The sequence below is a fragment of the Dromiciops gliroides genome, chromosome 6, assembly GCF_019393635.1.
Source record: "Dromiciops gliroides isolate mDroGli1 chromosome 6, mDroGli1.pri, whole genome shotgun sequence".
Classification (NCBI taxonomy): Eukaryota; Metazoa; Chordata; class Mammalia; order Microbiotheria; family Microbiotheriidae; genus Dromiciops; species Dromiciops gliroides.
In genome coordinates, this window is record NC_057866.1 from 69,344,532 (window position 1) to 69,416,620 (window position 72,089).

The 72,089-nt window shown below is 37.9% G+C and overlaps 1 protein-coding gene and 1 non-coding gene across 3 annotated transcripts; both read right to left on the reverse strand.

Annotated features, from left to right (window-relative positions):
* Positions 1 to 416: 416 nt before the first annotated feature.
* PI4K2B (phosphatidylinositol 4-kinase type 2 beta) lies at positions 417 to 39,569 on the reverse strand. Of its 2 annotated transcripts, XM_043972886.1 has the most exons (11): positions 39,103 to 39,569; positions 29,155 to 29,312; positions 26,147 to 26,347; positions 23,918 to 24,049; positions 23,222 to 23,375; positions 21,878 to 21,945; positions 18,967 to 19,066; positions 16,928 to 17,061; positions 11,472 to 11,531; positions 4,587 to 4,650; positions 2,469 to 2,600 (listed from the first exon to the last, which is right to left on the reverse strand). In XM_043972886.1, the coding sequence occupies exons 1-10, from the start codon at positions 39,413 to 39,415 to the stop codon at positions 4,630 to 4,632; spliced, it is 1,341 nt and encodes a 446-aa protein (XP_043828821.1). In that variant the 5' UTR covers positions 39,416 to 39,569; the 3' UTR covers positions 2,469 to 2,600; positions 4,587 to 4,629. The 2 variants fall into 2 exon arrangements, with proteins under 2 accessions (XP_043828820.1, XP_043828821.1); XM_043972885.1 differs by lacking the exon at positions 4,587 to 4,650 and having other exon boundaries at positions 417 to 2,600.
* Positions 39,570 to 65,114: 25,545 nt separating this feature from the next.
* LOC122733067 lies at positions 65,115 to 65,221 on the reverse strand. Its single transcript, XR_006353675.1, has one exon. It is a non-coding gene; the product is annotated as a U6 spliceosomal RNA (small nuclear RNA).
* Positions 65,222 to 72,089: the final 6,868 nt, after the last annotated feature.

The following is a 72,089-nucleotide window of genomic DNA, read 5'->3' on the forward strand; positions in this document are numbered from 1 at the left end:
GAGACATTGTCATTTCTAAAATAGTGAACAGCAATAGATATAATGGTCATAAAAAAGTTCTTTGGGGAGTCCTCAATAATTTTAAGAGAGGGCCTGAGATCAAAACACTTGAGAACTGATAGTGTAGAAATCCCTAGTGAGGAAATATCTTCTACCAATATAGAATGGCAACTATTTTGCAACTCTAAAGTCTTAAAAACTTAAATGCCTGAGGAAAGTGATTCAGAGATGAACAGATTTAGTTACAGGTCTCTGAAGAACATGTGCCCTCACATAATTCAGGATTTAACTTTAATACTCAGTTACACAAAAAAAGTAAATATTATTCCATTTATATTGCAATATACAGTAATGTGCAAACACACACATTTAATTATTCAATAGACACGAGACAAATTTGGTTTTTGATACAATGATTTTTATTATTTTAAGTCTTCTATTTGGCAACCTCAAATATACTCATTCTTAAAACTTTTAATGAAGTATTTACATAAGAACTAAGATCCTGAAAACCTTACAAAATATCACTGACTTGCATTTCGAATTTAGAAATATTTATTATGCATATTTCCTTCAGTTTTAAGGCATAACCTGGCCATTTAAAATAGAAGATCCTAATGCTGTGCTAGTTTCTCTTACAGTATATAAAACAGTAGCACTGAAGCAAATTTCTGCTTTCCATTAAAAAAATAGAACATAGCAAAGTGTGAAATACTGAAAAACGAAAGTAATTTTCAAAAATAATACTTAACACATTTACTATTCATGAAAAAACAGATCAGGGTACATTTTAAAGTTTACAATCAACTCTACATTATCCTACCTTGGATGGTTCTTGTTTTTGGTAATTTTCAGGGGGTGCTAAGAAGACAATGGGTTCTACTCCCCCCTACCCTTTTTTTTTTTTTGAGGTCAGTGGCTTCAAAAATGTGTTTACAAACCAGGAATCACAAGCGGAGACTAACCAAAAAGTCAAGGAATTCTCTATCACCTACTGTGGCTCAACATCTGAGGAAGCTCTTTTATACAACAAGCAAGTGAAGTCTTCCCCTCAGCCTGTGTGAGCAACAAAGTCTGTGAACTTAAGCATGTGAAAGGACAGCTCTGGTGATGGCCAACTGAGTGATACAGTAATGTGGTCATTCCCAGGATGAAGTGGCAAAGAGAGGTGGTCAGTGGGATAAGTAGTACAGGAGGTAAAAGCTGACTTTCTAGTGATGTCACATCTTCACATGGCTTATTTTAATTCAATTTAGCAAATATTTATTGAAAGTATTACAAATTCTCAGTGTCAGACACAGCCAGTTAAGTATAAAAATGCATTTCAGAAACAAATGTAAATGATTTTAGGATCATCTATTTAACTTGCCTCTATCGCTTGTTCAGAGAATTTTTAAAAACTGACTTTGAATACAAACTGAAATATCAAATAGCATAAATTATTTTTTAAAAAATAAGCTGCTTTAAAGGCTCAGTACACAGTAGGGCCCCAAATGCAATGTCATATACTTTGGGGCACAATTTTTCATTTTAAAAAGTTCATTATTAACAAAAGCAGCCTGTTCTTAGATCCTAAGCAAGACATGTAAATGAACATTGAGTGATAAATACTTCAAAGCTTAAGTACCTGGAGACTTGTTTTTATACTAGTCAATGAATAACCCCTCATTTTTCACTCTCAAACTGAATTTTGCACCTTTATTATACCAAGTCCTCTTTGATGTTAGAGAAAGAAAATAGTAACATGAAGAATTCTCCAAAAATAACTTTAAAATAGACATACAAGAAAAAAAATCAAATGCAAATTTAAACTTTTTTTTGGTCCCTATTACAAAGTTGACTGGGCTTTTTCAGGTGCATTTTTCAAGTTTCAGAAACAGCAGCTTTAAAAAAAAATGCAATATATCTATTCTAATTTATTTTTCTATTAACTATTGCATTCAAACCCAGATGGGTCAGTTTCAAACCTAAGGCATTTTGGAATCTGAAGAAATTTAACAAGGATATTCCCTTCATTTGCAAGGGCAATACAAAGAGTAATTTCACAAACTCACATTCTCATAGTCAAACTAAACAAAAGACAATTTTATATTTTGAATTCCAAAGTGAATACAGTCATTCCAGCATATGTAAACTGTAAAATTTCCTTTTAAAGTAGCAACAACACAATTAAAAGTATATCTATCTTATAAAAATACAATATAAACAACGGGTTACTTGCTTATTCCCTGATGTAGAATCCACAATTTTTGGACACAAAAACTGTAAACTTTTGATTACATTCAAAATGCAACCTTTTTAAAGATTTAAGTTATCTAAGGTTTTGGCAGTTGGAGCTGTCTATAAAAGATTTATATTATTGCAAAATCTTTTACATAACATTCCTAATTAAAGGCAAGAGACCAGTGTTCTTCATCTTACATCTGCTACCAGGATGAAAAGAAAGGCTTCCTACAATGCACAGTCTGAGTGAATGAATTACTTAATTGGACAATCCGACCCTGACTTCCACTCTTACTTCGTTCCACAATCACACGTGGCATTCGTACCAGCTGAAGAGGACTTTTCCCATCTTTCAATGCTTGAGTAAGGTTTAAAATCTATAGAAAGACAAAATAAGCATCAATAAAAATAACAAAATCTTTCAATTAATATTTTTCATTATTTTGCAAAATACAATTTCCATTTTCTTTTATCCAAGATTCTGGTAAACAAGCATAACTTGAAAAGAGGCATCACTGGGTTCAACAAATTTCATTTTACCTTGAATTTAAATGAATAGAAAAGTTTTAGATAACTAGTTGTCTAAATAGGATCTCATGACAATGACATTTTGGTAAGTGATATAATCTGAATAGCTCAATCTTTGAAAAAGAGAAAACACTCCCTCAATTATGAAAAAAAAATCCCAATGTGGCAAGTGAACAACTTCAACAACTTCCAAAAATAAAGTGAAAAATAAACTGGAGAATGGCTAAACAAGTTGTAGTATATGATTGTGATGGAATACTATTGTACTATAAGAAATGACAAACAGAATGAGCAAAACCTGAAGAATTTTGTAATATTTTAATGATCAACTGTGAAAGATCTAGTTATTCTGATCAAGACAATGATCCAAGACAATTCCAAAGGACCCACAATGGAAAATAATTTTCACCCCCAGAGAGAGAACTGATGAACTGTGAAACATTTTTTAAACTTTATTTTTCTTGATTTTTTGGTAGCATGACTAATATAGAAATATGTTTTGCATGACTTCACATAAATAATGAATATCATAGTGCTTGTCTTCTCAGTGGGTAGGGGAGGAGCAGGAGGAGGAGAGAAAATTTGGAGCTAAACATAAAAAAATGTTAAAAATAAAATGTTAAAAATAACTTCAAAAACATTTCAGAGAAACAATAAAGAAATTAAGATAGGTGCAAAATCAGAAGAAATGAAGAAAACAGGAGAGTAGAAAATATGGGAAAATTACAAATAAATCTCTTCAAAGTAGCAGATTCTCTGAAAAAGAGAACAGAAGAGTTTCAACTAAAAAATTGCAGCAGTAGAAGGAAAGTCATCAGAACACAGTCCAAAAACAAGGAAGTTTCAATGAAAACATGAGACCCTCTACAAGCCAAAGCAACTGATCTTGAAGGAACAATGTAAAGAGACAATCTGAGAAGCACAATTCTTCCAGAGGAACACAACTGAAATAAAGTTTGAATACTGTTAAGGGCTAAAATTCTAGCTAAACTGTCTAAACTATTTAATGAGTGGTCGCCAATAAATTATAAGCTTTAGCAAAAGTTAGACTTTTAAGCATTTATTAAGGAGAATAAGAATTTGATAAAGAGAGAGAGAAAGGCCTAGATTCCTATCTATTAAAGGGAGAGCACATTTCTAGCTCCCCTCTCCACCAGCGTTCTCAGGAAAGAGAGTGAGAGCGAGCGCCAGTCTCTTCCTTCCTCCTCCCACTAGCCTGCGTCACTCCCTGACGCCAAAGAAAAGACTCCTGGTCTTGCCCTCAAAGACCTTCACTTCATGGGCAGAACTCTTCTACAGTAAGTCTCCAGCAGGTGGCATTATTCCAATCGTTACAGTTCTATGTTTTGGGAAATTTGTATAGTAATGCAAAAAATAGTTAAAAAGATTCCTTGGGTGGTTAAATGTAAGAAAGCACAAAATTAACATACCAAGAAATGCTGTAATCAAACTTTGGAACTCATATTAAACAACAAATATTCCAGACCATTAGTTAACAAGAAAATACCACCTGAATCACAAATGTCTACTCCTACATTATGAGAAATTGGGGAAAAAATGGAATAATATTCCAAAAAAGCAAAGGGTACTGACTTGTACCCACAAATTAACGTATTTTGGCAAAGCTGAGTTTAATCATCAGTAAAAGACAGATTTTAAGATAAAAGGAGATATCTCAAGCACTCCAAAGAAAACAGTCTATAAAGTCATCAAACCAAAGAAACCTAAGACAGGTAAATAGTAAGAAAAGATTAGCCAATAAAAACAGTACCTCCATTCTACTAAATAGGAAGCCCTGGGAGGGTAAGTAATGTATCCAAGGTCAGTTTCCTCACCTGTAAAATGAGAAGATTGGATCTAGGTGGCATCTGAGGACCCTTAAGACTCTAGCTTTATCATCTGATTTTTGTGAGGCCATGTAGAAGACACAGAAAGAAAGTTTAGACAACAGTTCATTTAGAAAAAACGTGGGCATTTTTATTGACTTCAAGGTCAATATGAATTACCAGTATGCCATGTGGCAGCGAAGAAAGCTAGGGCTGCAATAAAAGAGAGAACTTCAGAGAAAATTATATTAGAGATTCACTGTACTCTTTTCCTGGACTGATTCATCTATAATATTGTGTGTACTACATTCAGGAAAGATAGTGCTTAAACTGAAGTGCATTCAGAGAGAGACAACCAGGATTATCCTTAAGTTCATGTCATAAAAGAATGAATGGAAGGAATTTGGGCTGAGAGAAGTTACATGACCTGCCCAGTGTCATATAGCTTTTATGTGGCTGAGGCATGCTTTGAGTCTTCTTGACTTCAAGGTCAGTACTTTTACTACTTAGCAGTATCTTTTTACCATTTAGTTAACTTTTCCTATTTAGTAAAAGAATGGGAGCAATAATAGTCATCTTCCAATTCTCCCTCTCACCTCATATATCCAATCCATTACCAAATTTTATCTTTTTTTTTTTAAGTGAGGCAATTGGGGTTAAGTGACTTGCCCAGGGTCACACAGCTAGTAAGCGTTAAGTATCTGAGACTGGATTTGAACTCAGGTACTCCTGACTCCAGGGCCGGTGCTCTATACACTGTGCCACCTAGCTGCCCCCAAATTTTATCTTTACAATAATATGTAAATGATTGTGATAGCAAATTATAAAACTTATAAAACCAGGATCCTAGTTCAGACTTATCACCTCTTGCCTAGACAACTTTACAGTCTTCTATTTGGTCTCCTTGCCTTGACTCTCCCCTCTTTAATCCATCCTCTACTTAGCTGTCAAGGTGATTTTTCTAAAGCATAGGTGTCTCTCCCCTACTCAAAGAAAAGATAATGTAGTTCCCTACTATATCCAGGATTAAATATAAATTCCTGTTTGGCATTTAAAGCTCTTATAACATGGCCACTTTTTTCCCCCTAGTTTTCTAATATTTTTACTCCCCTCTTACGTATTCCACGATCTGGCTACACTGGGTTCCTTGCAGTTCTTTGAATACAACATACCATTTGCCATATCCAAACCTTCTCAATGTCTGACCCCATGATTGGACTGAGTTGCCTTCTTGGTTTCTTTCAAGACTGAGCTCAAATCCCACCTATAACAGGAAGTCTTTCCTAGTTACAATGTTTTTTATTCTTTTTATTTTATTGTTTCCTGATTTCTCATAAAATCATTAGTTTCCATTTGCTCGATTCTAATTTTTAAGAAATTATTTTCTTCAGTCAACTTTTGTACCTTCTTTTCCATTTGGCTGATTTTACTTTTTAAGGATTTTTCTTTTTCTTCAGTGAATTTTTGTGCTTCTTTTTCTATCTGGCCAATTCTGCTTTTCAAGGCATTCTTCTGCTCAAGGACTTTTTATGCCTTTTATCATTTGGCCTATTCTATTTTGTAAGGCATTATTTTCTTCATTATTGTTCTGTCTCCTTTACCAAGCTACTGACTAATTTCTCATAATTTTCTTATATCATTCTCATTTCTTTTCTCAATTTTTCTTCTACCTTTCTTATTTGATTTTCAAAATCATTTTTGAGCTCTTCCATGGCTTGAGACCAATTCATATTTTTCTTGGAAGCTTTGGATATTGGAGCTTTGACTTTGTTATCTTCTGAGTGTATTGTGGTCTTCCTTGTCACTACTGCAACTTTCTATGGTCAGAATTTTTTCTGTAGTTTCCTCATTTTTCCAGTTTATTTCTTGACTTTTAACTCTTTGTTAAAATGGGTTTCTGCAGCAATGCATCCAAAATTAGAAGGGAGGCAGAAATCTGGGAAACAATTTTTATGGCAAGTACTTCTGATAAAGGCCTCATTTCTAAAATAAATTGGAACACTAATGCATTGTTGGTGGAGCTGTGAACTGATCCAACCATTCTGGAGAGCAATTTGGAATTATGCCCAAAGGGCGATAAAGCTTTGCATACCCTTTGACCCAGCAATACCACTATTGGGTCTTTTTCCCAAAGAGATCATAAAAAAGGGAAAAGGACCTGCATGTACAAAAATATTTATAGCTGTTCTTTTTGTGATGGCAAGGAATTGGAAGTTGAGGGGCTGCCCATCAACTGGTGATGGCTGGACAAGTTGTAGTATATGAATACAATGGAATACTATTGTGCTGTAAGAAACCTGGAGGGTCTTGTGTGGGCTGATGATGAGTGAGATGAGCAGAACCAGAACACTGTACATAGTATCATCAACATTGAGTGTTGATCTACTGTGATGGACTATATTCTTCTCACCAATGCAATGGTACAGAAGAGTTCCAGGGAACTCATGATAGAAGAGGATCTCCAAATACAGGGGAAAAAAAAACCCAAAAGAACTGTGGAATATAGATGCTGAATGAACCATACTATTTCTTTTGTTTTTGGTGCTGATGTTTTTCTATTTTGAAGTTTTTCATCATTGCTCTGATTTTTCTCTTATAACATGACTAACGCAGAAATATGTTTAATGTTATTATGTGTGTGTGTGTATATATATATATATATATATATATATATATATATATATATATATATAAATAACCTATATCAAATTACCTGCTGTCTAGGGGAGGGGGGAAGAAAAATCTGAAATTGGAAAGCTTGTATAAACAAAAGTTGAGAACTATCTTTATATGTAACAGGAAAAAAAATACTTTATTAATTTAAAAAAAAATGGGTTTCTGCTTCCAGGGTGGAGGGTGCACTGTCCCAAGTTTCAGGGGTTTTGTGTAGCTTTTTTCAGAGATACTTCTAGGGTCCTGTAATTTTTCAATTCTTCTAGGATGGTATAATCTAAGGAGAGGTACGTTTACTACTCTCCTGGCCTGTGCTCTGGTTTATAAGTGACCAGAAGCACTCTTTTCAGTGACAAGGGTCACTGCTCTCCTGTAGCCACAAGCTCTGATGTGCTAACGCTCCTCTCCTTGTCCTGGGACTGCCACCCAGGGCTGTGATCCAGATCTGAGTGTGTGCAAAGCAGCTGAGTCCTGTTCTCAGTCAAACAGACGCTGTTATATCCTTCTGATCAGTTATTTGACTCCTATTACTATCTGTGGACTCAGAGCTCCAGAAACAAGTGCTGTTGATTCAGTGGCTCCCGTCCAAACAATATTCTTAAAGCACAGGTCTGACCATGTCATTCCTGGTCACTAGCAGAATTTCTGTTTCTCCATAAAAGCATTAAATCTAACCACTATGTATGTGTCTTAAAGGTTACAACATTGGATTATTTTTTGTTTTGTTTTTTGGCTCCTAAAGATGATCTATGGATTTTTTCAATTGTTCTTTGATTATTGTTCTGGGCTATTTTCTTGCACTACAGTGTTTGGGTTTTTTTCCCCCTGTAACTTGTGTTCTTCAAGGAGTCCTATATTCTTAAACTGTCTCTGCTCAGCCCATTTTCAAGATCATTATATTTGACTTGAATGAACAGCATGTTTTATTTTAATGTGTTGGTTTTTTTTTTTTTTTTGCTTCTTTCACTTCTCTATACTTGTATACCTGTGGGTCACCACCAGTCATCCTGACCTATATCTTGTCATTGGACTCTGATGACTCTGGAGGAGATCGAGGCTGATGACTCTGAACAGTTCTACCTCACTTAAATCCAATTTACCTGCAAGTCAAGACATCACCCTCCTGATGTCACTGGTCCTCTTTAAGAATGAAAAGGATAAACAACAATTTGTATATCCAATCAGTTCATTCTTTTGTTTCTTCACTGAGAATTGTCATCACAGATTCAAGTTTTTCTATTTTGCCAATTATTTCTGGTATAAAGGTCATAAATTTTGCACCCAAAATTCTCATTTCTCTTTCAAACCATTCAGGAAATTTGTTGTGGTTCTTTGGTCTCTTTGAAATCCACAGGGTCCTCTGCCTCACCAGGTACTAAGTCATTTCCCTTTGTTCTGAAGTATTTATTCACTATTGCTTAAATTTATTTACTATAGCTGGAGGTTACATTTCCTTCTGCTGTTAATATCTTCCCTATTGGTTTATATGCTCAAAGTCTGAGTTTTCTTCTTCCTGAAATCATTGAGATTTTCTTTTTTTTTTAAAGAAATAAACATTTTTATATATAATTCTGAGTTTCAATTTCTATCCCTCCTTCCCTCCCTCCCCCAACTCCTCCCTGAAGTGGTAAGCAATCATATGAGTTATACATGTACAATTATGTAAAACATTACCATATTAGTAATTTTGTACAAGAAAACTTGAATAAAAGAAAAAAATTAAAGTGAAAAATAGCATGCTTCAGTCTGTGTTCCATCTGTGTGTGTGTGTGTGTGTGTGTGTGTGTGTGTGTGTGTGTGTGTGTGTGTCCCCTACCCTGTTCCTTCCCTTTTCCCACTCTTTTAAACAGCTCTTTTACAGCAGAGAATCCTAACACAGCACTGGCTATTGAGCCCTCAGGAAACTTCTTAAGTTTGGAACTTGGATTTCTGTGGCCCTAGAAAGATAGGAGAGGGGTTTCAGAGTGTGGAGATGCATTCTAATGTAAGCCCGTGAGCTGAGTGGCTGGTACAGCCTTGCTGCTGAGAGCATGGTAGGTTATGGGGAGGAGATGCTGAATGAGCACAGGTGAGGCACTTATAGGCAACTATGTGGTTAACTATTCATTGCTGAATACCAGGACGTGAGTGAGAACAAAAAGGCTGTCCACCTCCTCAGTGTCAGTTGTGAACACGCAAAGTACAGCCTGCGTTCCAGTATTGTGAATGACTCTTTTTATGAAGGTACCAATTTTCATACCTCTATCATCTCTACTCATTTTGAGGAACTAAATGTGGACTTCAGGAGCACAAAGGAAAAGGGTCTAAGGGATGCCCAAACCAAGTTACAGACCCACGATTCTACTCTTATCCTTAAATTCCAAAATCTTCTGCAAGGCTCCTTTAAGGGTAATGAGATAATCAAGGGTAATAATCCTATTGAAGCTGCTGCTTATGCTGCTATGAAGGCTGCCATCTTGTCTGATGATAAAACTGACAAAGTTCAGGACTTGCTGCTGTGGGGTGTCATACTTCTATGATACAGAAAACTGCCAGCAGTTATGGAAATTCTGATCAAACTTACTATCACCATTCCCCACAAAGCAGACATAAACTTTCACCATTTACTCAAACAGGGAGCTTTCTGTGCTTATCCAGTTTTATGAAAATGACAAAGGATAACTGGCAAATCTGAGTTCATAGGAAACCCCACCCACACACTTTGGGGTTTTAGATTGTAGTGACCTGACATTCATGCAAATGATATCCTCAATGTATCTGCTTCGAATAAAAGCACAATCAAGGAGAATATGATCACCATCAGCAATGAAAAAAGGCCCCTCGAGGAAAGAATTCATTAAATTATAGTCCAGGAAGCTGAGAAATACAAGGCTGAAGATCAGAAGCAGAGAGAGAAGCTATCTTCTAAGAACTCAACTGAATCTTATGCTTTCATAAGAAGGCTACCCTGAATGATGAGAAGCTTCAAGGCAAAACTGATGAGAAAGATAATCAGATGATCCTTGACAAACACAATAAAATACAATAAGTTGACTTGATAAGAACCAGACTGTTAAGAAGAATGTAGACAAAATTCAAAAAGGTCTGCAAGGCTATCATTCTTAAGGTGAATAAGAGAGTGGGAGTCATGACTATAGCTGCATGTGGGAGACCTCTTGGAGATTCAGTAGCTCTATCTAAAGGTCTCCTTTGGATCTACTACTTAAGAGACTGACTAAATGCACTAAAAGAAAGATTTTGCACAGCTTTTCAAAAACTGAATGAGCCAAATTTGTATACAAGGCAGTGTGAAGAGGCAGTTTAAAGATCACACTTGAGCTTTTGTTTAAATTCTAGGCATTCTGAATACTCAAATGCGTGGAGAGGGAGAGAAGTGAATAATATTGTACTTTATCAGTACTGTAGATACGTGGAAATTCAATTTTTGTCCTAGAGAATAGGAATCCGCTTAAAATTGGCACTATTAAGAAAAAGAGGGGCAGCTGGGTGGTGCAGTGGATAAAGCACTGGCCCTGAGTTCAAATCCAGCCTCAGACACTTGACACTTACTAGCTGTGTGACCCTGGCAAGTCACTTAACCCTCATTGCCCTGCCAAAAAAAAAAAAAAAAAAGGAAAAAAAGAAATCAAAGTAAAAGATATTACCAGACGTCAGAGAAAACAGTTTTGATAGTGTGGAAGGGTAAGAAGCCAGACTGCAAGGGGAAGAGAAGGATGTGAGAAAGCGTAGGCAGTAAGTATAGATAGCTTTTTCCTAGGACTTTGACTGTGAAAGGCGCCTGGTAAGAACTTGAGAGGATAATACAGTCAAGTAAAGATTTTGGGATGGGGGAAACATGGATACTTTTAAAGGCAGTAGGAAAAGAGCAAATAGGCATGCATATTTTGTCAGATGTTTTCAATTTACTGATTTTGCTTATTTCCCTCTCCTTTCCTCTGCCCTTCTCCCTCTTTTTAAAAAAAATTATTGTTTTAAATGATGGCTCTCTTGGGGGGGGAGGGGAAGGTAGGGGAAACAGGAAAATTTGGGTAATATGAAAGCAAAAAGATATCAATAAAAATGCAAATAAATGAAGACCCATCTTCCTTCCCCCTCTCCAATAAGGGAAGAATAAAAGGATCAACATGCAATAGTGAGGGCTCAACTGAAACTGGATAAAATGAATTTGTCATAGTTTGTTTTCTATATGATAATTTAAACATTGCAAAAAAGATGACCTACCTGGCCTCTCATTACGGACATCTGGTTTTCAAAAGTGGCCTTGTCAAATCCTTTATCAGTCTTTATGACAGAAAGAAAAAAAATATTAAAAGTTCCTTAACACCAAGATCTCATCCATATATTATTTGCTTTTGCATGAGTAATAATGAATTCTAAAATTTAGTTCAAGTTCACAGACTTATATGATCAGAGTTGATAATTCGACACAAAAAGTAGCACGAGTTTAATTCAAACAGAAATTCACTGATAAATAACATTCATACATATGCAAAGTTAACTCTGATGAAACTTCATTTTGGAAGACAACTTACTTATCTGAGTAGGGTAGTTTTGGTTTTTATTTAACATTTCTAAGGATAGGCATAATACTCAACCAATAAACATTTTTTGGGAGTTAGTACTATGAGATTAGTGGAGCCCAAAATACCAAGATTTTAGGATGTAAAATTATTAGAAGTTTAAAATGTCTTTGTTAAAAGACACATGATTTTCATGTGAGTGGATCATAAGACATCTGTTTAAGTAAACTGTCAAGAACCTCTGTGACGAAAGCAACACATCACCTGGGGACTAATCTCATGACTGGCCTCACTGAACATGCATAAGTAGATTCTCAGACAATAAACTCATTGTTCATTGCGGAACACATACTCAAAGGACTTTCCATATTAAGAAAAACTCTTGATATTTTTTTAAAATATAATTTTTTCAATTATCAAGCATTTATATCAAGCTACAATGGGGTGGCTAGGTGGCACTGTGGCTAGAGTGCTAGGTCTGGAGTCAGATAGACACATCTTCATGAGTTCAAATTTGGCCTCAGATACTTACTAGCTGTGTGATCCTGGGCAAGTCACTTAACCTAAGTTTGCCTCAGCTACTCATTTGTAAAACGAACTGAAAATCGAAAAGTATCCTTGTATCTTTGCCCAGAAAACCCCAAAAATGGGGTCATAAAGAGTTAAGACATGATTGAAAAATACCACAATGAAAAAAGCTGGTATATATTTGTATATATAGGTGCTTTTCTTTCTTCTTTGATCTCTTTGGAGTATCTGAGTAGCAGTTACTGAATTCAAGGGTATGCCAGCTTAGTATCTTTTGGGGCATAATTCCAAATTGCTTTCCACAATAGCTGGACTAATTCACAACTGCACAAAATATGTCAATGTACCTGTTTAATCACAGCTCCTCTAACATTTGTCATGTTCCTTTTTTGGTCAATTTTGCCAATCTGATGAGTGTGAGGTGGACTTAGATTTGCTTTAATTTTTCATTTTTCTAATTTTAAACAATTTGATGCCTTTTTTTTTTTTACACATATATAAATATCTTGGAATTCATCCCTTGGGAACTTCCTGTTCACATTCTTTGACCATTTATCAATTGGGGAAGGTCTCTGATACTTATAAATTTAAATAAGTTCCTTAAATATCTTGGAACTGAGATCTGTCAGAAAATCTTGCTGTAAGACTTTTTTCTAGTTAATTGTTTACTTTCTAATCTTATATGTCCTGGATTTGTATAAACAAAAACTTAAATTTTATGTAAGAAATATTATACATTTTATTTTCTATGATCTCTATCCCTTGTTGGTCATGAATTCTTTTTTTAATCCACAGATCTGAAAGGTAATTTCTTCTTTGTTCTCCTAATTTGTTCATGATGTGGCCTTTTACATCTAGGTTATACATCCATTTGGTGCTTATATCGTATGGGGCACTGGCCTAAACCTCTTGATGCCAGACTGCTGTCTATTTTTCCCAAAGAATGAACCATTACTTTAGTGACTAGTATCTTTGGGTTTAGTGAATACTAGGTTACTAGGTTCTTAACTTCTGTAAGTTAGTACCTAATCTGTTTTACAAACTAAACCATTATAGTTCTGAGATCTGGAATGCTAGATCTAGAACACTTCCTTTTTACTTTCTTCCCATCATTTCTCCCATCAATTCTCTTGAAATTTTTGATCTTTTGTTCTTCCAGGGCAATTTTGTTATTTTTTCTTATTTAATAAAGTAATCCTTTGGTAGTTTGATTGGTATGGCATTATATCAAGTTAATGAGGTAATATTATTTTTATTACATTAGCTTGGCCTACCCATGAGAATTAACATTCTGACATTATGTAGGCCTCTCTTTGCTTAAACAGTGTTTTGCAGTGGTATTAATATAGTACCTATGTGTATCTTGGTAGATAGAATCCCAAATATGTTATATGTAATTTTGGGGTTATTTTAAATAGAATTCTCTTTTTAATGGGATTATTACTAAACAGAAATGCTAATGATTTATGTGAGAATGTTATATTCTACAACTTTGCTGAAGTTGTTTTCAATTATTAGTTGTGCCTCTGGGGTTTTCAAAGTACACTCTCAACTCCTTGGCAATAAGTGACAATTTTACCTATGCTGGTTCCCTCACTTTTCTTTCTTTCTTTTTTTTTTTTGCTAGAGCTGACATTACAGTCTTACTTTACAATGATTTTGCTGGAAAGATTCTCAAGTTTATGTGATCTTGGGCTGGAAAGATAACCCACTACAGTTTCTCCATAGATTTCTCAATCACTACTCAGTCTGATATTCTTAGATCATTGCTGGAGTAGTTGTAGGGGGTGAGCAGAAAGAAAGCCAGGATGAACTGCTTCCTCCTACTCTGCCATCTTGTCTAGTCCCACCCTTGCAGTTCTTGCACTGACTAGCAAAGTCGTTAAGAAATGAAACATCAGTGTGTTTCTTCATTTGTAAAATTAGATGGTTGGACTAGATCACCTCTCTAAGGTCATTTACAACCATAAAACTATTATCCTATGATCTTCGTGAAACAACAAGACTTTTCAGAGGAACTCAGAAAACTTTTTTTTGACAAATGTAACTTTCACTACATGAATGGACTGCTATTTTCTGATCACAAATTTTCTGTTGTACTTCTTTTATGGACACCTTTTTGCACATAAGTCATCATTAGTGATATGCTACTCTCCTTTCCACCCACTATTCATTTTCCTATTGACCTTTGGGGCACTTTCACTTTTGATCCTTCAAAGGTCCATGGGAGGGTTTATAGTCAGAGTGCCACTAAAAAATACTGATGTTAAAAAGATGTTTGTGTAGACCAGCTTGAGACTGTGAAAAACATTTGCAATATCTCAAATGTAATCCTTTCTACTTTTTTCATCCTATTATCCTGGGTCTAGTTCATTACCTATCAAGTGGCTAAGACATATGTATTGATAGACTAACTCAAATGAATTTTCCATCTCGTTCCAAGTCATATTCTAAGCAAAAGATATTACTCATTCATACGGTAGTTCTTACATATTATAAGACCAATTCCTTTCAAGTGGTCATAAATTCCACTGAGAAAATCATATAACGTTCTGAATTTCAATGCCATTGGTGTATCATTGGCAAACAGGAGTATTTAGAAAACATCATCATTTGTAGGCTTTTTTTTTCGGCTTAGATTACGTGAAGACCTTTAAGAGAGAAGTAAACATATACTACCCTATTTTATGATTCACTTTATACTTATATTCAGGGACTACTTGAAAAGATTCTCTATTTTTTTGACTCTTAACAAAGAACATTCTATTATTATTTTAGTACAGTGATATTGGAAGAGTCTTTCAAGATAGCTATTTGTCTTTACTTAACATTTTTTTAAAAATCAACAAATATCAAGCACAGTATGATCTTGCACTCATTACAAATTTTCAGTCAATTGTGTCTGAGAAGGCATGGTTGGCTGTAGAAAACTATTTTGAAAACCTATTCCCAGGGCAGCTAGGTGGTGCAGTGGATAAAGCGCCGGCCCTGGATTCAAGAGTTCCTGAGTTCAAATCTGGTCTCAGACACTGGACACTTACTAGCTATATGACCCTGGGCGAGTCACTTAACCCTCATTGCCCTGCAAAAAACCCCACAAACACACACACACAAAAACCACCTATTCCCTTCTCATTTTCCTTGAGGAAATCTTTAAAGTTTATGTATATAATTTTTATAAAGCTTTTACTAAGATGAAAAAACACTGTAAAGCTTTGGTAGTTTTTAATATTAATATAATTTCCCATTAAACATTTTATAAATTAATCCCCAAATGCTTTCAAAATTGCTACCCAGCACAGGTTTTCCCTGTATCTAATTGGTCCAATTAAATCACAGCCACTCTTCCTGACTCCATTTTCTTATGTTCCATTTCCACTTCTTTACTAGCTAGCACATTGGAGACTGAAGTGTTAAGAATCTAAATGGGGCCATAGGATGATGAATGTTACTTTAAAACACTGGCAGCTTGTCCTGTTTTTCATACACTTGTCCTTGTGGTTTCACTTTAAAGTGTCATTAGGACAATTGGGCTTAGTTAGGTTTCCCATGTCTTCTGCAGACTTCTCTTTCCATTGATCACTTTATTTTTTTAAACCAGATACTACTCACCATCTTCCACTGTAACGCTTGGTCTAAATCAGTGCTTGGCTACTAGCTGTCTCATTCTGACACGGAGATCAAATGTTTGCTTACTGGTGGCATTTCTGGGCTCCTCTGTTCTCTACACTGTGAGGATCACTTCATTTACACTAGGTAACAGCAATAGTTTGTGTTGATGTCCACCCCTTTTTCTACTTCCCGTTTTTCAACATCAACACCTTGTCTAAGTCAGGCTCAAGTTCCTATAATAGTCCACTGTGCCTTCCTGACTTTATTCTCTAGTTTGAAATTAATTTTGACTTGTTCTAACTAGGTAATGTTTAACTACCTACCTATTTAGAAGTAATTCTCCCGTTTCTTATTAAGTTAGCAAATATCAGGATTTTGTGATGTTTACTAAGCATTTTCAAAGTCAGTGTCTTCCAACTTTGTTCAGGAAATAATTATACTAAACACAACAGAAGACATCTGAGTATCTTACAACCATGAAGAACATCCCCGACATATTTCTCACCATCCTCTCCTATGCTCACCTTGGCACTAAAGTCACCAAGTATATGTTGACTTGATCTGGAGATGCTCATTGAGTTCTAAATAGAATTTCTCTTCCTCTTCACTCTATCCAGTGACAGCAGTTCTTTTTTGTTGCCTTTGTACATACATGAAAATCAACTCTAATAGTCCAGTGATTACTAATTCTAATTTTTAAAAAACCTGTACACTGTTTATATGTATGTATGTATGTATGTATGTATGTGTGTGTGTCCATGGTTTTCAGTTTAAAAAACGCTTTCACATACGTTATTTCATTTCATTGTGAACAACCTTGTGAGGGAGGTAGGACAAAGATCATTATTCCCACTTTGCAGATGAGGAAATTGAGGATTAAAGAGCTGAAGTAATTTGTCCGGGATCAGACAGCTGGCAGGGTGGAAGAAGAGAAATGAACCCACGTCTTTTGATTGCTCAGTCCAGTGTTCTTTCCTTATATCACGCTCAGAGATTTTCAGATAAGATTTTAATTACCTTAAACAGTTCATAAAGATCTTCACACAAATCTTGTACAAAGTTCATATCAGAGATACGAGGCAGAACTAATTCTCTAGTTTCTTCAGAAAAAGGAACTTTTGCTTGAGGAAGCCAAGCCCAGTGAAAAGGATCTAATGGGGAATAAAAGTATTTTCAGTCCATGAGAAAGTTTTAGAAAACTTTCATTTCACAAAATGCCTAGATGATATGCTTGAATACAAGGATAGGAAATTCATCACACCACTTAGTGTATATTTCTAAGGGCTGAAGGCAATCTCGGACACACAAAAAGTGCTTAATATCACCTTAATACAAGTATTTTGCAATGAAATTCTCCAACAATAAGACCTAGAGATCCTGGAATGAAGTTAAGCAGGCAAGTTAAATGTCCTACTAGAAACAGTTTTTTAAATATCAAGGGTTTCTTAACCTAAACACTCATATGTTCTTCAGCCTCAGGCATGACTCTTAAATGCAATCTATAATGTCTCAATGATGGTCAGTCCAGCACCAAGCTACTTACCATCCACCACCTGAAATATCACAGTGATCACTTCAAACAATCTCTTATTTCCATAAATTGTATATTGAGAATTTGTGTTTAGAGATAAATTCTGATGGGTTGGTTGTTATCCTTTGTTCTCAAAGAGGACCAAAATGACATTACTATGTTGGGGTTGAGGTATACAGTGTGTCTGACTGTGGCTCATCAGACCAATATAAGCTCTAACACAGGTAGGGCACAAATACTCCACATGATCATTTGGAGTAGAGATGTCTCAATTGGTGCATCTCGTGTTTCTTTTGAGCTACTGCAATTCTGCTTTTGCTCATAAAGTACAGCATCTTCTTTAATGTGGGCACACTGTGCTGGGAGGTCCTGTGCTGGTGTCTCCCATGTTTCATAATCAATTCCAAAGTTCTTTAAAGAACCTTTAGAGTGTCCTACTATTGCTTCTTCTTGACCTCCATGTGAGCGCTGGCCTAGTGTAAGTTTTCCATAAAATAAGTCTTTTAGGCAAACATACTTTTCGCATTTGAACAATGTATTACAGAAAGGCATACAATTGTACTATTATATCCATGACTTGAAAAACAGAAATGTATGTGCCTAAGAGGTAGTATCACTGTTAAGTGTAGGTAGTACCACTGAAATTTCTGTAAACAGATAATTTTTCTCTATCAGCAAAGCACATCCACTACAATTAAATCTGAAAACACAGATGGCTTAGTTCAGTTCTTCATAGGGATACACCAAAATTTTTGTTATACTCAGTTTTAGTCTCCCACATCTATTGGCTAACTCCAATCTCTACACATAAACCAGGAAAAAAGGAATAAGTAATAAAATAGTTTAGCCACAATAATGCCAATGGAAGTAATAGTGAAAGGAATGTTCCCAACAGAGTCCTTTCCTCTAAAGGGCCTCTTGCCTCTAGTTACAAATTAAATATAGTAACTAGAATTCAAATCATCAGAAGTTGATAATTTTTATACAGATGATGACCCAAAATTTAATGTTACTATATGGATGAACAGGTAACAAATGATAAATTCTCTGAGTCAATGTGAAATTGACCAAGTTTACTACCTACCTGTGTGAGTCAAATTTTAAAACTGTGGCACTGGCCTTAGAGACATGGAGAATGGGAGCTTCTGCTACACAGAATACAAATTTTAAGATGTCAGCAGGGAATCTGAGACTTCACAGTGCCACATAGTAGTAGCAGTAGTAATAGAATGAGAAGGCTATGGTAAAGGCTTCCGGACTGGCTGACAAACTTCAGAGATATTTTCATGTGGAAAACTCTTGAGATAGGTTGAAAAGTTGGATATAGGTGCCATCATAAAGATATTCTTTCTCACTTCTATTTCATAAGCCTTTCTCTGCAAAGACTAGGCTGGATCACATTCCATTCAAAATTTCTTCCATGGCCATGTGGGCAAACTTGGTTCCCTTCCTTTTTTTTTTTATTTTTAAAGAAAAGGAGTAATATGAATCTAGATGACCATATGGATAACCATAAAATACTCACATGCTCTCCATTCATCAGGATGTTTAAAAGGAAATGCTAGACCATTATCAATTGCAGCAATTTTAATAAGAGATTCTTTACTAGTAATCCACTCTGTTTCCTAAGGGGGAAAATTGTTTTTGGTAAGAAGCTTAATATAAAAATACTTACATAGTGTGGGGTTCTTTTAAAATAATTAACACATTGTAAGAAATATATGCTCTAAAGATTTTATCATAAACTTGCCAGACAATGTTTTAACAATATGGTGAATTTTAGCAATTTCATACTGGAATGGAAAAGGCCAGTATCAAATAAAGCAAGAACCTGAGAACCGTTAGTTCTTTCTTTGTTTTTACTTTACATCCGACATCTTTATTGAGCATCTATGGGAAAAGTGGCTTGGAAAATGTATCCTTAGCTAAAATATAAAACAGAAATATAACAGGTGTTTTTTCTCCTTCTAGTAAGGCTTTCAAACACTATTAAAACCACGGGATGGATTAAATTAAGAGTGATTTTTACAAGATTAGTTTATGGCTAGAGATATCTTTTACATTTATAGTGTTTTCAAAACATCATTACATTTTAAAGGGTACATATTTAAAACATCTACAGTAGAAAAAAAATCAAGGTTACCATTTCAACTTGGGAAGCAAAGTGCTTATTTACCATACTCTAAAAATCTGTACTTTCCTAAAACATTGTACAAAATGATCAGTAAGGAAATTTCCTTTTATTATTCCCAAATAGAGTTTCTGAATGGTAGGTTCCAAATATAGTAAAACCCCATTCTTTAGTGCCAGGACACATTTTATTTGAAAATATATGCATATTTTAATTTATTTCATTAAATAATTCCCAATTCCATTTCAAAAAAATTTTTTTTAACATTCATTTAAAAAAATTCTCGGGGCAACTAGGTGGCGCAGTGCATAGAGCACCAGCTGTGGAGTCAGGAGGACCTGAGTTCAAATCCAGTCTCAGATACTTAACGCTTACTAGCTGTGTGATCCTGGACAAGTCACTTAACCTCAATTGCCTCACCCCCCCCCCAAAAAAAATTGAGTATTCTCTCCTTCATTCCTACCTCTCTTGAAAAGACAAGCAAAATGATACCCATCATACATGTTAAGTCATGTAAAACATATTGCCATATTAGCCATATTACAAAAGAAAAAAAAAACAAGAAAAATAATTTCAATCTGCAACCAGTGTTCATCAGTACTCCCTCTGGAGGTGGGTAGCATTTTTCATCAAGGGTCCTTTAGAAGTGCAAGACACATTCTTGAAACTAGTCATAAGGTCCTCGTCTAGTAGGGCCCCTGGATCCAGCAGATTTAAATATATGAGCATTTCCTACATGCTTATCCAAGTGTAACATGGCAAGATAATGAAGTATGTCACAGGAGAGATAAACCCAAAATGGAACATAAGAGAGCTAAGAAAAGGTTAACTTTTAATAATTTTTAAAAAATGAGTTTTCTCACTGAAAGCCAATATGATCCATGTCATGTTCCTGCCGTACTTTATGAAGCGTTCCCTTCCATAAAGCCAATTAAAAATGCATGAATAAAAAAAAGCAAAAATCAAATGATCACGAAAAAGGCAGGCCCCTGGAACAGAGTAACGGAACGATTTAGGAGGTGGCTATTTAACGTCCTTGGATCAAGTAAAGTCTGAATGTGTAAAATTCGAAGTAGAGAAAGATTAGAAAAAGCATCATTTAACATTTTCTTCAATGTTTACGGGTTTCCCCCCAAGAACCTTATTCAGTCACCTTGGGAGCTCTTCTCTTGGGAGCCTCTGGTACGTACGACTGAAACCCAAGGTGACTGGTGTCACACACCTGCCATTACTGCCCTAACCCCGGCTTCTGGCTGCTCCTGTGCTGGACACCCCATTTCCGCCCCCAAGCCTGTGGTGCTTCCCATCTTCATCTCCACCTCCCGGTTTCTCTGGCTTCCTTCAAGGCTCAGGTACTAAGTCCTGTCTTTTGCAAGAAGCCTTTCCCAGTCCTCCCCTTCCCTCTGAAACCACTTGCAATTTATCTTGTCTATATCTTGTTTGTACATAATTCTTTACAATTTGTCTCTACCATTAGCTTGGATTCCTTGAAAATAGGGACTAAATTGTGTGTGTTTGGTTGGTTTTTTGGGGGCGGGGGGCTTTCCTTTGTGTCCCTAGCACAAAGTACAGTGCCTGGCACAAGGCAGGCACTTAAAAAAATGCTAGTCAGCTGATATCATAACTGAACCATTAGTTGTATGTCACCAGCTTTTCGGTTATATATAATATACATACACACACATAGTACTTGTTAAATTTCTGTGTAGTCTATCATTATAAATTTTTTAAAACCACTCCTTTAAGTTAAAAAAACAACCCAGCATTATTCAGAAATAAAGTTATGTGACACTTTGTCACATTCTAAGAACTATTCAATTCCATGTAGTGAATGGTAATATTTGCATAATGCTGTTAACTAATTTACAGAATTGAGAGGAAAAAACAGAACAAAAGGGGAAGTAGCAAATAACAGATGTGGTGACAAAAACACTAGCCACCTTTTCATACTAAATATCAGTAGGAACTAATGGTTATTCAACCTGAGAGTTCCAAAGCTCCCCAAATTAAATTGAGCTGGTTTCATTTTCTTAGCCTGTTACAAACAACAAAGTGGAAAGAAAAATCAACAGAAAGGCAAGGAAAAGAATAAAGAAAAACAAGACAATGAAAGAAAAGAGATGAAAAATGAAAGAAAAGAGATGAAAAGGAAAAGGGTTAAGAAGGAAAATTAAAGGAGAAGAAAAACATTAAATGGGAAGAAGAAAAGAATAAGAGGAGTCATAAGGTTAGGGAAATTGAAAAAAAGTTGCTCTCCCTTAAATTAAGACATTACAGTAACAGACAGATCCTTTTCTTTTCTTACCTTATTAGAACCTTCACTCCCATCACTCTCTTTTTCATATCGAACTAGCCAATTATCATTTCCCCTGTCTTTCAAAACAAAAATATTGTTTTATTTCATTTCTGTGTATATTTTTAGAAAAATCTAAAGTCAGACATAGACTAGCATAATCTATAAATACATTCTGAATGGTCATATGATGCATTAATAGGCACTTAAATGAGAGATTATATGTATGTCACACACTAAGTAAACTCTCGATTGTCCGTGTTTCTCAAGGGACAGTATGAACAAATGTTCAATATGAACATATCAGAGGAAACTGTTAACAGGTCATGGAATTATGATTTCCACAAAGGTGGCCAAGACATTTTCCTTGAAAAGACTGTCTTCATAGGGGAATCCTTTCTGCCCTGCTGCGTCAGGCCTGTATCTCTGCTTTTGAGAGTCCCTGATGGCATTGTTTCCCGCCTGGCAGACCTCCTGGACTTCGTGATCTTCAGAACCTCATCACTCTGCCAGATGAAATCAATGCTGTAGCTTCCATCTCCCCAGACCATTTCCTGCCCTAGCTGCAGGACTCCAACATGCTGCAGCACCTTCACCACAGCACGCCTCCTCCTTTTCCAGCTCTTTTTTATGTGCTGTCTTCTTCCATTAGTTTGTGAACTTCTTGAGGGACTGTCTTAGGCCCTTTTTTGTATCCCCAATACTTATCACGGTGCGTAGCAACCAGGAGGCCCGTAATAAATGTGATATTTACTAGTGACTATCCTAGTGCCTCTAGGATAAGACACAAACTCCTCTGCTTGGCATTAAAGCTTTTCATAATCTGGCTTCCACTTATTTTTTGCAGGCTGGTTACACACTACTCCCCTTTATTACATATACTCAATCAAGAGTTCCAGGCAAATTATAGTCTACTTATTCCCTACATAAAATATTCCATCTCCTGCACAGGTTGTTCCCATGCCTAGAATCCTCTTCTTCCTCATCTTCCTCCTAGAATTTCAAAGCCCCTTAAAGGGCTCTACTGCCACCTCCTTAAATAGAACTTTCCTGGCTAGGTTCCCCACAAATTACTTTATACCTCTCTAGAATCTATCTGTGAACACAGGGCCTGTCCCTGGTAAGCTCCTTTAGCACATGGGCTATTTGTATTGCCAGTGCCTAGCACCTAGTAGCTGCTTGATAAATGTTGGTGCTTGATACGTTTTCTGTCAAATGGAAAGTAGATGAAGTCTTGACCGTGCCACCAAATGTTTGTAGTTCAAGACTTTTTAAGAAGGCTTAAAAGACAACAATACCTTACACCTTAAATTGGTTATAAACTATTGGCTATAACTGAAGACAGAAGTTCAATACCTGTATTTCTGGTGATGTAATCCAAAGCAACTAATCTTTCAAACTGTGACTGAAGCTGTTTTCTAATATTCTCAGGTAAGGGATCAGCTTCAAATTTCCTAAGCCAATAATCTGCTTCCTTATAACCATCAACAAACATTTGAAAGGAGCCCACCTGTAATTTTAAAGGCTATAGTTAGAAGAGGTAAATAAAACATAAAAAGACCAATTTTTAAAAGTATAACCAATTTCTCCATAGTAACAATAAACAAATGCTTTATGCAAACACTTTTAAAAGAAAGCAGTTCAAAGAGCTCTTAGAGAAGAAAAATATTTCCTCTTTGGTTTTTTATCCTAAGACATCACATTTCTGTGGTTAACTTAGAATTTTAGTAAGCTTCCTTCAGCTCTCTCTGTAAAGAACTTTTAGATTAAATAGTGGGAATCATAGATACAAAAATATAACTTCTCTATTTAGCAATATTCACCCTTTCTGATAAAAGGAGTAAAAAAAACATGTAAAAGTTTTGGGTTCCATGCCTATGTAAAACATGGTTGCAAGTGAATTTTCGTTGGAATTCTTTCATCTGAATACTTTATTTTTAAATGTCACAACTAAATCAAGTAGAAGTTTAAAAATATAACTAGTTTTGCTCTTAGAAAAGAATTCTTAACATTCTGAGGTTTCTCCCAAATAAAATTTTGATGGTAACTTACCTTGGGGGGTAGTCCTATTCGATGGAATTTTTTGCCCACTTTTGGTACTTTTTCTAGAGCATATTTTTTGCCTCTTGATTTTGCACGGTCTATTGCATTGTAGTTAAATGTCTCACTCACAAGCCAAACCACCTAAAAATACACACTTTAAGTTCCACATCAGAAATTAAGTGTCATTAGTGATGATTAGTATGGTCTAATTACTTTGTCAAACTTTATAAGGGTTGGTAAGAACTATGGAGTCAGGTTTTGACAGACCCAGTGATAGAAAACATGTCTATTCTTGGATGGTCAGTCTAGCTAAGTTAGGAGGGACTTGTCACAAGGCTTACTTAACTTCAAGACCAAATTTTCAACCACAGCACCTCTTGAAGATGTTCTATTAAGTTTTAGAGGGGTTTCAATCTGAGTTGCCAAAGGGGAGAACCCAGAATGATGAACTCACAGATTCTTGAAAAATATACATGTATATATTTTTTTCATTTTAGGAAATTATGAAAAGCTTGGAGTTTATGGTTTTATGTATATTTGTAAAGAAATTGCTAATTTCTTCTACCGGGTAATCACATTTATAATAAATATTTTCTAAAAACCAATTTAAGAGTCATGATTTGTTATTTCCACATTTATGAACCAGTCCACACATGCAACAAATTTTATGAGCACAAACTATAACATGTTTAAAGGAATTGTTTTGAAGTCACATCACATATAGAACAGGGAGAGAAACTGAGGAAGAGAAGTTTTGGGTGGTGACAGGACAATATGAAGGATGAAGAGATTTATTCTATAACTCTAGAATGCAGAGCTAGAACCAATGGATAGAAGTTAGAAAAAGGCAGATTTTGTTTTGAAATAAACTTGAAACAAAGCTGTTTAAAAGGGGCGTGGGCTACTTCATGATGGAAAAAGCAGACTTTTACTAGCGGTATTTAAGCAGGAGCTCAACACCTCCCTATAAGGGATGTTGTAGAAGAATGAAACAATTTGGGTAAGAATTGAACTAGATAATTTCTGAGGTCCTGTTTCATCCTAGCATTCTATAATGCCAGGTTAGAAACTCACCCATAGAATAAAGCCTCCCATATAACCTAAAAGAAGTTATTTATTTAATATGAATATATAGAAATTAAGGGCTTTTGTCAGCTTGGAGGAGGAGTCTCAATTAAAGAATGTCAAAAGCAATCACAAATCCATGAGAGGATAAAGTGAAAATAAAAACAAAAACAGAAACTTCCCGAATAGAATGGACTAGGAAGTTTTACTCTTTTCATGTAATTCTGAAAATAAAAAATAAAAGACTAAAAGAAGCAATAAAAAGTAGGGGAAAAAGTAGAAATATTATTAGAACACTAGGGTATCTTAGTTTCCATGAGATCTTTAAATCCTCACTGTCTAACACCTAGTTACTTTTTTTTCCATGAAAGTTTTTTATTATTTTCCAGTTACATGTAAAGATAGTTTGCAACATTTGTTTTTATAAGATTTCTAGTTTCACTTTTTTCTCCCTCCCCCCCTCAAAAAAGCAAGCAATCTGATATAGGTTATATATGTAAAATCACATTAAACATATTTCTGCATTAGTCATGCTCTGCTAGAAAAATCAGAGCAAAAAGGAAATACCTCAAAAAAGAAAAACAAAAAAATAGAGAGAGTATGGTTCAATCTGCATCTAGATTCCATAGTTGCTATTTTTTTCTCTGGATTTGGAGAGCATTTTCCATCATGACTCCGTTGGAACTATCTTGGACCACTGTATTGCTGAGAAGAGTCAAGTCTATCACAGTTAATCAACACACAATGTTGTTGATACTGTGTACAATGTTCTCCTGGTTCTGCTCATCTCACTCAGCATCATTTCATGTAAGTCCTTCCAGGTTTCTGTTCCTTTTCATTCTAAAGTTCGTTCTCCATCTTTTTGTTTTATTCATATAATCCCCGCCCCACCCCCCCCTCCCAATTTAATAGGTAAGGACACTAAGGTCTAGAGAAGTTAAGTGGGTAGGACATTAAGCTCAAGATCATGCAAGGAATAAGTGACAGAGGAAAAGATCTGAACTCAGTTCCTCTTACTACAAAGTCAAGGCTCTTTTTTTCTGTATTACTATGTCTCTTTAAGACCTTGAAGCAATGTCATAAGGAACCTCTCTATGTCCATGCAATTGTCACCAGGAAGGCTTACTACATATAGCACATAAAGTATTATCTTTAAGCTAATTATCATTTTACCTTTGTTTTAGGTACAACTCCCAGACCAAGCTTTTCATCTACAAGATAGGCACCAGCCTCGGAAAGGTATCCCTGATTAGGAACAAGGCAACCTCTGCCAAAACAGCAAGGGCAACAGATCTTATGAAAATATTTGGTCCATTTTGGATTTAGATGACCATAAGGCTCTTCGGATTTTGGCTTAAAGACGCCAATGATTTTCTATGGAAAAAAAAATAATATGATCAGGTTTAATTATTTTACACAATTGAACAAAAATTCCTAAAATTATATTCTACATTTTAATTAAGCTCATTTTTAAAAATGATGGGTCACAGCTGAATTCAAAATTTCTTGAAGTAGATGATTTATTCTGTATAGTTAAAGGTAGAATCAGTGCTCTCCTGCTCCCCAGGCTAGTGTTCCCCCGCCCCAATAGTATGCTATCTTTTATTATAGTAATACTAAGAGTTCAGATTTATATATCATGTCCCAGTTTACATTAATTTTTTCTTAAACTATTCTGCTTTAGAAACCAATTCAAAATACTTTATCTTCCTTCTGACAAAGCAATGCTTGCTCTTATGCTTAAAGATTTCATGTGCTCAAAATATCTAAACTCTCAATAAATCATTATTATTTGTTTCCTACAAATAATATATTCAGAAACCTGGAGATTGCATTTTCTTTTGAGACAAGAAATAGTAGCTTTGCAATAGAATTATAGCATATCAAAGTATAATAATGTATTAACAGGGAGATTCAAAGCATAAAATAAGAAATCAAGAAAAAGAACAAGAAAATCAAATTATTCCCATACATTATCTGAGTTTTTAAAAAGCTAACAATACAACATTTTTAAATTTTGAGAATTTAGTGCTCCCAATTTTCTTAAACTAGGTCAGTTTAAAACTATAGTAGTTCTTTGTAGAAATGGGTGTTGGCTGTGTATTAATCAAAAGGCTTTGGTAAAAGTTATATGTACTTAAGGGGAAAAAACTAGGATAGAGATCAGATGGCCAAATAAATTTATTTTTTGATCTAGAACTACATTTGGGTTTGTTTTTGCATTATTGAATTCAAATAACAAATCTAGATAATGGACAAATGACTAGACAGCAGTTTGTCTGAAAAAAAAAAAGATCAGAGTATTTTAACAGATTGCATCTTTGCTATTGGGCCAAGAGAGTAACAACTCTAGTCCAATTTTAGGAAAATGGTATCCACAGCAAGTAAAATGATAGTCCTACAGTACTCTGACCTGGTCAGACCACATATAGATTACAGTATTCCACTTTGGGAGCTATAGCTTAGTCAAATCAAGCTGCAGTATGTTCATGGAAGGGTGACCTGAATGATTAAGGGTCTAGGGACCATGCCAATATGAAGTTCTGTTGAAGGAACAAAAGATGTTTACCACTGAGAAGACATGATAGCTGAAATTACATGAAAAGAGTGATGGATGATTAAAAAGAAAGAAATGTTAGACTTGATATAATTAGCTCCAGAGCACACAATTAAAAGAAATGAGTGGAAGCTGTAGAGAAACAAATTTAGGCTTGGCATTATAATTATCAACATATTTAATTAAGTGCCTAGTCTGTTCAAGACAGAAGTAGAAAAACTTCTAAACTGAGCTATCAAAAAGGGAATGTGCTACTTTGGGAGGTAATGAGTTCCCCTCACTAAAGTTCTTCAAGCAAGAACTGGATAACTACTTGTTGAGAGTACTGTTGGAGTGACTATTAATAGCCTCAAAAATTTCTCAGAACGCTATCTGTGTACTTATTGCCCCTTCCTCTCCCAGTAGAATATAAGCTTCTTGAGGACAAGGGAATGTTGCTTTTTGTTTTTGAAAAAGTGACATCTTTATTGCTATGTTTGCAGGTGGCTTTTTAGCAGTCACGATGTCCCAGGGCCCAAGACCTGGGCTGGGCATGATCTCCTTGGGGCCCAGGGAACATTTCTTTTTGCTTTTGACTCTCTACTACTTTGCACAGAGAATGAATGCACTTGACATATGTTTGTTTAATCTTTGAATTCCAATTGAGGTATGAGTTGGCCTCTGGGTTTCCCTTCCAGCTCTGAGACTGTATGACTGAAATGGCTGGCATGATCCCTAGGATGAGATAGTTTCTCTATGAAATAAACATACTCCACCAAATTTCAAAAGTTCAGAAAATTTTATCAGCTTTTAAAACTGCATTTGACTTAATGGTACAATGTCTAGTGATGTAGCAATGTCAGGGCTTAACAGAATTTTATAATTAATGTTAGGCAATGAAACAGCAAATTTATGACTTTTAGCAAAAGTCAGCCAACTAAAGTACTATATTCCTAAATAAAGGCATTTTATTAAGAATTGCTCTCCAGGGGGCAGCTAGGTGGCGCAGTGGATAAAGCACCAGCCCTGGATTCAGGAGGACCTGAGTTCAAATCCAGCCTTAGACACTTGACACTTACTAGCTGTGTGACCCTGGGCAAGTCACTTAACCCTCATTGCCCCACCAAAAACAAAACAAAACAAACAAACAAAAAAAGAATTGCTCTCCAAAACAACCAAACAAAAAAAGAATTGCTTTCTATTTTTTATTTAGGGTTATCAGTTAGTAAAGGTTGACTTTTTTTTTCTGAAAGGAAAGTGATCATGAGTTTGATGGAAAAAAATTCTAACATTATAGCTATTTCAAACAGGCTTTAGTAACCAAAAAATACCAAATAATAAGATAGCTCCTAATAACCAAAAGATTTATCTTTAAAAATCTTTTATGTCAGAAAACTTATGCCAAACTAAAAAGCAGACAACAAAATAATATGCACATCTTGATTAGAACTCTGTAAAAACACGTAAGTAAAACATAAATGAAGACTGGAATACAAGTTTAACAAAAGTTAAAAGTTTAATAAAATCATTAGTTCCATTTCTTCACGAGTTATATTGGTCATAACCTTCAAAAAAGATTCATATAGAAAATACAGTATTTCCTCCAAAATTTATGTTAAATACATTTATTCTATAAAATTCTCACCCCTTTGGGATCCTTGACAAAATAACTCCCACTTGAACCTTGAGAGATTCTTTCTGGGAGAACTCCACAGTCTATTGCTTGTTCAGCTCTCAGTATTATATCAGCAAATTCTGGATCCTCCAAGAATATGTTCATCTCTGAAGTACCTCCAAAATTAACTGCATTAAAAAATGTTAATACAATATGAGATTTTACTAAATTAAAAAAAAAATAAAGACAAGACAGCAATGGAGGTGATGCAGGATTCCAAAGTACAAGTGATACAGAAGTATTTTAGAATGCAGACTAGGACAATGCTACAAAGAAAAATGGTATAGTATGAGAATGACTATTTTAATCTTTGAATTTTCCTATATTTACTACTAAAGTTCAGACAGTGTAACAGGAAATAACAATTCATAACATTGTACTTTCTGCTAAAACTTTCCTTAATCATTAACAGTTTTTTACCATTTTCAGTCAATTCTCAAAATGATGGAAGGATGCTGTGACACGAGTAAAAGAAAACAGGAGATGAATCTCCAAATTATTTTTGTCTATCTTTGGAAGATATGTTGAATACCAATGTTTCAAGGGCCATAAGCATTCAGAATACAGTAAACTTTGATTAATTTGAACTCTGCCACTTTGAAGTCTGTGAAAGAAGTTAGATATTTGCTTTACTGATTATAAAAAAGAATGCTCAGAAAATTCTATTAAAAGATTCTAGGGGCAAATTTAATCTTTTCAAACACTTTAGAAGACTCTACTTGAACACAATATGGAATATTCACCTTTGCAAGGTTATTGAAAGGAAAATACTCTGTAAACTTTAAAGCACCATTAATGTATATGTCAAGCATTTTAACTATGTTATTATTACTACTACTACATAGTCAATGTCAATTACAAATAATCCAAATGTCTGAGGATATATTATCTATACTATTTCCCCAATTCAAAATATGATATGAAGCTAAAAGCTATAAAATAGCATTTATTTTAAAACCATTCCATATTTCAGGTTTTCCAGGCCAGTCTTCCTGACCATCTAGATAATATACTTGTTTTATTATAACTTGAATACCTACTTTAAGAAGATATATTCTAAAAATTCATTTTAAGTTGGTCCTTTGAAATTCAGTGAACACATGATCACATAGAAGCAAAGTGATGTATGGTAGTTGGGTTCCTGTGACAGTCCAGGGAAGAGCACTTAGCCCAGCCCATCTGATACGATATTAAGAGTGCTTTGGAACATGTGTAACAATGTTTCTAAGATAGGTCACACTGTGAGTTAGTAATAAAAGCACAGTGTTCAAAGACAGGAAGGTGATAATTCACTTTATTGTCATATATGAAGCCTGACTGAAGGAATTGGGATTCTGAAGAATAAAGGATTTGGGGGGAGGGGGAGGGTCATGATAGTTGACTCAAACTATCTGAAAGACTATTAAACAAAAAATGTTATTTGTTTTGCTTGGCCCCAGAGGGGAAAACTAGGATCTGTAAGTGGAAGCGACAAGGAAATAAACTTCTTATCAATATTAAGAAAAACTTATGAGGGCAGCTAGGTGGCACAGTGGATAAAGCACTGGCCCTGGATTTAGGAGGACCTGAGTTCAAATCCGACCTAAGACACTTGACACTTACTAGCTATGTGACCCTGGGCAAGTCACTTAACCCTCACTGCCCCACAAAAAAAATAAAACAAAGTTAAGTAAAATAAAATAAAATAACTGTGAACAATATAAAATACTTGGGAGTCTAGCTGCCAAGACAAACCCAGGAACTATATGACCAGAAGAAAAACTCAACAATTAGAGTAATCCTAAAGTGTACCAAAGGGAGAGGCCAGACAACCATTTGCTGGTGATGTTGTAGAAGGGATAACTGTTTTGGCCATACAACTCCACAGCTTCTAGCTTGGGGAGCTGCAGAGCAACCCCTGAAGTGGGACTGTTTGGCTAGGAGACAAGAATATCCCTCATGAGTAGGCTTGAAGGAAGGGGGCCGGCTCCCTAGCAGACAGGGCAGGGTGAGGAAAAAAAAAAAAAACCAAACCACTGGTGGAAAAAGGTACTGTGTAAGCTATGATCTAAGAGAAATATGCTGAGGTCAAACCTAGAAGCCTACAGCAGCAATCAAATTCTGAGGTTTCCCTATCACCTCCTGATTCTAGGGCTTGCCTATCTCCTTTACATTCCATTGTAACTATCCATTACTTCAGAATTTCTCTCTTCACTAACTTCCCCGAAGAACAGACTACAAGGAGGTTAATAAGCAAAAAGCTAGTACCTTTTTAAGGCAATGTTTTTACTGCAAATAACAATGATACAGCTCTCCCCATACCAACCATTCTCCCCTTCTTTACTCACTTAGGACATGTAGGGAAAGACTACACAGATAACAGTGCTGTCATTAGGCACACAAAATACTGAAGATTCATTCATGTTTAGGAGCACTAATACTTAGAGAGTATGCAACATATTTTAATATAGAAATGGCCCAAGGCAAAGAGGAAGGAGACTTGAAAGAAGAGGTCTAGAAACTGTTAACTTTTCTCTTTTCCCCCTCTGGTACTACCCGGCCCCCTATAAATGCAAACCTAGGCTTTCAATGGAGTTAGTGTGAGTTGGGGAACTAAAGAAGGGTATCTTAGGAGCAGTAGTGCTAACTGCAGCAAGGATTGGGAAATGCCTAATGGTAGCAGTTGGAAAGGGAAAGAGAATTCCTATGGCTATCTGAATGGATGGTGAGCAGTAATCTGATAATTCAAATCTTATGTAAAGGATGCACTAAGTTAGTTAGATATTGTCTATACTTCAAACTAAACAACAAACCACTGAAGAATGTCTCAAATCTGCAGCCTATCATCTAAGACTCATCTAAGAAGCTAACTCTTCCATGAAGCCACTCCTAGAAGTCTGTCAGGTCTCTCCTTTGCCTCTTAATTCCCTATTCTATATTATACTTATCAGTTCTCATGGTGGGTTTCCCAAAGTCTCTGAGCAGATTCTCCCCTGCACTTTGCTTCTGTCTTTATTTCCTTAGTACCTTGCATATCAGAGGTGCTTATTAAATATTTATTGAATTGAATCCTATCTGTCAGCTCAACTTCATGCTAGGACTAGCATTACCTCTCAAAATAATAAAGAACTAACCAGGGGCAGCTAGGTGGCAGAGTGGATAGAACACCGGCCCTGGAGTCAGGAGTACCTGAGTTCAAATCCCGCCTCAGACACTTAACAATTACTAGCTGTGTGACTCTCTGCAAGTCACTTAACACCCCCCCCCCAAAATAAAGAACTAACCAAAAGCAAAGTTAGGCTTTACTTTTATCATTAATTGTTATTATTGGTTGGATTGGCTAGTTCAAGTCTTCTAGCTCTTTCAGTCTGGGAAAAGGGAATAGTTATAATTCTTACAAAATACAAAAATTCCTTCTATAACATATCTGACAGGCTGTTATCCAGACTTGTCTGAACACTTATTTATAATATGCTCACCACCATACTGGATAGCCCATTCCATTTATGAAAGAAGTTCTTATAGAAATTTCTCCTAAACAGGCTCTGGCTTGTCAATGTCCCTTTTAAGATACAACACTCCAAACTGAACACAATACTTTAAATACGATCTGACTAGAGCAGGGTACAGCAGAACTATGATCTCTCTTGTTCTGAGCACCATATTTCTTTTTTTTTTTTTTTTTTTAAGTGAGGCAATTGGGGTTAAGTGACTTGCCCAGGGTCATACAGCTAGTTAAGTATTAAGTGTCTGAGTCTGGATTTGAACTCAGGTACTCCTGACTCCAGGGCCGGTGCTCTATCCACCGCGCCATCTAGCTGCCCTGCACCATATTTCTTTTTTTTTTTTTTTTTTGCGGGGCAATGGGGGTTAAGTGACTTGCCCAGGGTCATACAGCTAGTAAGTGTCAAGTGTCTGAGGCCGGATTTGAACTCAGGTACTCCTGAATCCAGGGCTGGTGCTTTATCCATATTTCTAATAATGAAGTTTAAGATCCAATTCAGTTGAACAATATTAAGTACCTTGTACATGCAACAAACTATGCTAAATAGTAGAGATCTAAAATAGAGATGTATCAAAAGAGTGTGATATAATAAAAATTACAATCCTACCTAAATTAATCTATTTATTTAGTGCTAAACCAATCAAACTATCAAAAAAAGTGTTTATAGAGCTAGAAAAAATAATAACAAAATTCATCTGGAAGAACAAAAGCTTAAGGATATCAAGGGAATCAGTGAAAGAAGGTGGTCTAGCAGTACCAGATCTCAAACTGTATTATAAAGCAGTAATTATCAAAACAATATGGTACTAGCTAAGAAATAGAGTGGTGGATCAGTGGAATAGAATAAGCATGAATTACACTGTAATAAATGATTATAGTAATCTAGTATATCAAGCTAAAGATACAAACTTTTAAAACAAAAACTTATTTGACAAAAACTGCTGGGAAAAATGGAAAACAGTATGGAAGGAACTATGTATAGACCAATGTCTCACACCATATACTAAAATAAAGTCAAAATGGGTATATGATTTACACATAAAGGGTGATACCATAAGAAAATTGAGAGCATGGAATAATTTATCTGTCAGATTTACGGACAGGGGAAGAATTTAGGACCAAAGAAAATCCAGAGAACATTACAAAATGTAAAATAGATAATTTTAATTATATAAAATTTAAAAGGTTTTGCACAAACAAAACCAATGCAACTAAAATTATAAGGAATGCAGAAAACTGGGAAAGAATTTTTACCTAAAGTATTTCTGATAAAGACCTCACTTCACTAATATATAGAAAATTGAGTCAAATTTATAAAAACACAAGTCGTTCCCCAATTGATAAATGGGCAAAGAATATGAACAGGCAATTTTCAGACAAAGAAATAAATCAAAGCTATCCAGTCATATAAAAAATGCTCTAAATCACTGATGTTCAGAGAAATGCAAATTAAAACCACCTTACACCAATCAAAGTGGAAATTTTAACAAAAAAGGAAAATGTCGGATGTTGGAGGGGCTGTGGGAAAACTGGGATGCTAATCCACTTCTGGTGGGGTTGGGAACTGATCCAATTATTCTGGAGAGCAATTTGGAACTATGATCAAAGGGCTATAAAACTGTGCATACCCTTTGATCCAGCAATACCACGGCTAGGTTTATATCCCAAAGATATCCTAAAAAAGAGAAAAAATCTATTTGCACAAAAATATTTATAGCAGCTCTTTTTGTGGTGGCTAAGAATAGGAAGCTGAAGGAATTGTCCATAAATTGGTGATTAGCTGAACAAGTTCTGGTATATAATTGTGATGGAAAAGTATTGTGCTATAAGAAATGACAAGCAGCATGATTTCACAAAGTTCTAAAAAGACTTATACAAACTGATGTATATCGAAGTGAGCAGAACCAGAACACTGTGCACAATGACAGACAGCAATACTGTTTGATGAAGAACTATGAATGACTTAATTATTCTCAGCAATACAATGATCTAAGACAATCCCAAAGGACTAATGAATGAAGCATACAAACCACCTCCAAAGAAAGAACTGATATTGGTGGAAAACAGACTGAAGCATGCTATTTTCCACTTTCTTTCATTTAAAAAAAATTTCTTTTATTCATTTTTCTTATACAAAATGACTAATATGGTAATGTTTTACATAATTGTACATGTACAACCTGATTGCTTACTGCCTCAGGGTGGGGGGGGGAGAAAGAGGGATAGAATTTGGAATTCAAAACTTTAAAAAAAATACAAATATTTATTATTAAAATAAAATAAAACACCGCCCTGCCTTCTGAGTGCAGAGTGATACATGTTAGGGGGAAAAAAAAGAATGCATCAGAGAGCTTACAATCTAGTAGGGGACATGTATGAAAATAATTATAATAAGCAGAGGAGAGGTCCAAATAGTATGAAAGGTTTGATAAGGAAGGGATCACATTAATCTGGGATTAAGGGAACTCTTTATGGAGGAGGGAGCAACTAAATGAGGCCTTAATGGGAGGTGCTAAATGAATTAAACTGGTAAAGGTGTTCATTCCAGGCCTGAAGAAGAGTATGTATAAAGTCAAAGGGATGGAAAAAGGCAGCCTGAAATCAGGGAACAAGTAGTTTTCCTTGAACACAGACCTGTTAAAAGTACTTGCATGAAGTAAAGCTGGAAAGGTAGGTTGAAGTCAAATTAGGGGGTGGGGGAAGGAGTGGGCCCTAAATGACCCTAATTAATAAGTCTGAGGAGTCTTTATTTTATTCAGCAGGAAATGGCAAGGTTTTTCAGAAAAGAAGTGGTGTGGTTAGATTTGTCCATTAGAATGTGGCAGTGATATGAAAGATATACTGAAAATAGAAACATCCAATATTATCTTTTAGTCTTTACTGTCAATTACCTTAACATTTCATAAAATCTCTGCTATAGCTATAGTTGTAAGGCAACCTGGAGATAGGGAAATAAGTTAGAAAGCACTGCAATAGCCCAAACAGTAGCTTCTCAGAGTAGAACAAGAAGACAATGGTTTTGTTTTGTTTTGGTTTTTTTGTTGTTGTTTTGGTGGGGTACTGAGGGTTAAGTGACTTGCCCAGAGTCGCACAGCTAGTAAGCGTCAAGTGTCTGAGGCTGGATTTGAACTCAGGTCCTCCTGAATCCAGGGCCAGTGCTTTATCCACTAGCTGCCCCAGAGAAGACAATGGTAATACCATCATAGAGAAGGAAGTTTAAGAAGATTAGATGGAAATGGCTAGAGGTGGAGAGTCGAGGTGAGAAACAGGAAGAAATGTGTTGTTTTGAATATATTAAATTTGAGATAACAGGATTACATCCAGGGAAAAGTTCTGGTGCCTGTCAGCATCAGGAAGATTACTCTGGCAGAAGCTGTAGTACTATTACAGGATCACAAACCTAGAACCAGAAGAGACTTTAAAGGTCATTTAGTCTAATCTCTTTATCTAAGAGATTAGAAACTGAGGCCTAGAAAGGTCAGGTGACTTTCACAGTAATAGAGATATTATGGTTCTGCCCTAGGTTTCGAATTCAAGTCCTGTAACTAAATTCAGCAGTCCTAGAAAGGATAAAAACTAGAGGGGGAGAAACCCATTGGGAGGCTATGAAAATAAATCCAGGCAAAAGGAAATGAAGGCCTGAACAACAGAGGGAGATCCACTTAATCTACTTTTACTTTCACCCTTTTATCTGCTTTCTTTACTTACAAAAGTACACACACCAAACCAGAAGATCAGCTTTGTTCTAAATTCAAAGCTTGGAAAGGCTAAAATGAATTTGGACCAGATGATCTCCAAGGTTCCTTCCAGCTCTACATTTGTGATCCCCCAGAAGAGAAGAGGTACAATTGTATCAGCAGAACATAGTGGAAGTGGCCATGAATGGAATCTGAAGATGCTGGCTCTATGACCTTGGGCAAATGACTATCTCTGTGATTCACCAGTAACAGAAGATGGTGTGAGGTCCGTTTATTGCTAAGATTTCTTAAGGCAGTTTTGTGGTCTATAACCTACCCTGCTTTATGCAGTATTTCCAAAGCTAACTTTGTTCCTGGATATCTTAGGGCTTGAAATATACTTACAGGAAAAAACAGTTTACACCTAGGAGTAGGGAGTATATCGATGACTAGACAGAAGTAGGTTGGGCAATTTAGAAGCAAAATAGAGGCCATTGAGCCTATCTTCACTACTACACTTAAAATAGTTTTGATGGAGGAGGCTAAAAGTGGTTAACAGATAACCTAAGATTTGATCAATAGTACCCAAAAGCTCCGCAGCTGGGTGGCACAGTGGATGGAGCACTGGCCCTGGAGTCAGGAGTACCTGAGTTCAAATCCAGCCTCAGACACTTGACACTTACTAGCTGTGTGACCCTGGGCAAGTCACTTAAGCCCAATTGCCTCACCAAAAAAAAAAAAATAGTACCTAAAAGGGTTATTAACAGAGAAACTAAGGTTTGTGCTCTTATCAACAGTACAGTAACAAAGAGGGTTCAAGTCCCTACCAACCAATACTATCAACAGAAGCATAAACAGTAACCAAGGACCATTAACCATCAATAGTCATTAATATTACTAGATGACAGTACCCCTAGAAACCAGATCTTAAGTAAAGAGATATCATAAACACAGAGACCCTTTGGGTTTGACAAGTTTGATCTTTTTTTTTTTTTTAAGTGAGGCAACTGGGGGTTAAGTGACTTGCCCAGGGTCACACAGCTAATAAGTGTTAAGTGTTTGAGGCCGAATTTGAACTCTGGTACTCCTGACTCCAGGGTCCATGCTCTATCCACTGTGCCACCTAGCTGCCCCTTAACTTATCTTTAGGAACATGAGCAGAAAGACCAAATTTGTCCATAGGTTCACCTTATAACATGTAAACCCCAAAACCTCCAAGGAAAAAGGTACCAGCCTCAGAGGTTGTTTTAGGACCTCAGTAAATCCAAATTAGGATAAGAGCTCCCCTGTACCTCCTTAAGGAGGAGATTAAGATAATGAGGAGATAACCTACTTTTTCTCACTATAAATATAACCATTTCCATCTTCCAAATTGAGACACTTATCTCCTTGGTGATTCCCTGTGGCCTCACAGTATTTTAATAAAACTTGGGAAACTGAGTCATTGAGTCTTGTAATTTTTTGAGACGATTCACAATCAATTAAATCCATCCCTACTTTACATCCATACCTACTTTAGGTAAATATGCATTGTCACATTAACTTTTCTGGAAAAGAAAAATATCCTTAGTATCAACATTTCCTTCATCAAACCCCAATTAATCCACCATAGTGCAAAATTTAGGAAATTCGGGTGGTGAAGTTACAGCTAACCCACCGAATAAAAGATTAGTGAAACTTCAGTTAGATGCAAAGTGGAGATAGACTTATAAGGATGAACAACTTTGTCATCACTTGACTGACGTTTCAAAAAAAAAGATCAATAAACATTCTCCATAAGGATATCAAACTAATACACACAAAACTTTTCTGACCATGCTTACAAAGTCTGAAATTCTCCATATGGATGGCAAACTAATCCAAATCTTGTTACACCCCCCCACACACACACACACTCACTTCGTAGACAAAGTTTACAAAGTCTGAAATTCCCCAAAGGATTCTTATAAAGTCTGAAATTCTCAATAAAGATATTAAACTAATTCAAGCCTTCAAACACACACACTCAAACTTTCTTGACAATGTTTACAAAGTTTGGAATTTCCCACAGGGGTATCAAAATAATGTAAACTTTGTTAAAACACACAAACACATACAACTTTCTTGACTGCTTACAAAGTTTGAAATTCTCCACTGGGATATCAAACTAATCCAAACTTTGTTAACGAACACACACACGTTCTTGGACGAAGCTTATAAAGGTTTATATTCCCCATAGGAATATAAAACGAATGCAAAGGTTATTAAACCACACATACCCACGTTTCTTTTGGACAACGTTTGCAAAGAGTGAAATTCCCCATACGGATATCAAACTAAAGCAAACTTTGTGAAAACATCGCACACACCACTTTCTTGACAAGATTTACAAAGTTTGAAGTTCTCAACGGGGATATCACAACTCATGCAAACTGTTACACACCCCCACACACCCCCTTTGACAGCGCTTACAAAATGTCAAGTTCCCCATGGGGATCTCCGACCAAAACCAACTCGGTCACACCCCCCGACGCCCCCTCCCCTTTCTCGGGCGCCTCCGAAGGCTGAGATTGCACCCGGGGATCACCCAGTGGGTCAAGCTTAGGACGTGTGGCCCCGGGGGCTGGGCACGGCTCGGGAGCCTAGAGGAGCCGGGGGAGGGGGTCGGCTAAGGCCCCCCCCAGCCGTGCGGGGGCTCCAGGTGGCCGCGGCCGGCGCCCCCGAAGGCCAGAAAGGAGGGCGGGCAGGGGCGGCTGGGAAGGGCCGGGGGCTCGCTACCTGCCGAGAGGAGGCGATGGCGCTCGCAGGTCGGGCTCCGTCGAGCCCTCCCGCCGCGGCCCCGGCGGCCCGGGTCGCCGGCCTCCCCGCCGGGCAGGAGCAGCACTTCCTCCTCGTCTCCGTCGGACGCCGAGTCCTCTTCCCCGGGGTCGCCGTCGTGCCCTCCTCCCTCGGGGCCCCCGACGACTCTCACGGCGCCGCCCGGCGGGGCCCGGCTCGGGCTCGGCCTCGGCAGCAGCGGCTCCCGCTCCTCGTCCTCCTCGTCGGGGCCCCCAGCGGCTCCCTGCGGCCCCGGCTCCCCGGCCTCCGCCATGGCCGCCGCTGCCTCCTCGCGCGCGGAGACCCGCAGGCGAACGGACTCAGGAGCGAGGACGGCTAGGGTCCCGTCCGGACATCGCGCCGCGCAGACCCCCGCCGGCTCCCCGGCGGGCTCCCTCCCCGGGCCGCTGAGCAGCGCCACCGCCTCCTCCTCGAAGCCCGGCCCCGCCGCCGCCAGTGCGCAGGCGTAGGACCCGGGGCCACCGCCCGCAGCACAGGGGCGGGGCCAGGAGGGCGGGCCTCCCGAGAAAGCCACGGGATTTAAAGAGCCAGGACCCTACCTGCCACGTTGTCCCGAAGCCGCGGTAAGGAACTTCCGGGCCCGGTCGCAAAATTGCAGCTCACTTTGAGTGACGCTTTCAAACCTTCCAAACTACTTTCTGAACAAATGACCGTGGAGGGCAGGTCGTACAAAAAAATCATTAACCCACCAGCCCCAATTTACAGATGAAGAAACTGAGTCCCAGAGATCACATCACTGATTTATTTAGAGCCAGAAGGTACTTTACCAATCATTTAGTACAAATCCATAATTTTACAGATGAAACAAGCCCTATCGAATAAAGAGCAAGTAAATAGTAACTAACAGAACGAAGATTTGAACTCGAGATCTGACTCCAGATCTGACTTATCTTTCCCAGTCCCCAATTAGTAAGTGTGTGTACCACCCCCAAACTCACATTTCCTGAGTATTCTTTCCTTTACATCACACAATTTCATCTAGAGCAAAGTTTTTGGATTGCATACAAAAATCAATACTTTTCTTTTTCCCCCGCAAATATCGTCATATAGTAAACAAGTAGATATTTATATCCTCGATGTGGTATCGAGGACATAAATATCTTCAATAAGTAAATGTGTATTTCCTTTATAAGTTCTTGACCAGCACTACTGTATTCAAGCAATCAACATTCATTAAGCACCTACTACATGCCAGGCACCGTGCTAAGCTCTGGGTGTTATTGTGTATGTTATAAAGTTTACACAAAAATAGAAATGAGAAAGGATGAGATAGAGATAAAATAATATTTGACCCTAGTCTATTGAGTAAGGAAGTGACAAAGTCAGATCTGAGCCTTAGAAAAATCACTTTGATTGGTATGTTGAGGATGGAGTGGAAAGGAAAGAAACAAGACAGGAGAAACCATTTGGTCTAGTCTGAGAGTTTTAGAAGGCTTGATTTCCAGAGATGTCGGGGTATTTGCAGAGATGGAAACGGCAAGTGATGAAATGTGTGGTGTGAATGAAAATGAGGAGTTAGGGATGACACCAAGGTTGTGAACCTAGGTGACTTTGAAAGACTGTGGTGTCCTGGATAGAAACAGGGAAGTTTGAAAGAGGGGTCATTTTGCAGGGTAAGGAGGAGTAGGGAGGAGAAGATGGTTTAATGAGGCAATCCATAGACACCTCCTCCTTTAATGGGACCTTGTTCTACCAAAAAATAAAGGGGGGGGGTGTGTCAGGGCTCTTAGTGGCTATTGTCCTGGAGGACAGAATCCACTGAGGGGGAACCACAGGGTAATCTGGGGATCTAGGTGTGGGTATGATTTGGTCAAGGGTGGGACTATACCCCAATGAGACCTGCAGCAATTTGTGGGCAGCTGTCTGGGTTGAGGTTAGGTTATATAACTGTCTCATATGGCTTACAACAGAAGGTGAGAGATTAAAAGTCTATGGAGGGGCAGCTAGGTGGCGAAGTGGATAAAGCGCCGGCCCTGGATTCAGGAGTACCTGAGTTCAAATCCGCCTCAGACACTTGACACTTACTGGCTGTGTGACCCTGGGCAAGTCACTTAACCCCCATTGCCCCGCAAAAAAACAAAACAAAAACAAAACAAAACAAAAAGTCTATGGATCTCTTGTTGAATAATCTGTGCTCTTTCTAATGATAAAATCACAGTACTTTTGAAATGTTTACCCATCCCATATCATATGAAAGATGACAATTTAAGAATTGAATATTGCTAAATCGTTATCATTGTTCACCTCTGTTCATCACGTGTTCACCTCTTTCAAGTCACTCACAATTTTTCTATTTTGTCACCTTTTGCAAAGTCTTGGCTACTCTCATTTTGATTGAGTGGAAATAATCCAGGGCTATGGTAATTAGTTATTTAATATTTCTGTGGCACAGTAACAGAAGACTCACCCAAAGGGGAATATTGGGGTACTATTGCAAGGTAATAGGTAAAGGATATTTGTTTTAGAGACCAAGCCTTCAGATAGCAGAGAGATTGGGTTGTTGGGTAGTTAGTTGCTCATTATTCCACCCTTTGATTGGTCGATCATTCACCTCTTGCTGTGGGTCATCCCATAGCTGCCTCTGGGTATAGAGAACACCAATTTTGGAGCCCAGTGATTTAGACCAAAGCTTCTTAAACTGTGGGTCTCAACCCCATTTGGGGTAGTGTAACTGAATGTGGCAGTCATGAAAAATTTGACAACAGTAAAAGTTTATATATACATCCCTATTTTATATACCTATACCTATACCTATACCTATACCTATACCTATACCTATATCTATATCTATATATCTCTGGGATTGTGTAAAAATTTCTTGAGCAAAAAGTGGAAAAAGTTTTAAGTCCTGATTTAGACCATAAACTCAATGCAGCTACACAGTCCAGCAAATAATTATTCTGCTGGTTAACTATTGTGCTTATTCCACTAATTCAGTCATTTAACCAATATCTGAGTACCTGTTAAGGTGGAACATCCTGTGCTCTGTGCTTTTGTAGGCATGTGAAGAAGACATACATATTCTGGAGGTTTTATGACTTAGAGAGTCCCTTGACCAGTGAACTTGAATCAGATAACCACAACATAGTGTATTATTTATATACTGTAACATAATAAAAGGCCACAGTCCATATAAACAGCAGTCTGGAACTAAAAAGATGGCCAACGATCAATCAAATCATTGAGTAGCTGTCTCTCCTGCCCTCTGCTTTGCTTCTGTGTATATTTTTCCTGTGTAGCAAAGAACACTAGATTTGAAGTCCAGAGTTGTTCTTGAGTCATTTTAGTCGTCTCCAACTCTTCATGAACCCATTTGAGGTTTTCTTGGCAAAGATTCTAGAATGGTTTACCATTTCCTTCTTCAGCTCATTTTACAGATGAGAAAAGTGAGGGAAACAGGGCTAAGTGACTTGCCCAGGGTCGCACAGCTAGTAAGTGTCTGAGGCTGGATTTGAACTCAGGTCCTCCTGGCTCCAAGACTGGCACTCTATCCACTGGGCCTGCTCTGAAGTCAGGAGACATGGGTTTAAATCCTGGCTGTGGTAGTTACTCTCTGTGTACCCAAGGGCAAGTCACTTCATTTCCCTGTACCTCAATTTCTTTACCTGTAAAATGGGAACAATGCTACTTTATCTGCATAATGGGATTCTGTTCAGGAAAGCTTTGTTAGTCTTACAAAACCATTTCCCCCTTGCCCTCTCCCTTCCTTCTCTTCATCTACAGCTTTCCCATTGCCTCTTAGTCTCTGTGACCCTCTTTTTCTCTTGTTCTCGGTATTCTTCTGCCTTTCCTCCCTTCGGCCTTCCTCTCCATCCTAATTAATCTTCCTCAACCTTCTACAACTATAGTAAAATAATCAGTTCAATCCTCCCCAACCCAGGAAGAAAAAACAATACTCTCAGAGAGTAAATTGTTCAAAGTAACAAGAGTTGAGAGACAATGTTATAGGTGGGAGTCATGTTCCTGGCTAGGAACTTAATGTGAATTGTAGCTGAAATAAGATACTGACGGTTCTGGCCTCAGTTCTGGGTCCTGGGAAATGGTTCAGTGCAGGACTGAAGAGAAAGAGAAAGACTTTCCTTCCACTTTTCCTGGGTGCAGGGCTATCCCTAGGCAGAATCTTAAAATGAGACGAAAGCAAGTTGGGCTGATTTAGGACCAGTAGAACAGACAGAAACTTAGGAGACAAGGAGAAGTTCTAACATTGGGGAGTAATGGGAGTGCGAACACCTGACTGGCGTAGTAGGAAGGAGATTGGTGAAAGGAGATTTGAGCTGACTTCTCCCTCTGTGTGTTCCCTTGTGTGAGGGAAAGTCAGCTCAAATACTCTTTCCTCAGTCACCTTCTAGTTAACTTCCAACAGGTCTAAATACTCTTATTAGGGAGTGTGTGGTCTCATCTCCCAGGTTCCTGGTGCCACGGGTGGTTGGCTTCTGAAATAGTCATACGCTGGATTGCAATTACTGATCGTGAGCATAATCTATTTTGGGGTATCTTTTGTATTAGCTACTGTCGCATTCTTTTCAAATTACATAGCCTTGTGTTAGTTAGCAAATGACCCCCAGGTCCATAAAAGGGACCAGAAACGAAACAGTCTCATATGCCAATTAAATGCATTTATTGTCTGAGAAAAAGACTTGAGGGGGAGAGAAGATCCTACAAGGGAGCAGAGAGATAAGAGAGAGTTCTCATCTGCTCAAAGGAGAGTGGGAAAAGGGGTGAGATGATATGGTATCTAGAAGCGTTCAGAGGCGGGGAGCCAGCAGAGGAGGGTGTTAAGGAAGAAGCTTTGAGTGTGCAGCTGCTGCTCAAGGCTGCCTTGAACCATTCAAGAAAGACTGTGGCCTCTGCAGCCATCTCCAAATTCATCTAGAGTTCACTTCGAAAGGGATGACTAGTATGTCAAGAAGCGCTGAGCCTCAGAAATCCTTCTAACTGGCTGGTTGTTATGAACCCCCATTGTCTTTCTCCCCTGTAAAGAAGGGAGGTTCTAGCATTTAGTATACTCATTACAGAGCTCATGTCCACACTAGCATTCAAAGCCATACACAGTCTGGCATCAAGCTACCTTCCAAGCTCATAGTACAGTACACTTCCCACCAGTAGTTAGTAGTCAACAAACATTTATTAAGGCCTACTATGTGCTAGGCACTCTGTTAAGCACTTGTGGATACACATAAGAAAATTTAAAAAGACAATGCTTTTCATCAAAGAGTTTATAATCTAAAGGGGGCAGGCAAAATACAAAAGGAAACTCAATAGTGGGGGTAGGACCATCAAAGGATGTTTATGGAGTCAAAACCAAGCAGAACAGCTGGAGTGAAATGAAGTTGGCTGGAAATTCTGTTTAGTTGTTTTTTCAGTTGTGTCCAACTTTTTGTGACCCATTTGGAGTTTTCTTGGCAAAGATATTGGCATGGTTTACCATTTCCTTCTCCAGTTCATTTTACAGATAAGGAAACTTGAGGTAAACTAAGTAAGTGATCTACCCAGGGTCCCACAGCTAGTAAGGATGTGAGGCCAGAGTTGAACTCAGGTAGAACCATCTTCCAGACTCCAGGAACGGAGATCCATTGGAGATCTAACTGCCTTGAAATTCTGAATCCTCTTTAAAGGGAGGCTTTGGGAGAAGTTTTTGCTTGGGTTTTCAATCCTCCAATCAGAGGAGCAGAGGCAACTGAGGGTAAGAGGAAGGGTTAAAAGTGCTGAAGCAATCTCCATATTGATGAGATTTTAGGTGATGAACTTATTCCTGGGGGAACCAACCTGGACTCTTCACTGTCCCATAGGTAGAGGCACAGAGAGAGAGAGATCTACATATATATACACATAGATACATATATTATATATTATATAATGAATATATTTCATTCTATTTTTTAACACTTCCATACCTTTTCCCATTCTTTTGCTATAACTAGAATAGACTCCTGCTTTCTGATCAATCATATTAATTGTTATTAATTATTAATTAATAAAATAATTACAAACCATTAATTAAAATACCAAACAATTAAATTATTAGCTGATTAGTGAATTAATAGATAAAATTGATTAATTAATTAACCATTTATTATATTCCCAATATCCTCCTGGTAAAATCCTACATAGGCTTCAAGGTCTGATAAAAATGATACCTCCTCAGGGCAGCTAGGTGGCACAGTGGATAAAGCACTGGCCCTGCATTCAGGAGTCCCTGAGTTCAAATCCGGCCTCAGACACTTGAAACTTAACTAGCTGTGTGTCCCCTGGGCAAGTCACTTAACCCTCATTGCCCTGTAAAAAAAAAAATGACACCTCCTCTGTGAATCCTTATGACACCTAGGCACTTGTGTTCATTTTTGTTTTTTTAATTATTTGCATATGTCATTTTCCTATTCTAGATTATTAGCTCTATGCGGATAGGGACCCCATTTTATCTAATCTTTTGTGTTTCCTCTCAACAACTAGCACGGCATTCTGCACAGAGTAGGTACTTCATTAATATTGGTTCAACTTAATTGAATTGAATTTCTCTCTCAACTTCCCTCAAGTCCAAGACTATTTGGTAGCTCTAACTGAACTTGACTGCAGCTCTCATCTAGGCACCACATTTCCTTTGATATTATTATTTTATTAGTGCTTTGTGTATTAGGTGATAATAAATACTTCAGTTTGAAAAAATATCTCTATATCTTGAAGAGAAGATTCAAAAACATTTTTTTAGGTGAGTGGTCCCTTGCTCCTGGAGTGAGCTCATTTGGGGAAGAATAATCTTATGTTTGGGATTTTATTTCTTTTCTATTTTTTATGGCTTTGAGATGAGCTAAAAAGACATTTATACCTCTTTATTCCTGATCTCTCCCCAGCTCTCATTTTTTTCTGGGAGTCTAGAAATCTCCCTTTTCTTACATAACCAGAAACTCCAATACACTGCATAACATTGCAAAAAGTATCTTTATTGCTCTATCCCATTTTTCCAGAAGTACTTTCACTGTTACAGCCTTCACTTATATTGAAATATTCTATTTCTGTGTATGTCTTTTCTATCTTATGAACTTTAAACCCCATTTCTGTGTATGATTTACTGTTAGAGGGGCAGCTAGGTGGTGCAGCAGATAAAGCACCATCCCTGGATTCAGGAGGACCCAAGTTCAAATATGACCTGAGACACTTGACACTAGCTGTGGGCAAGTCACTTAATCCTCATTTCCCTGTCCCTCCACCCCCCCACCCCCCCAAAAAGAGTTATTGTTAGAAGTTGTTTAATCTAGGGGCCGCTAGGTGGCGCAGTGGATAGAGCACCAGCCCCGGAGTCAGGAGGACCTGAGTTCAAATCTAGTTTCAGGCACTTGACACTTACTAGCTGTGTGACCTTGGGCAAGTCACTTAACCCCAATTGCCTCACCAAAAAAAAAAAAAAAAAGAAGTTGTTTAATCTTAGTTGAGGGCGCTAGATGACTCAGTGGATAGACTGAGTGTATAGACTCTGGGCATGAAATCAGGAAGACCTGAATTCAAATGTGACCTCAGATACTTACTAGCTGCTGTGTGAGTTTGGGCAAGTCACTTAACTGCTGTTCGCCCAAGAGACAGTGAATAGACTGCTGGGCCTAGAGTCAGCTATGTGACCCTAGGCAAGTCACTTAACCTCAGTTTGCTTTAATCTATTGGAGAAGGAAATGGCAAACCACTCCAGTTTCTTTGCCAATCAAACCCCTTGGTCCACAGGATCAGAAAGAGTTGGACACAGCTGAACAACAAAAATCTAAGTTCTTGATATAAAGTAGTTATTTCCTAGATGATTAAAATCACTTCTTAATCTCCCTGCATCTAGTCTCTCCCCTCTATTATCTATCCTGCAACACCTACGAAATGGATATTCCTAAAGAGTAGGTCTGACTGTCACTGCCCTGTTTTAGAAGTTTCAGTGGTTTCCTGTTGTCTCTAAGGTAAAATACAAGCTTCTCCTTTTAGCATTTATAGCCCTGCTAAATTGGGCCTACTACCTTCCCAGACTCACTTCACATCCTGCTCCCTCATCAACTCAACGTGCCAGGCAAACTGGCCTCCGGCTGTTCCCCATATTAGATATTCCATCTGGAGGCCAGGAGACTTCCTCTCCCCACATGCAGAATTTTCTGCCTTTTAGAATCCCTTCACGAGGGCTCAGGTCAGAGGCTACCTCCAGCACAAGGCCTTTCCTGATCCCATTGATTCTTTTTTTCTTTTCTTTTTGGTGAGGCAGTTGGGGTTAAGTGACTTGCCCAGGGTCACACAGCTAGTGAGTATTAAGTGTCTGAGGCCGGATTTGAACTCAGGTCCTCCTGACTCCAGGGCCGGTGCTCTATCCACTGCGCCACCTAGCTGCCCTCCATTGATTCTTAATATTCTCCTTACCTCATTCCCTCTGATGACTTTGTCCTTACTTTGAATATACTTTTCATTTCCTTATCTGTGTATATAGTTTCCCCATAATGGAATAAGCTTGTTGAGGGCAGGGCCTCTGTCATTTTGTCTTTGTATCTTCAGTCCCCAGCGCTATGTCCTACATAAAGTAGATGCTTTGACAATGCTTGTTAAATAAAAATTGGACTGAGTTCATTCTTATTTTGATGAGCAAGGATTTGCATGCCTGTCAACAAGGTCTAATATCCTTAATATGCTCCCTAATAAGAAGTGATTTATATATATATATAAAAAATTTATACATATACATATATACATATACACATACCTATACATATATACATATACACATACATATATACATATACACATACCTATACATATATACATATACACATATACATACACGCATACATATTTTTTTTTCCTTTAAAAATGTACACGCCTGTTTTCAAATATAGATCCATGGGTGTGCCAAGATTCACTGTTGCCAAAGCTTTAAAAAAAGTCCTATCTTCAATAGACTCTTGGAATATGTTTAAAAAGAAGCATATGTTCATGAGAGAAGTCTGGAAAACATAGTCCCTGCCATTTGTGTTTAAAAATCTAATGAAAAAAAAATGTACAAAAATAGTTCTAACATAAATTAGACTTCAGTAATTTAGAGGTCAAAGAGAGGTATCTAAGAGTTTTGGGTAAGGAAAGGGACCAGTAAGTCTTCATGAAAGAGGTGCCACCTCATCTAAGTCTTGAAGGAGGAGGATTTCAATAGGCAGAGATTTGGAGTGAGTCTGTTTCAAGGATAGAAAATGGTACAAATGGAAGTGGAAGTCTTGGTGACTGAAACGGTGTAAATGGGAATAATATAAAATAAGGCAGAGAAGATAAGTTGGAACCAGATTGTGAAGTCTTCAATGCCAGGATGAATTTTTAATTTTATCTGTTAGGACAGCTAGGTTCTGGAGTGGATAGATCAACAGGCCTGAAGTCAGGAAAACTCTTCCTGAGTTCAAATCTGGCTTCAGATATTTACTAACTGTGGAACCCTGGGCAAGTCACTTAACTCTCTTTGTCTCCACTTCCTCATCTGTAAAGTAGGCTAGAGAAGGAAATGGGAAACCACTCTAGTATCTTTGCCAAGAAAACCCCAATGGGGTCACGAAGAGTAGGACATGACTGAACAACTATTTTATTTGTTTGGCAGTGGGGAACCACTGAAGTTTTTCTTTTAAACCAAGGAGTCACATGATTAGAACTGTATATTAAACAGACTATTTTGGCATCAGTGTGAAAGATGGACTGGAGAAAGGTGAAACTGGAGATGGAATGACCAGTTAAAAAACTGTTGCAATAGGGGCAGCTAGGTGGTGCAGTGGATAAAGCACTGGCCCTGGATTCAGGAGTACCTGAGTTCGAATCCAGCCTCAGACATTTGACACTACCTGTGTGACCCTGGGCAAGTCACTTAACCCCCATTGCCCTGCAAAAAAAAAGAAAAAAAGAAAAATTAAAAAAAATTATTGCAATAGTCTATTGACATCTGGCATTTTTATATATATACATATATATATGTATGTATATATATAGTGCTTTAGGTTTTGTAAGCAGCTTTGTATACATATTCTTTTTTTTTTTGTATATATATTCTCCTTTGATCCTCACAATAGTCCAGTGAGGTAAGGATTACCAGTATTATTTTTTTTTTGGATGAGGAAACAAGCTAAGAGAGGTTAAATGATTTGCCAATAGTCACTCAATTAGTAAACCAGGATTCCAGCCCAGGTCTCTCTCTTTTTTTTTTTTTAAATCTTTTTTTTTTTTTTTTTTGGTGAGGCAATTGGGGTTAAGTGACTTGCCCAGGGTCACACAGCTAGTAAGTGTCAAGTGTCTGAGGCGGGATTTGAACTCAGTCACTCCTGAATCCAGGGCCGGTGCTTTATCCACTGTGCCACCTAGCTACCCCCCAGGGTCTCTCTTGACCTTTAATTCCTGCATTCTTTTTACTATACCACATTGTCTCTTGGAAATGGGTAATGAATGGGCTTGACCTAGTCAGCTGGTAATGGGATTGGAAAGCAGGGTACAGATGTAATAGAGGAATCTTATGGAAGCAAAATTGATAGGGATAATGATGGTATTGTCACCAAAAATAGAAAAGTTGAGATGAAGAGCAGATTTTGTGAGCAAGAGGGAAGATAGTTAGTTCCATCCTGACTTTGCTGAATTTTATATATCTGTAGGACATGCAACTAGATTATGGTAGTTGGTAATATAAGACTGTGGGCTGTGCTTATTAGAGAAGAGACTTTGCTTTTCTAGAAGTTAATTGGAGAAACGCAGAATCCTGTTGAGTAAAAAGCTGGCTAGGTTTATCTACATTGCCCAAAGAGTCAAAATAAATCATGTTGTAGTTCTTTGACTTAAGGGAACTTCTTGTCACTAAAAAGTGCAATGTTGATTTAATTTTTGCTAAAAGAGGGATCATTTTCTAAGTATCCTTTTAAGGGGTGGCTATGAACTACAAGAACTTGTTACTGCTTCCTTGGCTCAGAAGCAGAAGAGGATTGGCTATGTAAAGCAGATCATTAAGGTACAGAAGGGGAGCAGCTAGCAGATAAACAGCTTTTTGTGGGGCAGATTGTCCCAAAAGGACCTAGAATTAGGCAGCATACTTCTCCCATTCATATATTTCTCTTCAGGTTTCAATAATTGTGTGCCCACCACCTTCTCTCATGGACACTGTGTTCTTTGATGTGAGCTTGTGGGTAGACTGTGATATGATTATTCCTGCTTTTGCCTTCTACTAAATAAATATTGTTATTGTTATTGTTTTTGCCTTGTTAAACAAATGTTTTAAATGTTAATGGTGTCATGGTGATTGATTTCATTTAAATGGAAAGCACACCAGCCTGGACTCAGAAGCTGTAGTGGCTAATAGTAGGAGTACCTCTCCTCTATGCCAGCATCACTCCTTGGATCTGGAGAGAATCGTAAGTTGTAGCTAAGTGACTGTGGCCATGGCTGCTCCCACCCTTTCCCCTAAAAACGTCCCCAGACCCTGACAGTATGAGAGCTGGTTGGCCTGAGGGAGGTGTTTCAGAGAAAGGGGTAGTGTGTACCACATTGGATGCCATGCCCACAGGCAACACTGCTCATGTGGGTATGTTTGTGTCCATACCTAAGCTATACTAACAAGAAGCAGTCAGAGAGGTAGGAAGACATTAGGGACAGAGCTGGGTGTCAGAGGCAGGGCCAAAAGGTATTAAGGAGTAGGTCCCTGATCAATCATGACTTTGGGAGACTGATGATGAAATTTACCTCCCATCTCTTGACAGAGGTGGCAGATGAGAGGTGCAGGAGGAGATGTATTTTGAGACATAGCCAATTTGTTGATTTGTTTTGCTTGACTGTACTTCTTTGTTACAAAGAAGGACTAAGGGGTGGGAAGTGGGTGGGAGGAGATGATGAGCTAGTAAAAAATGATAGAGACGAAAAAGACAGAAAATGAACATCTATGCAGCATAAAAATGCACAAGAGAAAACAAAAATTCAGAAGAGGACAATTATATTACTAACTTATCAAATGTAATATATACATACTTTAAAACAAATGATACGTAATAGAAGTTTATAGTTTCTTATACAGTCTTTCATTCTTCTTTGTGGTGTTTGTTGAAGATTAAATTCATAATAAAAAAGAAAAGGCTTAATTGTGTAGGGTTTTTTTTTTAATTTTAAAGGAGTGCATTAAGGAGAAAGGTTGTAGAAAGGACAAGGAGGATTGAAGTGAAAAGGAAAATCTAGAACTAGCTTATTTTCTCTGGTTTCCCAATACTTGGAACCTTCATTTTTGGAACCTATGTTTCTGCCTCTGCTACCAAAGTGCTCTGATGCTTCATTGTGCCATGGTGGTGACCCTGGTTTCTCAAAGACTATGCCAACAGAAGAGAAGATCTACCTGTCTGGAAAGGCTTTTGAGTTTGGACTTGGTGATGGACATTATGTCTTTTTTCCCCATTTTTTCTTTTTCTTTTCTTTTCTTTTTTTTTTTTTGCAGGGCAGTGAGGGTTAAATGACTTGCCTAGGGTCACACAACTAGTAAGTGCCAAGTGTCTGAGGCTGGATTTGAACTCAGGTTCTCCTGAATCCAGCACAGATGTTTTATCCACCATGCCACTTAGCTGCCACAACACTATATCTTTTGTCTGAGGCGTGTTCCAGCTCAGTTTTAGTCTCGCTCATTACCAGTTTGGCTGAAGAGTGATGAATTCATGAATATTATGAATTTGTGACTATGATAAAAAATAATCAACTATACAAAGACCATCTTCTAAGTTATAGAAAGATTTCAATCTATGTCAGTGAAGGGAATACCTGCAGTGATCAAATTACAGATCCTTGAAATATTGAGCTATTTCTGCCCCAGGCCTCAGCCAGTGCCCCACTTTTGCTTCATTTCCTCATTTCCTACTGCCATCACCATCATTTGAAACCTTCATTAAGGATGGAATTGTGTGATGTTGTGGTAATATGCTAGCAAGTTAATATATTGCTCATTTTTATTATTGTTGTTGATGACGATAAGTCACTTTAGTCATATCAGACTCCCTGTGACCCCATTTGGAGTTTTCTTGGCAAAGATACTGCAGTGGTTTGCCATTTTCTTCTCCAGGTCATTTTATAGGTGAGGAAACCTAGGCAAACAGGGTTAAGTGACTTACCCAGAGTCACACAGCTAGTAAGTGCCTGAGTTCATATTTGAACTCAGGTCTTCCTGACTCCAGTCCTAGAGCTCTATCCACTACTCCACCTAGCTGCCTCAAATAGTAAATAACATTTATTTAGCACTTACTGTGTGCCAGGCACTGTACCAAGCAGTGTACAAGTTGTTGTTGTTGTTGTTGTTTGTCCTTTGTTCTCGAAGAGGACCATGACATCGGGGTGATGTCATGACTTGCACTGAATTAGATTTAAGTGAGGAAGGGCTGTGCAAAGTCCCCAACCTCACTCTCTCCTCCAAAGTCATCAGGGCCCAGTGGCAAGATATATATAAGGACGACTGGAGATGCCCCTAGATGTTTAAGGCAATTGGGGTTAAGTGACTTGCCTAGGGTCATACAAGTAGTAAATGTCTGAGGTAAGATTTGAACTCAGGTCCTCTTGACCCCAGGGCCAGTGTTTTATCCACTTCACTACCTAGCTGCCCTAAATAATAAATAATATTTGTTTAGCACATACTATGTGCCAGGCACTATACTAAGCACTTTACAAGTATTATCTCATTTGATCCTCACAACAACCCTGGAAGGTAGGTGCTATTATTATTTCCATTTTATAGAAGAAGAAACTGAGGCAAACAGGTTAAATGACTGCCAGACCTAGCTGTTTTGAATTGCACATGAGATTATAATGTAACTAAAGGCTCTTCTTTGATCCTACTTTAAGCTTTGGTGTTAGTGAGAAAGCCAAGAGTATTTCACTGGATTTGTGATTTTATCGATAAGGGTATTCTTCTCTCCAACAGTACTGCTTTGCTACCATTCCGACAACGTTCTATGGGTAATACTGTTGTGTTTGGTCTGTCCGTTATCCCTTGTTATCACTCCCTGAGCAGCCCAGTTCTCTATCCAGTTATACACGTTCTGAATGATACCATCATGCTATTTTGTTGTTTTAATATTCAGGCTATCCTTGGTAATATGCTGCAGTTTGCTTCCGCCTACCATATATTCTCCATTGCCCTGATGATCACCAGTAATTTAGATTCTTCAGACACTTCAGTGAAAAGGGTACCAAAACTACCCTCCAAAATTGAAAAAGCAGACAGAATCTGCCACCTTTTTTTTATGTACATTTCCTAGTGTTTTTCCAAATGACTGCCAAGTTGCCTCCAAATCAAACCAACCAGTTTTTATGGAGTATTGGATCTGTGCAAGGACTCAGCTTGAAAGATCTTTTAGGACTGAGATTCACCACACTTCAATAGAGTTTAAAGTGATCCTGATTCTCTAATATCACTCTTCTTCTAGTTGGCAACACTTTCCAAGGTAGGCAGGGTTTTACAGTCATGGCTAGAATTGAATAATATGCATTTTTGGATTTTTCTTGAAAAAGGAAGACAATTCTCTTTTTGGCTATGCTGAAGGGTGTGGTTTTAAATCATTTGATATGCTACTTGAATCTTTGAGAGAAAAAAAAAAAACAACCACAGGAAGAGCTCTGAGCTTTAGATCTGATGCTAGATACCCCACTATTAACTTTACTGACTTTCCATTTTTTTTTTTTTTTTTTGGTGAGGCAATTGGGGTTAAGTGACTTGCCCAGGGTCACATAGCTAGTAAGTATCACTGACTTTCTTTTAACTGTTGTCTGTCTGTGGACTTTGGGGTCATGGAAAATCGAATATTGGCTTCACCATTAAGGAACTCTAGTATCTCAAGGAAATTTGCCTTTCTACTTCAGTATTTTTGTTATTTTTATTTTTTTTTAGTGAGGCAATTGGGGTTAAGTGACTTGCCCAGGGGTCACACAGCTAGTACATGTTAAGTGTCTGAGGTCGGATTTGACCTCAGGCCCTCCTGAATCCAAGGCCAGTGCTTTATCCACTGTGCCACCTAGCTGCCCCCGTATTTTTTTTTTTTTAGTTTCAGTTATGTATGTTTTTTTATGTTTTAAATATGGCTGCATTAAGGAAAAAGTAATTACTAATGTAGAGTATGTGCTAAGAAATTACTTTATAATAGTGCTAGTATATCTTGTATTAATATATTCCTCCAAAGATCCATGTAAGTCCAAGTTTTGAAAAGCATTTTAAATGTAGCAGGGAAGTAGGTTAACCTCTTTGGATCTTCATTTCTTCCTCTATAAAATGACTAAGGACCTTTAAATTCTAATATTCAATTTTTTAAAGGAACACTAAAAATAATTATCTTCAATTTACATTTTGTAAATTTTTATATTTATTTACTTATTCAACTAGCATTTACTAAGAGCTTTGAAAATTGTAAATAGCTATAGAAATGTAGGCTGTCATATTATTCTGTTCAGTGTTCTGTGTCATATATGCTGAGAGAGATATGCAATAAAGAAGACTCAATCCTTGCATACACAGAAGAGGGAGGGATCATGGGAAATGTCATGGAGGGCTAAAAATTGATATGGACTCTGAACAATAAATAGGTTTATCTCTTAACCTCAGTTTCCTCATCTGGAAAATGAGGGAGTTGGATTAGATTATAGCTAAAGTACTTTGTGATTTAGATAATAACCTGTGGTTTATGGTTTCTTTTTGTGCTATCAAAGTCCCACTGTGCCAACTCCCTTCAGCACTCAGGTGCCCTTCTGGGGTCTACACCTAAGAGTGTGTGGTTCAGATGAGGTTCAGTCCAGGGGATCAAGAGAACACCTTCTCATGAAAAGGGCCTTGGCTCTCTTCTCACTTTCTTTAGCTTGTTAAATACCTCCCTTGGCACCTAAGAGACAAATTATTTAGAGCTTAGATTTTGGGCTCACGTTTAGTTCTCAAAAGAAGGAGAAAAAAAGGTACTCAGTGTCTACTAAGAATCAGTTACAGGACAGGAATTTTATTCCTACACACAAAAGAAATGCCAAATATCAAAGACTCAGAACACATTAACAGAACAGCACACATTGACACGTGACTTTAAAACAGGATTAACTTTATAGAGTCACAGAATTTGAGAGTTGTAAAGGAGCTCAGTGTCTATCTAGCTCAGCCAATACCTGACAAATGTTTGTCCAGCTTCTACTTGAAGCTCTCCAAGGAGGGAGTAATCCATCACCCCTCCAGGCAGACCATTCCAATATTGGACAGCTCTGTTGGGAAGTTTTTCCTGACATCAAACCTAAATTTACTTCTGTGCAACTTCTCCCCATGGACTTTATGCCTGCTATTATTCTATCAATTGCACTCATAACCACCATTTATGTTTTACAATCTAAATATTTTACAATTTAAAGATAAATTTTACAATTTACTAATTTTACAATCTATTCACGGAGTTTGATGCTTAAACTTCAGACCATAAAACAGTGTGCAGAACATTTACAACTCACCTCAAGGGGCAGCTAGGTGGCGCAGTGGATAAAGCACTGGCCCTGGATTCAGGAGGACCTGAGTTCAAATCCAGCCTCAGACACTAGCTGTGTGACCCTGGGCAAGTCACTTAACCCTCATAGCCCTGCAAAAAAACCAAAAAACAAACAAATCACCTCAGCTTTGCACTGCTTCCTTCAAAGGTCATGTTTCTTTTGTCTCCTCTTGTTGCTGGACATCTTTATCAATGAGGAAGTTCACCAGTCAGTTTCACACACAGGGTCTCCAAATCTGTCTTGAACTCACAAGGTTGTGTCTTTAATTCATAAGGTTGATTGATTTAAATCGAGAACATATCCACCTTGAGGCTGATGCTCAGTCACCTGCTCAAACATGAAACATGAAACATGAAAAGGCATCCCCAGGCAGGGTGCAAGTTTGCCTAATAGAGTCTTCCTACTCCAAGTACATTGTGAAAATAGTAGCCATGATGCCAGCATACAGAAGGATGAGGCCATCCTCTACCTTATACTAGGAATCTTGAAGTTACACAATGTCACCTGGAGGGGCTTCAGAAGAAAGCCAATTGAAAATTCTTTCCCCTTTTAAATGATACACCCTACCCTCCTGCCCCTGTCATGGGGGTAGGGAAGGACCAAGTGATCACTCAGGATTTCTTCATCATACCAGTGACTTGTTCTTTCAATTCTAGACTACCACCTGCCTGGCTGGAAGTGTTTAGCAAGTTCCTAATCCCATAAAACACAAGTATTGAGACAGCATTTCACTCTAGTCCCTAGACATTTCCTGCAGAGGAGAGGGGGAATGGAGGTGAGAAGTAAAAGGGAAGAAGGAGAGAGAGAGGGGGAGAGAAGGAAAGGGAGAGAGAGATGGGCAGATGGCGAGAGTGCTTTGGCTCTCTCTACCAAGCCAGGCTAGCTACATCTGCCCCCTCAGAATTCTCTTTCTCTTCTTTCTGCCCCTTCAGAATTATTTCTCTTCTGCCATCTGAGAAAACTCCCACCAGCTGTGTTCTGTATGAGGAGCCATTCATTAGCTCCTGAGTTCCATTTAACCATTTAACATCAATTAGCTCTGACAAAGGGATATTCACTTTGAAATTATAGCAAGAGCAAATTTATGAATGTTACCCCACACACATACACACACATCATAAAGGCAGGCTTTCCCCTAAACCACCTCAGTCTTTGGGGATAGTTGGCTCAAAGCTTAACTACGTTCCTACATAGCATTGGTTTGACCAAGTTCATATCCAAATGAGGTATCACTTTCAGAGGAGTCCTCATCTTAGCTTCCGCTGGCCTGGGTCCAGATGGTCATTCCTGAAGGTTACTTCTCCTTTTTCAGGGCATTAGTGTTGACCTGGACTCCAATTCCTGGATTATTGTGGCTTACTCTCTTGATGACCTCCAAATTAAAAAAACTAAAACAGAAAAGAACAAATGAAGAGGCCAAAATAAAGACATTTTTCACATGGCCTCAGAGGGGAGAAGGCTCCCGGGCCTCTCTCCTTATGGCATTGCCTCTCACAAGATGTTGTAAGCAGAGGAATCACCAAAACCACCAAAGAGACATGGCAGAAATCGACTAAGGCTTTTGAATACCTCCACAGACCATCAAAGAGCCTCCCACTTACCATGTGGTTAGTAGATTGGAACCAGTTACAGGATTTCTACACACGGTCCACAATCTCTTCAGTGTCTTGGCTCTTTAACTTCTCTATATGGGGAGATACTGTCCGCAGCACTCTGTATCTGCCCATTATAGATAAATAGAGGGATAGATGGATGGGTGGGTAGAGAGATAAGTGGATAGGGAGGTAGGAGATGGACGGATGGATAGAGAGATAGGTAGGTAGATAGATGTATAGATTAAAAGGGAGAAGGAAAGATATACAGATAATAGATGGATAGGTAGTCATGGGGTGGATGAATAGATGGAAAGATAGGTAGTAGAAAGATGGATAGATAGGTGATAGGTATATAGAAAGAAAGGTAGATATGTAGAAAGATAGACAGAGCAGGCTTACTATGTATCAAGCACTGTGGGACAATTCTGCCTTTGATAAAGAATCATTGAAAACTCCTGGATTTCAGCAGGTGGGGATGGCATAGGAGAGGAGAGTATGTCACAGACTTAATGAACTGTGTGAGCAGAAGTGTAAAGGTGATAAAACATGGGATGTATTTGCAGTAGTCCAGTTTGAATGAAGCAGAGTCTGTAAGGAATATTCGTGCTAACTAAGACCAGAAAGTTATGATGGAGCCAGATTACGGAGAACCCTGTATGTTAGGCTAAAGAGTTTGGACTTTATCTGGTAGAAGTTAACAATAACAGTGATAACAGCATTTATATAATGCTTTAAGATCTACAGCATTTTACAAGTACTCTCTCATTTTAGTCTCACAATTATCCTAAGAAGAAGGAATTATTATTATTGTCCTCATTTTATAGTTGAGGAAATTGAGGCAGGCAGAGATTAAGTGACTTGCTGAGAGTCACACAGCTAGGAAATGTCTGAGGCCTGATTTGAACTTAAGACCCAACGTTCTTAGGGGAATCAAAAGAGTAATCTGTCAGTGATTTGTAGGACGCTTTGGAAGTTTCTGGAGTCTTTCTGATTGTTAGGCTAGAAGGCTAAAATGGGATCTACTTTGCTTAAATACTCCCATGGATCTGTGATCTCACAAATATGAATATTTACTTCAGTAATGCTAAAGTCAAGTTTTCTATGCCTCCCCATCTTGTGCATCTCTTGCCCACAGGGGGTGAATCCAAAGAACTGAGGGCTTTCCTTTCTTGATGCCCCTCTCCCTATTTCCTCTAAGAGAATACTCATCTGGCGCCCTGGTGCCCCACTGGTTAATTCATTATTCTCCCCACATGACCAGCCCATCATTTTCTTTGATCCTACATTTCTTTGTTGACATCCTTTACATTGCTTTTCCTTTGAAATTCTTTGTTTATTGTGTGTTACAGCATGAAGCTTACATTACCGCTCTATCAGAAATGAATAGCAAGAAAACAAAGAAGAAAATACCCACAAAATGACTTTATTCTTTCTCCGAGGAGCCTTATCAAGGTCAGGAGAATTTGATAGACACATAGTACTTTCATTGCTTCCATGTCAGATGGCATTTCAATTGAAGGATTGGAATTTGACTCGGGGCCTAACACCTCTTTCATTAGCAAAGCTGTGCTAAACAAGTGGCTTATTTTTCCCCCTACTTTGCTGACCTGAAATTCCTCTTGATTGATGATTGCCTTCCTAGGAAATAGCAATGGATTCTACTAATTAGACAAATTGTAAGTTTGCTCGATGTCCCTGAAGTCACTCTCCTTCAGAAAGAGAAAACAGGAGGCTGAGCTTAGCTGGCCCATCATTCAAATAAACTGAATCTAATCACAGAATCTGATTTTACCCTTTTGTTCATTGCTCCCTCTGCACTGATGTATGCCTTGTATGGGGAATTCTAGCGACCAGCTCACAAGCCCTACATATGTCCGTGGCCCATGCCCTGTGATGACCATACAGGGGAAAAGATCTAAGGGAAATCCCATGGAGGTAGGGACTGCTGGCCTCCATGTCTTCTATACTCACTTTCTTTTTTTACTCTGAAACATATACTCAAAAGGTCCACTCACCACCTCAGTGTTCTAACACAAATAACCTTCTTTTGGCCTCTAGATCTAACAAAACATTGGGAGTAAAACTCATGAAGTTGTAAAATTTTCCATGGTGATAGAACACGAAGGTTTTGAATATATATTTTGGATTATTTGAGCTTTCTAGTTCTCTGGATCCTCCATAACAGAGAATTAATTTCACTTGTATAAAAAAATCAAATGGTTGTATACTGAGTAGGAATATTTTCCTCAAAGCCTTAGTGGTACTATGAGCATGAACACAGATGTCTTATGTTCTGAATGTGTCACAAAGGATGGGAGTGGGGCCTTTAATGAAGGAAAGTCATTACAAAGGCAGAAGTTGTACTTTCTTTTGATAGCCAGATTTCCCAAATTACCTGCATAGAGAGAGTATGGTCTAAAATACTAGAGGGTAAAAGTTTGTTGTTTCCTTGCTTGGTTTGAGAGAGTCCAGTGATAAACAACCCAGAGCCTCTTATTCTAAAGCACCCAGTGCCACCAGGGGAGTTTTAGGGCTGACTTTTTTTTTTTTAAGTGAGGCAATGGGGGTTAAGTGACTTGCCCAGGGTCACACAGCTAGTAAGTGTCAAGTGTCTGAGGCCGGATTTGAACTCAGGTCCTCCAGAATCCAAGGCTGGTGCTTTATCCACTATGCAAAAAAAAAAAAAAAAGATAGTGAAGGATTTACTCTAAGTATGCATATGGCGAGAGCCATCGCTAACAAGTCTGCCTTCTTCAGAGGGCAACAGATGATGAATGAGACTAGTAAATGTGGCCCAGAAAAAGAGACTAACAATCACTGAAATCTTGCTTGTAGCTTTCTGACACAGATGTCTATGAAGAGGCCTTGCTTTGTCCAGAAAGGCTTTTGAAACATGCCTACATAGTCTGAAGAGAGAATACCTTGGGCTATATCTTCTGGGCTTTGTCATAGGACTGGCCTTAGATGCCAACAGGGTGGCCGGGAGCCTTGATGTAGTAAGGGGGCTGTAATGGTCTTGTTGAAAGGAATTGTCTGTTGTAGCCAAATGTAGAACCTGGCTCCAGGTGTAGTGCCTTTGAGTGGTAGTCCTGTTGGCTGGCTTTGGCCTCTTGTACAGTAATGGTGATATAAAGCAGCCTGATATATATTGATCTTCTACCCTCAGACTCAGAGTTGAGTGACTGTTCTTGGCTAATAGGTCATGTCTTCTTGGTGATTAAAGAAGTACGTTTGAGTTCATTATATATAGAGAGCACTTAATAGAATGGTTTTTGAGTGAATTAAACCCTTTCCAGGATTGTCCAAGTAGTGAAAGGTTAGTTTATATGTTAGCAGCTAGGTGGCACAGTGGATAGCGCTCTAGGCCTGGCGTTAGGAAGATGTGATTTCAAACCTAACCTCACTCATCTGCTAGCTGTGTGACCCTGGGTAAGTCACTTCATCCTGTTGGCCAGTTTCCCCATCTGTAAAATGAGTTGGAACAGGAAATGGCAAATCACTCCAGTATTTTTGCTAAGAAAACCCCAAATGGGGTCACGAAGAGTCAGACATGACTGAAATGACTAAACAACAAGTTTATATGTTATTAAATAATTTTCAGTGTGCATGAAGCTATTACAACATACTGGTTTCTGGCAACTTGAAAAAAAAAGTAAGTATCCCTTGGTTTATTATTTAGATAATTGGCTAAAAAGTTGTATGTAGGGGCAGCCAGGTGGCGCAGTGGATAGAGCAGCAGCCTTGGATTCAGGAGGACCTGAGTTCAAATCCAGCCTCAGACACTTAACACTTACTAGCTGTGTGACCTTGGGCAAGTCACTTAACCCCAATTGCCTCACAAAAAAAAAAAAAAGTTGTATGTAAAGAAGATTTTTGTGTGTTAAACCCCATTTCCCATTTGCACTGTCAAAGAGAAAGGTCATTTTGTTTTTTGGTGGGGCAATGAGGGTTAAGTGACTTGCCCAAGGTCACACAGCTAGTTAAGTGTCAAGTGTCTGAGGCAGGATTGAGGTCACACAGCTAGTAAGCGTCAAGTGTGTGAGTTCAAATTTGAACTCAGGTCCTCCTGAATCCAGGGCTGGTGCTTTATCCATTTTGCCACCTACCTGTCCCCATTCCATTCACATTGTCAAACCAGATATGTTTTCTGGCAGAAAAGAAAAGTAGTTGTTCATAAGATTATATACATGTAATAATATTGATTTCTAATTCTTATTTTAAAATGCAAAGCATAACTAGTGCTTGACTGGGAGGGAAAAAAACCCTAAACCAAAGCAGAAATGATTGGGGTAAGGATTATCCATTCCAAAGTTTCTTAAACTGTGGGTTAGACCCCATATGGGATCATATAACTGAATGTGGGGGTTGCAAAAAATTTGTCAGTAAATGTTTGATTTGTATGCCTATTTTATATACCTGTATACACTGTTGCATAAAAATTTCTTGGACGAAAAGGAGTCACAAGTGGAAAAAGTTTAAGAAGTCCTGATCTATTCTACCTGCTCCCTTTTGCAATCACCCTGTCTACAAATCTCTTCCTAGTTTTCTTCCATCTTATTCTGAAACTGTCCTAATTCAAAGAAGTTTAGCTGACCTAAAGGGTCCTCAGAGATCCACCAGGGTAATGGGTGATGGAGATGCCACCAAGCCTCATTTTGGGGGATGTGGCCTAATTTCATCCTGCCATCTTGTTTCCAAGGCATCCTGGTACTAGATATGTCTACCTAGTCTTCTTCCTTTGATTTATTCTTTCAGCTCTGCTACTTATCACCGGTGTCACCTTAAGAAAGCGATCTTAGGGCAAGTCACTTTACCCTTCTTACTACTAAATAGTGCTATGGATAGAGCTCCGGATTTGGATTCAGGAAGACCTGAGTTCATATCTGGCCTTAGATACTGTGTGATCCTGGGCAAGTCACTTAAACTTGTGTCTGCCTCAGGTTCCTCAGCTATAAAATGGTGACAATAATAGCATCTACATCCCAGGGTTGTTGTAAGGATAGAATAAGAGTATTTGTAAAGCTCCCAGCACAGTGCCCAGCACATAGTAGGTGCTTAATAAATGCTTATTTCCTTCCTTCCTTTCTTCCTCTAGTGCCTCAGTTTATTCATCAGTAAAAGAGGTTAGACTAGATGGTGTCAAGTCCCTTCTAAGGGGGCAGCTAGGTGGCAGCTAGGTGGCGAAGGGGATAAAGCACCCTGGATTCAGGAGGACCTGAGTTCAAATCCAGACAACCAGACTTGACGCTTACTAGTTGTGTGACCCTGGGCAAGGCACTTAACCCTCATTGCCCCACAAAAAAAAAAAAAAAGGCCCTTCTAAGATTAAATCCTGTAGTCTCCATCTCAAAAAAATGAAGATGACATCTTAACTCATCTCAGTGTTATCTTTATCATGATCATCATGATCACCCTCACCTCTTCATATAGCAGCATAAAACTTATTCATTATTTGCCTCATAGCAACCCTATGAAGTTCATAGTGCAAGAATTCTTATCTTCATTTTCCAAACCAAGAAACTGAGGTCTAGAAATGTTAAGTAATTTGCTCCTTGTCACATTGACCTAACATCCCAAGGGATGCTACTTCCAGACTTTGTGAGGAAGATCTTTGTATTCCACAGGCAGCAACAGGTAAAGAGGTACCTTAGGAGATATTTACTGAAGATCCCAGATTTAAACTTGGGTCACTTTGGGTGTCTGGGGTATCATCCATATCAGACAGGCCAGATATATTGCACTCTGAGGGCTAGCCTTCAGGCTGACTGAGTAGGGAAGTCAAGCCTGCTAGAGAGCCAGGATCTTCCAGATCTATTTTATTTTATCTTTTAAAGGAAAAGAGAATGCAGGCGTAATTGTCTGAAATATCACAAAGCCAGGCAGCAGTGATATGCCACAAAGCTCTTGGGTCCCCTGATTTGGGGCATTTTATAGCTCTTGGACTCTATTTTCCTTTAGGGAGTATGGAACACATGCTAAGAGGGGGTTCCTAGGTATAAGGAAATAGAAACAAGCTGAATAGCCCTGAGATCATAACACTGTTTGACTTAAACAACTACAAGAGAATTTAAATGGAGCCACATCGGAAAGTGATTTCTATAGGAACAGACAACTAAGTTTATTTTTTTCAAGATTTTAATCTAGTCTCGTAGGCCAGGAGAAAATAACTCAATGTTCTGAAAATAAATTTCCCAGAGGAGGCCATTAAGACAGCCCTTTTGTTTCCTGTCATACCCTGAATCAGTTACAAGGACAAACTCTATTTGTTTGGGTACATTAATTCTGCTCAATGGCCTTTGTATAAAATGAGCATCAAATTGATGGGACTGGACTCCAGTAAAGAAGAAGTTCCAATTTTCTTTGGATGGATTGTCCTGGACATGCAGTAGAAAATTATTATTAATAGTGATTCTTGTTTACTATCCAGCAAGCACAAGAGAAATATGGAAGCTGGAAATGCAGCAGTGTCCAACTAAGCTCTAAATTCTATAGGTCACATTCCCCCAGAAAATAGTGTCCAGTTCTTTAATCCCCAGGGGCTGGTCCGTGTGATCCCACTTCATGAGTCTTGGTCCATAAGTCTACTCCAGTCTTCGTGGTTCATGCTTGAGGAGAACTTTAAGGAAATGAGGTAGAATTCAGATCTAGCAATGTGGATTTGGAATCAGAGGACTTGAATTCAAATCCTGGTTTGACTTCTTGCTACCTTTGTGACCCTGGGTAAGTCAAGGAAACCCCCCAAGTTTCAGTTCCATGTGTGAAAAATGAGAGGATTAGAATAAATGGCTTCAAAAGGACCCTCACAACTCTAAATCTATGTCTGCTTGACAAGTCTGAATCTACTCCTTGGCAGATTCCATTTGGTCTGATCTTTTACAGTAAAATGGATTGATGTCCAGACTTTTCTTACATTTGATCATCACAGGAACTGACTCACGCTTCAGACCTGCCTTGAATCAGGGTGGGGCAGACCACTAAGTTCTTTTAAAACAAGGAAGTTATTCAACCTTTTGGTGGAGCATCTTGGGACTGTGGAGCATAGTGAGGTTGCATTTACCTCATGTCATTCCCTTTGATATCAGACTGCCAAAATAGACAAATTTATAGCCTTCATCTTATCTTCATGCTTATAATGATCTAAGATATGGTCTCTTCAGGATATGCACAAAAGGTCCCATTAATGGGAAATCATGGAATCTTGAATTCTCGCTTCCTAGTACTTAAAGTTATAGTTGGATGAGTCTGCTAGAACCAAAGTATAATAGTTTAATACCATGTCATGGATTAAAGGTGCTGACTGATTGTGGTCCTAGAGTAGGGATTCCTAACCTTTGTGTGTGTGTGTGTGTGATGGACTCCTTTGGCAGTCTAGTGAAGTGTATGGACCTCTGTTCAGACCAACATTCTTTTTTTGATTTTGTTTGATTTTGTTTTTTCCCCACGGAATATGGTGACTTTATTGATGACACACAACATAGGACTTTGTAGTTGTCTCCCCTGCTTCAGGGGTTCTTTGGGGCAGGGACTGTGAATGGGGCATGGGATTCCCCAGTATAGGGAAACAGATTAGAGATGTGGGATCCCCAGTGGTGTAACTCCTCTTTTGGGCTGTAGATGAAGATCCATGGCTTTCCATGTTATTTTTTGGAGGCTTTGTAGGACATGAAGTCTACTACACAGTTGCTATAATTGTATTCATTGACCTACTAGGCAAAGAGCTTGACAAAATGGTCATCGAGAATAATACCAGTGCCAACATCAAAGGTAGAAGAGTGGGTGATGCTGTTAAAGTCACAGGATACAAAGTGGTCCTCTTTGTTATCCCACGATGCCTTTCGAGGGTCCCTTTGATGGTGGCTTCATTACTTTCCCTTCACAAATTTGCGTGTCATCCTTGCGCAGGGGCCATGCTAATCTTCTCTTTATCTTTCCAATTTTAGTATATGTGCTGCTGAAGCGAGCACATTTCGTTACTTTCTTGATATCATATTTGGCAGGTTTTCCCAGGTGGGAGGTCAGATCTACAACAGATACATTGGGAGTAGGAACACGGAAGGCCTTGCCAATGAGCTTCCCATTCAGCTCAACCATGGACCAGTGGAAGCAGGGATGATGTTTTAGGAAGCACCAACTTGACAGAGGGGCCATTCACCATAATCTGGGTAGCAGTAATGGAAGATGGTAATGAATTTTTCATTGATCATCAGCTTTCCCTTTATAGTCTTGACAGTGTCCTTGAACTTGCCATGGATAGAATCGTATTGGAACATATAAACTGCATGCAGTTGAGGTCAATGAAGGGGTCATTGATGGCTTTCCCTGAGGTGAATGCAACCCTGGTTACCTGGTGCCCAATATAGCCAAATCAATTGACTCCAACCATCACCATCTTGTCTCAGGGTTGCAGCTGCAGCAGGGGATCCTGACACTAAGCTTAGAAGAATTGCTGAGAGCCCAGAATAATGCCCTTAAATGAATAAAATAAAATAAAACACATAGGATTGCAAAGGACACCAATTATATTGAAATACAGGCATTTAAAAAAAACAAGAAGTTTATGGATCCTAGATGAAGAACCCCTGCCCTGGAGGGTAAATGATGAAACAAACTTCCCTTTTGTCAGAAGAGAGGTGAAGGACTTCAGGTGTGGAATGTTGCATCCTCTATTATAAAGTTTGTTGGCCAGTTTTGCTTCACTATTCTTCTCTATTTCAGAAAAAGATGAGCCTGGGCAAGTGACTTAACCCCAATTGCCTCACACCAAAAAAACAAACAAAAACAAACAAAAAAAAAAAAAAAAAAGAAAAAGATGAGAGAATGAGGTAGTGTTAACATGAAATGATTGCAGTTTAAATAATGCAAGCAAGCTATACATGATAGAAAATTTCAGTTTCTTTTACAATCATCTTTTTTTTCTGTTCCTATGAATATAGGGATAGATAGATAGATAGATATAGTATGTGTGTGAAGTGCCCATTTTCTTTGGTGTTTAAGTTCAGAATAAAAATAAACACAAAAAGCATAGGGAGCCAATAAAACTTGTTTTGGGGAAAAATCAATGTAATAGATCTGGAAAGAAGAAAGGTATTTTACATGGGCAGCCAGCCTGATACCTTAGGGCTGCATGAGATTTAAAATTTACTTCATGAATATTGAATTCATTGTTAAGGAAAAACATCATTAAAATTGTATTGATGCTATAACTGAAATTAAATCATATCCTTTGAAAGGTCAAAAATAAGATGACAATTCAGAAACAAATAAGGGAACACTACTCAACCATCAATAGGAAAAACATTTCCATTGCAATAAAATTTATATAGGCATTTGGGCAATTCTGTCATGGGTAGGATAAGCATTTCCAAATAGAAAGTATTCTATTACTGAATCTTCAAGTCTTTATACACTGGATCTTCAAGTGAGATGTCACTGTGATATGCTTTCCTCTTCATTTTTTCCTATTGTGTCAATGGCTTGCCCTCTAACAGACTCTTCTTGGTTAATAGTTTGTGCTCAGCATCCAGTCTCACTCACATCTTGCAGTACTTGACTATCCTTTCTTTACTTTGAACCCTGGGGAGCAACTACCTTAATTTAAGGAAATTCAAAAGTAGTTTCTCTGAAGGAAGGAAGAAAGGTTACTGGGTACCATGTCACAAAGTTCAAGCTCTTTCTATGGATTAGGTTATCATAGTTTGCAGTTTGAGAACAGTTTGGGGTATAAGTATCTTGAATATTTGAGCATTTAGGGGTTTTATTCACATATATAAAACAAAGTAGATTTCACATAGAAATGAATACAAATACTCTAAACATCTCAGTTTTAATTCACTATAAGAAATGAAGTAGGTATTAAAATTGGTAGTGGGTGAGTATTCTGGCTTTAAAAAAAAAATCAGTGACATTGGTAAATTTCGGTCCCTACCCCTGGTCAGGTTGGCTACCTTTGTTCTCTCCTTCAGTATTGGAGAGACTGTTATTGAGCCAATTATAGGAGAGTACAGTTGGTTCTTTCCTCCCACACATGCATTAAAAGAATTTTTATGGAATGGCGATCACCCTGTCATGGGGAGATGGATCATTTTCATTTTTCAATTATATGTGCTACAATTTAGGACTTTGGTTAATGGTTTTGCAAGACATTGATTAGAGAGGTCTTTTTCTTCCCTGATTAGTAATATATACGATGTCTTCTCTGTCTTATATTTGTATCTAGTCATTGTGAATCAAAATATATGACTAGGGTGATCTGTCACATGCTATATTATGTGAATTTTTCAGAAAACAAAATAATTATTTTAAAAAATCATCCCAGAAGCTTGTCATTACTCAGTAGAAAGATTTGAGAAGTAAATCTTCAGTAAGTTATGCAGTTTCAATAAATGCCAAGAGGGAAAAGGAAGGAAAGAGAGAAGAGGGGTGACACTCAGGGTTGTTAATATACATTGTGAGGAAATAGTAAAGTCAAAAATTAAAACAGGGTTTTAAACATCCATAAAATCCATCTTTCCTCATTATCAAATACCTACGCAACCATCAACCACTCTTCATGGACATAAATATGTCTCATGGGCAATACATCTTTTGCCAGATATGATCAGGAATAAGGACCAACATTTATATAACATTTTATATATATTATTTTATTTGAGTTTCATCACTGCCCTGTGAGGTAGATTCTATAGGTATCGTTGTACATATTTTAAGCTTAGTGAAATTAAGTGACTCACCCAGTCATGTAGCTCCTGTCAAAGAGAAAATCTGAAACAATGTCTTTGGGGCAGCTAGGTGGTGCAGTGGATAAAGCACCAGCCCTGGATTCAGGAGGCCCTTCGTTCAAATCTAGCCTCAGACACTTGATACTAGCTGTGTAACCCTGGGCAAATCACTTAACCTTAATTGCCCTGCAAAAACAACAACAACAAAAAGAATGTTTCATTTTGGGGGCAACTAGGTGGCATAGTGGATAAAGCACCAGCCCTAGATTCAGGAGGTCCTGAGTTCAAATTTGGCCTCAGACACTTGACACTAACTGTATGACCCTGAGCAAGTCACTTAACCCTCAATGCCCTGCCCAAAAAACAAAAACAAAACAGTGTGTTCCTCACTTTTATTGCTACTCTCTATTCATTAGGCAAGCAGTTCTCAAAGGGTGGTTTTGGGACCCCTACAGGTCCCTGAGATCTATTCAAGGTCCACTAAAAATTTTTATAATACAAAGACATTTTAATTTCCAGTACAGTAAATATAACCAAGAGCTCTTCAGGGGAGGAGTCCTCAATAATTTTTGAGAGTGCAAAAGGCCCCTAAGTCCCAAAAGTTTGAGAACTGCTGCATTCTTAGTTGAAGATACCTGACTGATACTGTGGATGTTATTTCTAACTTACTGAAATTGTTGCCCGATTTCTTTCACCTGGATCATTTGGGGTAAACAATTTCTCCACATTCATACCTCAATTAGCTGAATATTTGCTTGTTTGTTTTGTTAAGAGACTTGTATATCTCCCTTATTTCATAGCTTCCAGATTTTATTAAAATGGGTTGCCATAGGGCTCACTTTTTTCTACGTGTTCAGATAGCTGCAATTTCCACATGGTAGGTCTGTATCCTCTCTAAAACCATGAATCCCCATTGATGTATTTACCTTTCATAATCATCTAGAGGAGAGTATTAGTTGAAAACAAAGGCATTCTTCACCATAGTAAAGAAAGAAGTAATAAAACATCTACCTCCTCCATAAATCTGGGACACACTTTCCCACAAATATATACACCATCAGTGGGAAGAGTGGATAGACATAGGGAGCACTCATGGAGAGGAACACATGTAAGGAGCACTTATGGTCAAAGCCTACGCATGGAGGGTCAATTCATGACTCTAAAAAGTCATTACCTTTATATTCTACCAAGAACCTACCACATGTTTAGGTTTAATAAAGAGTTGTTGAGTGAATGAATGAATTTCTTCTTGCTCTCAAGGATTTTATCTTTCCTATAGACGGGTGTATATGAGGTAGAGATGATATTCTGGAAAGGTTTTCTGTTCCTGGATGGGCATGTCACTTGTGCCATCTAGAGCAGTGGTTTTAGAACTTTTCTAGTTTGAGTACTATGGGGTAAAAGACCTTTCAGATCATCTGTCCCAGTTTCTGTGATGAGTAAAACTGCCACTTGAATTAATAGATGAATAGCACTACCTTTGATGAGACACCAGTGAGGCAATGTCTGGTTTTTATTAAATATCATGAACAAATTATTAATTCATGCCAGAAATAAAATTTACAGTCATAAACATTCCTGAACTACACTTTGAGAAGCACTCTTCTAGACAGAGAGGAAAGTCATGCTTTATTATGAACAAATTTGCCTATTCATTTGGATATTTGAGGCAAAAACACTATTTGATTGAATTATCAAGGGGTTGCTTTTTTCTCAATTTTCTATCTTCTTAGTAGACCAAAGTTCACAGTCTGAAAGTACTGCTGAGAAGAAAAAAGATGAAAACTTTTTGTTTTTTTTAAAAATGTGAAGATTAAAGGACTTTTAATTAGATGGACTGGTGAATACAGAGAATCAGAGTGTATAGTTTCCACTCCCAGAGCAAACTATTTCCCCCTAAATCTTGCCTTCTGCTAAACGTGAGATTTCCTTCATGAAAAGCCCCATAGAAAATGAAGGTCTGGGGGCAGTGAGGTGGCGCAGTGGATAGAGCACTGGCCCTGGAGTCAGGAGTACCTGAATTCAAATCTGGCCTCAGACACTTAACACTTACTAGCTGTGTGACCCTGGGCAAGTCACTTAACCCCAATTGCCTCACTTAAAAAAAAAGAAAAGAAAAGAAAAGAAAATTAAGGTCTGGGAGGCACTAGTTAATCTCCTTCAGTTTAAAGCTTTACCAGAATGGCTTAACATACTAATAGAAATATGGTGAGTCACAGCCTGGGAGTTAGCAGTTATTCAGCCCTTAAATCTAGTTAAACTCGATTTTAGTAAAATTAAAAAAAAAAATTTACCATAAACATCTCTACACCTGTAAATTGCAGAGAATATGCTGATCTGAATTTTGCAGTTATTTCCTTGTCTGGGCTCATTATTGATGAATTCATAGCTATGGTTTTAAAAAAAAAAGAAAAAAAATAAGCATCTTAGAGAACACTTAAACTCGTGATTGGATTAAAAAATTGAAATATTCTTAATGTTTATCCAGACATTTCATTTAATTCAGGAATTCTTAATCTGGGGTCCATGAGGCTGTGGAAGGATTTCAAGGGGTCCATGAACTTGCATGAGAGAAACATTCCTCTTTATTTTCACTAAACTTGAACTGAAATTTAGCATTTCCTTCAATTATTAATTTTTAAAAATAAAAACATTATTCAGAGAAGGGGTCCATAGGCTTCAACAGACTGCCAAGGGGGGTCCAGGGTACAAAAAACTTAAGAACCCTTGATCTAACTCAAATCCTGGGCTCCTGTTCTATATTAAAGTTTTTGCCTGAGGCCTTAAGACTTTGATGATATTTGTCAGTTTCCTGGAAGAAACAAATTCCTTCTTGGAACCAGTACAAGGAAACTTAGCCTTGGCCCTAGGGCTTTTGCCTTTTGGTATTTTCTAAACATCTTTCATCACTGTCTCCTAACCCAAGGCAAAGACTTTCTGGAACTTTGAACCTACTTGGGTGCCTGGATTCAGATACTTGTGGACTCTGGGTAACCCTGGTTTTAAAGAAAGATTCTCTCATTACAGTCTCACCTCACTTATTAGACATTCAGAGCTGGATATCCTGGAGATAATTCAAACCCAATATGTTTGATATAGAACTATCATCCCCCACCCCCATCCTTTTACTGACTTTCTCAATTTCTTTTGATAGCACCATTCCTTCTGTCTCCCAGTTTCTATCCCAGGCATTCATTTCAATTCCTTACTCTTATTTATATGACAAATCTTAACATGTCCACCTCTACAATATCTCTCAAATCTGTTACCTTGCTATTCACATAGCTATCGTTTTTTCTTTTTTTTTTTAACATTTTAAAAATTTTGAGTTCCAAATCTCTCTTTCTCCAGCCCTGCCCCCTCCCACTGAAGAACATGATACTCATGCATGTGAACTCATGTAAAACATTTCCATATTAGCTGTTGCGAAAAAGGGGGGAGGGGCAAAAAAAAGTGAAAGAAAGGTGCTTCAATCTATGCTCAGGGTTCATCAATTCTTTCTGGAAGTAGATAGCATTTTTCAATATAGGTCCTTTGGAATTGTCTTGGATCATTGCCTTGATCAGAATAGTTAAATCTCTTTCATGGTTGATCATTGTTATAATATTGCTGTTACTGTGTACAATGTTCTCGTTCTGCTCAATTCATTTTGTATCAGTTCATAGAAATCTTTCTAGGTTTTTCTGAAAACATCCTCCTTGTCATTTCTTATAGCACAATAGTATTCCATCACAATCATATACCTGTGATGTTTAAAATCTAATGTGTGTCCTTACCTGCCCTCCCCCCCAATTTTGGGGGAAACTAGCTAAGATTTACTGATAAATTCAGCAAGAGTTTAGGCTTTTAAGTATTTATTGAAAAGTAAAGACAACACATGGGGTCCCTCTTTTTCTCTGTCTGCTGCCAAGCTGAAGAGCCAGATGAAAAGAGTGATTCAGCGATTGAGCCTCACCTTCCTACTTCCTGTCTCCCTCCCTGAAAGGGGAGGTCCTTCAAGCTGATTGGTTGAGGGTGGTCTCCTGTTGATGTTGTAGTCCACAGCCTCTGAGAACAACAACCAACTCAGGGCTGGCCAGGCATGGTCTCAATTTTGTCAATGTTAAGTAGGTTC

Coding starts and splice junctions, on each gene's coding strand:
- PI4K2B (XM_043972885.1), bottom strand. CDS start 39,415: ATGGCGGAGGCCGGGGAGCCGGGGCCGCAGGGAGCCGCTGGGGGCCCC. Junction 24,050..26,146: donor GAGTTGTACCTAAAACAAAG/GTAAAATGATAA, acceptor GTGTATTTTTAG/GTGGTTTGGCTTGTGAGTGA. Junction 23,376..23,917: donor GAATAGGACTACCCCCCAAG/GTAAGTTACCAT, acceptor TTAAAATTACAG/GTGGGCTCCTTTCAAATGTT.